This window comes from Asparagus officinalis, chromosome 7 (assembly GCF_001876935.1).
Source record: "Asparagus officinalis chromosome 7, Aspof.V1, whole genome shotgun sequence".
NCBI classification, from domain to species: domain Eukaryota; kingdom Viridiplantae; phylum Streptophyta; class Magnoliopsida; order Asparagales; family Asparagaceae; genus Asparagus; species Asparagus officinalis.
In genome coordinates, this window is record NC_033800.1 from 2565117 (window position 1) to 2635093 (window position 69977).

A 69977-nucleotide genomic window follows, 5' to 3' on the forward strand; every position below is an offset into this window, starting at 1 on the left:
GCATCATGTCATCTACCGTTTTGGAGTCCTAAGGCGAATAGTGCACGACAACGGGACATAATTTGTTAGCTTTGGATTTCAGAGATTTTGTGATAAATTCGGGATCCAAAGCGTTGCCTCTACGGCGTATTATCCGCCGGCCAACGGCCTCGCAGAAGCTTTTAACAAAACCATCGTGAAGCTTCTCAAAAAGTTCGTTTCCAAGAGCCGACGTGATTGGGACGAAAGACTCGGAGAATGTCTGTGGGCCTACCGCACAACGGTAAGGATCCCTACAAGAGCTACACCATTCTCCTTGGTATACGGCTGCGAGGCTGTATTACCATTGGAAATCCATATCCCTTCCCTGAGAGTTGCTATTACAACTAGACTAACAGAAGAGGAAAAGCATCAATGACGTCTACAAGAACTTGAAGTCTTAAACGATAAATGACTTCAAGCTCAGCAACAGATTGAGTTATATCAAGCCCGTATTTCCAAAGCCTACAACAAAAAGGTTAAGGAACGGATTTTCAAGAAAGGCGACTTAGTTTTGGCTAACAGACAACCGATGGTGATGACACACAAAACCAAAGGGAAGTTCAATCCTAAATGGGAAGGGCCCTTCGTAATAGAATCGGTCTATTCAAACGGAGCGTATCGCCTCATCAATCAAAAAGGAGATAGGCTCATGATGCCAATTAATGGGAAGTTCCTTAAGAGATACTTCCTGTAAATCATGTAGCCCCCCAAACCCCAGCTAAATCAGGCTGGGGGTTGCCTATTTATAGTGTAATTCTGTCTTGTATTTCGTCATGTTAACACTACACCTCTGACGATTGAAATTTTCTGGAATTATTCTAAATGGTAATAAAGAGAATTTCGATAGCATCTGCATTATTTTTTTTTCATTGTCCTGAACTAGATTTCAACAAAAGAGATGATGAAAGCTAAAATGATATCATTTTCATTCAATATTGTTAATTTGAATACAAAATGTAGACAATCGAAATGAAAATGATACAAATTTATTCCCTCCGCTAAAAAGCGATTCAAGTCCTAAGCATCGGGGCTCATCAGTCTAAAAGACTTGAGTTTAGATTTCAGCGCTAATATTTTCTCTTCACGAGCCTTTTTGACTTCCTCTGTTATCTTGCTCTTGAGCTCCTCTTCATTTGGTGCTGTCTCTGCAATCTCCCGCCTAATCTTGTCGGCAGCGACAAGTTCATCGCAATAGCCTTTGAGAAGTCCGTCGCAGTAAGTAGCTAACCCTTTTAGAACTTCCATGTCACCAGCTAGTTGAGCATTTATCTGAGATAGCTCAACACCAGCACGAGTAAGTTCTGCTGCAGTATCCCGGAGGCCCACGGCAAAATTGCCCATGTCCCCTTGTACTTGGAGAAGTTCCCCACGCAGGCTGGCGATACGAGATTCGGTCTCAGACAGACTTTTCTGAAGAGCCTTTTGGTGTTGTGCTTTTAAAGCTTTGGCCTGAGAAAGAGCATGATCCACTTCTGGCCCTATGTCGTCGCGCTGCAGTATTGAAACAAATTCTAATTCATATTCCAGAATAACGATGCTCTCGTGACAATTCTCGGTCCACAATGCATTCCCCTGGTTCCCGATGTTTGCGAGACACTCCAGCAGATGGGGTTCAAAAACCTTGAAACCCACGTCCCCGAGACTAACTACATCAATAGTCATCCACATCCAATCCTCTAATTGTTCGATGAGCTTCCTCAAAGTTTCCGAGCTTGGGGGTGGAGCAGTCGGATAAATAAAGCAATTCGCGTAATCAGTACGACTGGAGATGTGCGTGACTTCAGATGATGACTTTTTGGCTATATTTGGTGCCGATCCTGAGGTAGTCGGTTCACGCCCACCGGTTGTCATTTCAAGACCAGGAGAAGCAGCTTGAGGCATAATATCCTCTCTGTTCTCAGGAGATGCAGCACGCGCCGATTTTATCGCATCCCCCATTAACTTGGCCCTTTTAGAAGTTTTGGCCATGACAGGTGTTCGTTTATGATTTCTCCTGTCATACTCACCTTGCTCAGCAGCAGAAAGAGCCTTCTTACCCGATCTTAAAGAACGAGGTTCAGGAACAGGCGCTTCTGTAGGAATCTCCTCAGTTGTCTTTTCTGTAGGAATCTCCTAAGTAGCTAACCTCTTCCTCAGAAGGTTCTATGGTGGACAAATCTCTAGGGGCTTCAACGGCTCCGGTTGCTTCCTGTTCACAAGATAAATATTCTTCTACCCCAGGTAAACGGGTCCTTATAGAACCGCCCCTCGAACGGTACAATTCCCGAATCTCGTTTATACATGAAGTATAAATGTCATATTCCGGGATTTGAGAAGCCTTGTCAAACCAGCTGCGAAAATCGGCAACGGTGGAGCCGTCGGGTGGCGAATTGGGTAAAGTAAATTGCGCATGGGTTCCCCCGGCGGAAAAGAAGTACCATGCGCGAGCCCCTTCATACAAATTCCCAATTTTAGCCAAAGCCGGGTTGGGATTGCTAACGTAAAGCTGGTCATAACCAAATTGCCTAGCAAATCTAGAAGGCATGTAAGGCTCGATGATGCACTTCTCTCGCAAGCGATAGACCAGGTAGTCCAACCTGATCATAAGAAGCCAGCTAAATGTGCCCTCTTCCAAAGAAGACGAGCCCTCGAAAAGCAAATCCATAAAGAGGGCATCTTCCACATCAGCTCCGTCAAAATCTGGAGCACAACAGAAAATCCGGTAATTGTCTTCCCGGGATAGAAGCTGTCGAGCCCTGACTATATAAGAATTAGTCCACGTGGCTGACTCCAATCTCTGTACAAAGGGAATATAAGCGTCATCGCCCTCGTATACTCCCGTCATCAATGAAGGGCAATGCAACACAAACCAGGCCACTAGATATGTATACGGCACTGGTATACGTGGTTGAGGGACTTTCCCAGCCTTCTTCTTGGTAGCTTTGATTCCTGAAGCGCTGAGAAGTTCTGAGGTCAACATCCTCAAGCCATTCTGTATACAGCCAACCATAGCAGTAAGGAGACTCACAGGCCTCCCATGCGCTAGTAAAGTAGCTGGGTACACAACTTCAGCTAGTATTGCCTCAATTGGTTTCGACGGTACTACGCACCCCGCTTCAACCAAATCATAAAGAAGCCCGCAAGAAGAGCCGTGTCAGAAATAGGAACTGTGGCTTGGTGATGGAAACTTTCAAATTCGACACCAGCCTCAAAATCATCCTCTGCATGCTCTGTCTTATAGGTAGCACTGGAAGCCTTAACTCGAGCTTTAGCATCCTTAGGAGAGACAGCTGCAACATGAGATACGGCTACATCTCTCCGGTTTAAGTTCTGAAAAAGGTATTCCGCCCATGTGGTATGCATAATGCCCCCTCCACGCATCCCAAAGACTTGGGCACATATGTGGAAGTGACACATCAACTCCAAGAAAGTAGCGTAAATTTCCGGGTGCGCCACCTTCAGTAGGGAAAGCTCCCTTGGTAGTGGGGATGAAACATCCTCGTAGCGTTTTCCGAGGCGGCAAACCCGACACTGCTTGCATCTTATGAAGAGCAAAACCTAATTCTCCTGTAGGTGTGAAGAATGTGCAACTGTCCGGGTTATATTTCTCTAACATAGCGAAGAAATTGTGATAACTCTGCACGACACCCCGTCGAGTAGCTAACACGGGAACTGTGAGACCTGATTGAGCGAGTGACTCCTTAAGCTCCTCAAGAACGAAGTCAACCATGCGGGTCCACCAACCTCCTTCTCCAGAACAGACCCATCCAGGGGATCTGAACATCTGGGTAGAGAATTCACCCTGAGTTACAAGGAATTGACGAATAAAGATGTTCGCTGGACGTGGCATCTCCTGAATCGGATCCTTCTTCTCAAATAAACCGGGTCTTAACCCCTTGAGTTGTCCTCCGATTTGTGTACGAGCCCGCCGACCAAATCCAAGCGACACATTCTCTTTCTCTTTGACTATGTCGAAGGTCAAACCCCGACGACAGCTCACATTCAAGAAATAGGAGAGTGGGTACATCCTCTTCATGTTTGGGAGGAATAAAAAGTGATTATCAACTCTCCGCAGCAACCTTAAATCTTCTACATATGTGAGGTGATCATCGACAGGTATATGATCTCCAAATATGAATGCTGGTTTGGGAAACTGGGCATGACCGGTAGGGGTCTCCAAGTCTAAGTCAGTAATCATAATTCTGAGAGTAGAGCATTGAGAGAATTTAATCATATCCGCTCTCTCCGAGTCAGGGAAAGGTACACAATGGAATTCTACTCTGAAGACTGAATATTTCATTCGCGTCAGGTCCTCCGATATACCCAAAATGATGCTCTTGTGAAAGCGGCACGTTTGGGAGAAGCACTGCAAAATCAAAAGCAGAGGTTAGCAACTAGAAGCGAGCTGTTAACATAAATACAAAATCTCAAACGCGAAGGTCGAGCCTCACGTCCGAAATATCAAACGCGAGAGTCGAACCTCGTGTTGAAAAAACTTAAACGCGAGAGTCGAGACCCACATGGAATCCCAACCCCGTGTTTTCGTCGAACAAGAACGAGTCATCTTTCTCGTTGTCAAGAACCCATCTAGGGTTTTCAAAGAACTTGCCAAGGCAAGTTATTTCGGTCAACACTTACCACGACAGGGAAGCCCCTGCGGCGGCAATAACGACGACGATGCCCCCGCACGAACAAGAACACCGCCGGCGTCCTCAGCCGACGGCGTTTCGGAAGTCGCTCCAGCGACCTTCTTGGAGCTTGAACCCATTCTCCGAGGCGCCATCAACACAAACGATCGGAGGAATCGTTTACGAACGAGGGAGACAGAGTTCGTCAGAGATTTCGCCGAAATCAAACGAGAGTTCTCGTTCTTGGAAATAGCCAAAAATTTTGAGAGTCAAGTAACTCTTGATGTGACCACTCAGGTCTATTTATAACAACCGTCAAGCTGTTAAGATGGCACGGGATTCTAGGATTGAATCCCAACCATCTTTGAAACGCGAAGTTCACAACCGCGTTCAAAATCCCAAGTGCAAGGCTCAAGCCAGCGTCACGAAGGCCTGAACCTCACATTTTGAACCTCAAACGCGAAGGTCACCCTAGCGTTGTAATTATTCTAAGTGAAGAACCTACACTTGTGTCTTCAAACACGACACTTACTCCTCAAAGTCATGAGCCCTCTTAACAGAGTGTTGATCAAAACCTCTGTATCTCATCAGCAGAATCTAAATTCTCATCGGGATATTATTACATCCTAGACGATCATCATCCCTACAGAGTCTAAGTTTAGCTGGCATTAATACCAATGCGGCTATAGCTCCTCTGTCAGAATCCACTTATCGATTCTCGTTAATAGAACGATAAGTCTCCAAAATCATTCAGATCATTGTCAATTTAATAAAGAACCAGTTTTCAGTGGGATAATAAAACATCTCAATTCCGTAGCAGTTCTCCCCAGTGAGACGCTACAATATTCTTTCCTCACAGATGTCACATTAAAATCACACCTCTGACAACATCAACTTATCGATTCTCGTTAATAGAGCGATAAGTCCTCAAAATTGCCCTGATCGCAATATTTCTCCTGTCACGTTAAAATCACACCTCTGACAAAATCAACTTATCGATTCTCGTCAATGGAGCGATAAGTCCTCAAAATTGCCCTGATCGTAATATTTCTCCTGTCACGTTAAAATCACACCTCTGACAAAATCAACTTATCGATTCTCGTCAATAGAGCGATAAGTCCTCAAAATTGCCCTGATTGTAATATTTTTCCTGTCACGTTAAAATCACACCTCTGACAAAATCAACTTATCGATTCTCGTTAATAGAACGATAAGTCCTCAAAATTGCCCTGATCGCAATATTCCCCTTGCCAAGTTAAAAAGCTATACCTCTGGCGTTTATAGACTTCTTTCAGTGTTCCAAGCAAAAAATAACACAGGAAGAATTCTACTAGTCAGCCCCATCACGGGAAAATAATAAATATTAATCCTCAGCAGTTTGAAACTTCCTGGAGTTATCTTAAACGATAATAAAGAGAGTTTTCTGTACTAGAATCATTGTGGAGATCTATTCTAAATCGGGAATACATCTTAGCTATTTCTCATAATTTGTTGCTTAAAATCAAAACACGATAAATGCAAGAAACAATGGGGAATCAATATCACTTTTTATTCAAAAACCAAAAGAAAGTGATACAAGACAAACTTGTTCTTGTCAAAAGAACATTACAAGTGCAAAATTCACTCGTGCATCAAATCAAAAGAAACAAGTTGGGTCCTAACTTTAGTTAGCTCCTCCTCGTGAGTGGTTCGCACCAGGGCTTCAGCCTTTGCCCGGAGTTCTTCCTCACTGGGTGTGATGATAGCCGCTGCATCATTTCTGGCTTGTTCCAAAGCTCGAGCCTGCGTGTGATATTCCAAAGCGCCAGTAGCGTTTTGGGTGCTAAGGATATTGACAACATTTTCTTCGCGGGCAAGTTCAGCCTTTAATCGCAGGACTTCAGCCTCAGCTTCAACAAGTCTATCACGAAGCGAATTCATGGAAGTAGTCGAGCATTCTAACTCTTCTCGCTTCCGAATATTACGTTCGCGAAGTTCCGTGATTTGACATTCTCTTTCAGCCAAGTCCCGCTCTATTGCCTCCCGACGAGCCACTTCTGCAACCTGAAGACTGGCCAAAGTGGACACGATCTCTGGCTGAAGCTCTCTGCGACCCAGGGCCTCAAAATGCTGTAATTATTCTTCCAAACGAAGGATAATCTCAGAACAACGCTCGAACCACGGAGTGTTTGCCACACTTCTGACTCCGTTTAAGCCTGCCTCTAGAAGAGGTCGGAAGGAATTGAAAGTTCCCTGACCACTCACCACATATTCAATCACCTTCTTTGCGAGGCTATTCAAATACACCAAGGAGATTTGGAGGAACTCAGGTGCACCCGTGAGACTTGAAATAACGCTTGAGGATGTTCCCAGAGCCATTGAAATTGGTGCAGGGGATCCGGGCGCTGAAGCTGCAGAAGCGGTAGAAACATTCAATTGTGATGGGCTTGAGGTCAAAGCCATCATTGCCCTTGCCTGAGACACGCTTGGCCTCGCCTTTGTTGGTGTAAGTGAGATCTTCATCAATGCAGTAGATGAAGCAGCTGCAGTAGATGAGACAGGTAGAGGCTGTTCTTGCACAGGAGCTGACACCTGCATGACCGGCTGTTCCAAAGGAGGAGTCGTAACAATAGTTTCAGGCAGTGCTACAGGTGAAGCAGTTGCTGTGGGTGAGCCAGGTAAATGTTGCTCTTGTGGAGGAGCTGACACTTGCGCATGATCCTGCTCCGAAGTAGTAGCAGCAGTAGTCTTGATAGGAGGCGAACCTACACGAAAAAAGGGTCGGAACGTGGAAAGAACACGCGGAAGAATTCGAAGAAAACTAGGCTTACCAGAGATGTGAAAAGGAGTATAACCCGATGCCTTATCGGATGGGACCTTGGAAACATCATCAAAAAGGGTTATATCATCCATAGAATTATGCTTGTTGTCCCCCGCGTCATCACCTGGCATGTTGCCAATGTCAGCATCCTCATCATCATCTCTATCTTCGTCAGCTGCGTCACCGGTTGAGGAGCCTTCATAATCTACTCGCTCCTCCTCATCCCCGATGGCGGAAGGTTCAGAAAGATTTGTGCCAGCAGTTGGTCTATTCATAAGTCCCGTTGTAGGACTGAGAATTAAATCACCGGCTTGGGACATTAATGTTGAAGGAGGAGGGGATGGATTCTCTTCGAGACCCCCTGGTTCTGATGCAGGAGATCTAGGAAGGTCCATCACCGGAGCAGATTCTGCATCTGCAGCCATTAATTCGCCCTCTTCGCCCTCAGGGGGATGATAAGAAGAAGCTTCGCTCGATAAGGCTGGGCCATGAGAACGAAGTCCAGTTCTATGTGGCAGGCCTGCTACAGAAGATTCTTGTTGTTCTTCATCTTCAGCAGCTCTAATGGCATCAGCCATCAACTTGGGCTTTTGTTGGCCTTTAGGGGGAGGAGAATCAACAATCAACTTCTGACGAGTCTGTTTGTCATATTGGCCGGCTTCATCCGCAGAAAGTTTTCTTTTCCCCGTTGCTTTCATCACGGGAGGGTCGACCACTCGTTGTTCTTCTACCGGAATGGGCTCAGCTCTTTGTTCTTCTTCCTGTCCAACAGGCTGGTTCTCGATAGATAGAAATTCGTCAATCCCTCTCAAGCGGGAAGTCTTTGACCCCCTTCTCGAAGCATACATATGCCTGATGTCTTTTAGGCAAGATGTATTCAGGTTGTAATTGGGAGTCTGAGAAGCGGCGAAATACCAATTACAGAAGCTTATGGAAGTGTAGGAGTTGGGTGTTTTGTGGGGAAGCCTAAAGATGGCCTTGGTACAACCTGCCACAGAATAATACCAAGCCCTGGCTCCTTCATATAAATTTCCCACAACTGAGAGTTGAGGACGAGGATTCCCGACGTACAACTGATCATACCCAAATTGGCGAGCGAACCTATAGGGTTGGTAGGGCTCAATGAAACAGTTAGCGCCTTGCCGGAAGATCAAGTAGCCTGGCCTGATAGAGATAAGCCAATGGAAAACACCCCCGCTCAGCTGAGTGAATCCATTAGGACCTACTGCGTCCTGATATTCTGCTCCGTAGACGCCGCCCTCAAAATCAGGGAAACAACGGAAGATATGATAGTGGGTGTCTCGCGATAAGAGTTGGCGAATCCATATAACCTCCTTCCCATTTTGCAGATTCTAATCGTTGCACAAATGGGGTAAATAAGTCTCCCGGGGGAGAGGCTGCACTCATTATGGGAGGGCAGTGAAGCACGTACCAAGACATCAAATAGGTATATGGCAGTGGCACCCTGGGATTGGGAGTTTTGAAAACCTTGTGGCCTCCAGACTCTGCCTCAGTAACATCAATGAAGTCCGAGGCCAACTCCCGCAGTCCACTTTGCAAGCAACTCACCATGGCATTGAGGAGGCTTACAGGTCTCCCATGTGCCAAAAGAACAGCCGGGTAGACCACCTCAACAGCGAGGGCAAGGGCATCAATCGGCCTAGTAGGAACGACGCAACGCTTGAGCCACAGCATTAAGAATCCAGCCAACAGCGCCGTGTCGGAAATTGGAATCAGAGCTTGATAATGGAAGCTTTCAAACTCCGTATGAGCCGGGAAAACATCTTCCTTGGCCTCATTGGTGTAGTGGGAGGTAGCATCATCGATTCGGGCCTGAACTTCCTCCAAAGTGCCTGCAGGCAATCTGGTCACCGAGGCCCCCTTATTGGTCAAGTTCTGGAATAAATATTCCTCCCAAGATACTTGTTTAATGCCGCTTCCTCGGGCCCCCGTCTGCTGCATACAAATGTGGAAGTGACACATGACTTCCCAGAGGGTAGCAAAAATTTTAGGGCTGGTCTTCTTTAAAATTTTAAGTTCCGTAGATCCCAGAACAAATTCTTTGTACGGTAAATCCCCAAGAAGAAGACCCGAGACTTCATGCATCTCGTGAAGAGCGAAGCCTAATTCCCCCACAGGGGTGAAGAAAGTACAAGTCTCAGGATTATACTTCTCCAATATGGAGAAGAAATGAAAGTGACTCTGGATAATCCCGAACTTAGTAGCCCGCACGGGAATCTGCAATCCAGCTCGAGCAAGAGGGGCTTCTAATTCCTCCAAAACAAACTTGGTCATCCGGGTCCACCACCCTGTCACCGGAGAATGAACCCAGCCAGGAGTTCTGAATCCTTGCGCGGGAAATTCTCCTTTCTTTGCCAGAAATTTCTTGACAAAGGTGTTCGCCAGACTGGCCACTTCACCGAGGGGATATTCCTTAGCGAATAAACCTGGCCATAAAGCTGTCACCTGCCTGTTGTAACCCAGTGTGCGGACCCCTTGAAAAGTTAGGGTCCCGAGAATGACTCCATCCTGATCCTTGACGAGGTTCCAGTCCATGCGTCTGGGGATGGAAGCGCATTGAAAGTATGATATGGGGAACATCCTCTCCATATTGGGCAAAAAGAGGTTGCATTCTCCAACTTTCCGCAGCCACTTGTAATCCCCATCATAAGCAGCGTTTGCCTCGAAGTCAACAAAATCCCCAAAGAGGAATCCAGGTTTGACTATTGGCTTACGGCTCGGATTTTCAAGGCGAGCATCCGTAACCAATATCCTAAGGGTCTCAGTAGAAGCTTGGGCGATTAGTTCCACGCGACTCTTTTCCTTAAGACGGAAAACTGGGAGTTCCTGACGCAGGTTGAAGGTCATATTCTGATTCACACCACCTTCATGCCCAAAATGGTGGCGAAAAGGAAGAGGCTCGCTGGTATGATGCACTGCAAAATGAAGAAAAAAGTTAGACAACTTAAAAGCAAATCTCAGATGCGAAGGTCGAACCTCGCGTCGAAAATTTTAGACGCGAAGGTCGAACCTCATGTCGAAAATCTCAGACGCGAAGGTCGAACCTCGCGTCGAAAATTTCAGACACGAAGGTCGAACCTCGTGTCGAAAATCTCAGACGCGAAGGTCGAACTTCGCGTCGAGAATCTCAGACGCGAAGGTCGAACCTCGCGTCAATAATTCAAGACGCGGAGGTCGAACCCCTCGTCAAAAATACCAAACGACGGAGTCCATCCCCGCGTTATTAAAACGAGTATCCTCGTTGATCCAAAGATCAAAACTTGTCGAAGCAAGTTTAAGGACCATAGAGGTCGTACTCACCGCCGATCAAAGGAAATTGAGGCGGTACGTCCACCTGAGCAGTAGCGCCGCCGACCGGAGCAGACGGCGCCGATCCCTGAGCCGCGGTGACGTCGGACTTGGAAGGATGAGAGACTGCCTTCTTGGGTGCCATGGAGTCTGGTCGGAGGAGAAGAGGAATAGTTCGTCGGAGATGAGAACGAAGATTTTCGTTAAAGTTTCAAGAAGAGTCGAATGACTCTTGATTTGACCTCCAGCGGTCTATTTATACTACCCGTTGCGTGCGTGAACTCCGTCTCTTGGAGCCACACATGATGGTGCTAGAGGACTTGCTGCGGGGGGGCTCGGAGGTCAAAATGGCATCTTGTCTAGCTCACTTCAGGCGTCAGGAAGACTTGGAACAGGAAACCCGCTCCAAAGAGATAGCGGATTCGGAGTCTGCGGCTAACTTTTGGGTGAGCCAACAACGTTTGCTAGAGGAGCAAGTCATTGACCTCAACCATACCATGGCTCGCCTGAGGGCCGAGTTGGGACAGGCGGAGGCGAAGTGGAAGGGGCTCCAATCCGACGTTATTAAGGTGAACGAGCACGCTGAGGCGGAGACTCGGCGCCTGCTGGCTTTGCGTCAGACAGATGTCGGAGATGAGAACGAAGATTTTCGTTAAAGTTTCAAGAAGAGTCGAATGACTCTTGATTTGACCTCCAGCGGTCTATTTATAGACAGCTGTGAGCTGTCAAATCGTAACGGACGGGATTCGAGGCCAGAATCCCGCCCAAACTCGACCCTAGCATTCGAGTTGGTTGGAATTCCAAACGCGAGGCTCACCCATGCATTCCAATTCTTAAATACAGAAGTTATCTATGTGTTTGGACAGCTATAATAGCAGCTTCTTGACTACCAAGGCTACAACAATCGTCAAGGTGACCAAGGCCGAGAAGAAACAGGCGACTCCGTTGGGGAGTCTATTGGAGGAGTACATATATATTTCAATCAACAATGTTGAAATCGTATGGCTCGATTAGATGGAGGGAACGATCAATCCACTAAATTTTGGGATCCAAAATATTCCGAAAATTCGTCCAAGTCAACCGCGAACTTTCGAAAACTTTGGAGGGGGTTCTGTAGGCTGTCTAAAAATCATAATAGATAGCTGATCCCTAACAAGCCCCGACGATGGAAGTTACAATCATACGACTTTCTAATTACTGTATCTGCAACTCTGCAACCGCTACAAATACGGCCTCACATTTGAGATGATTGATCTTGATGGCTGCGACAACAGCATGACTAATATTATATTAGCAACTATTAGAGATGCTGATGAGCAGTGTAATGATTTCAGAAATAAAAGGTTGGACTTAGTTGGTGAGTTGCTTGGTAGAGAGCTGTGGGTAAATATTCGTCTAAAAGTCACTATGGATGATTGATTCCCGTCAAGCTCCAACAATGAAAGCTACAATCAGATAGCTTTCATGCCTACAAACGAAAGCTGCAAATGGAGGACTTTCACATAGATCGAGAAGAGTTACAATACAATGACGCTTCCGACAACTGATGAAAACTCTATTCAACAGTCTCCACAATCTACAGTGAAGGTTACAATCTGACGACTTTCACACCCTACAATAGCTAAAGCTATGATTACTGAACAACGGTCCTTGCAACACTCTGTAGGAGAGGTTACAAATCAATTAACCCCTTCTAAAACGCAGAAGTCATCCCCGCGTCATAATTTTGGAAATGCAGGCGACCCCCGCGTTTCCAAGCTATAACAAGCCAAATGCGAGCGACCCTCGCGTTCATTGATGTTCATCCAACACCCAACCCCGCGTCTCAATTCTAAGAGGCGACGTTGGGTTCTGAACGCCAGATTAGGCGTTTGACTCGTTCAAATATGAATCGAACGGTTTCATAACTATTTTCCCACGATCTGAGGAAATCACGCCCACTTAGGAGTGGATTTAGAGGGCAGTTACAACCTCTTATCCACCTATAAAAACTCAACAAGCTCAACTAAGTTAAGGGCTGGCTTTTTGAAACGGAGAGGCAGCAACAGAGAGAATTCCTGAGGATCTCAACCACACAGAGAGGCAGGAGAGGCGGATCTCTTGGAGATAGAGGATTTAAATTAAATTCAGAAAATCAAATCTAAGAAGATTCTTCAACAACAGAATATCTGCTTGGTCATTAACCGAATTTTCGGTTCTAACAACTCTCTTCACAGAGTTCTAACTCGTCCAGAGTTCTTAAACTCATTAAGAGTAACCCATCAAACTTTCCACAGAAGTTCATTGTTCCCACGAGATAAGAGACGGTCAGATCGTTAACGGAGAGCAATTTCGACGCAAGCAATCGAAGGAGGCACTCCATCGCTACTGAGAAGAACCCAGTTTTAAACAAAGGGGAGAACCAAATTCGTTCTCTTCTCTTTTGTAATCAAATTATAACCGGAATCAAAGAAATACAAGTCAATTTTCTTTTGTTCTCTTCATTGCAATTTTTCCAACATACATTGACTAATACTAAGTAAATTATGTTTAAGACCATCAACTAATAAAACATTATCAATGATAGGTTTGTTTGGATTATCGACAGATCCAATACCGATGACTTTTCCTTTGTTGTTATCTCCAAAAGTAACGGTACCACCATCCTTGTTTTGAAAAGATGACAACAATTGTATGTTTCCAGTCATATGTTTAGAGAAACCACTATCCAAAATCCACATATCTTTCTTGGGTACCTGAAATAATAAACATTTATATTTTGGTACCCATACTATATTGGGTCCTTTAAATTAGCCTTTAGGAAACCAAACCCATGAAAAGTTTGATTTTCCTAAATAGTTAGGTGATAAACAAATATTTTTAATAAAAATCAAAAATATAAAAATTCTTATGTAAAGAAGATAATTCTTTTGGAACCCAAGTAGAAAAGAATTTTGATTTCTTTTTACACAAATTTTCAGTTCTATATTCATACAAATCACAAGAAGGATTTACAAAAATTGTTTTCTTTGATTTATTTTTAATAATTTGAAAACCTAATCCTTTTGTCTTTTGTGATTCTCTTTGAAAAGAAAGTATGTTATTAAGATTTTCTTTACCTTTATTAAATCTGCTTACATTCAAACATATATCCTCATATTTTGATTTAAAAGAAAAAATATCTTTATCTAAACTATTAATGCGAATTTTTAAATCATTACATTCTAATTTTAAATAAATATTCTCATTAGATAAACATTCATTTTCTTTAAGCAAAGAATAATTTTCTTCTTTCAATTCAATTACTTGAGAATTAGAAATAGTAGAAGAATTAAAATCAGAAATTTCTTTAAGTAATCTTTTATTTTCACCTTTAAGAAAATTATGTGATGTCTTTAATCTCACAAAAGTTTTATATAATTCATTGAAAGCATCTAAAAGCTCTTCATTGTCACTTACTTCATCTTGTGCCATAAAACACATGTGAGCACTTTTTTTTCTTCAATTTCTTCATCTGAAGATGACTCATCACTATCATCCAAAGTGACTGACATTGCTTTCCTTTTCTTGTTATTTTGAATGTTTTTGAAGTTGTTGAAATAACTTGATTTTTGCTTATTCTTCAACATTGGACAATCTTTCTTCATATGACCTGGTTTATTATTGGACAATCTTTCTTCATATGCCCTGGTTTATTACACTTAAAACAAAGAGGGTTATTTGAAATTGAACTCTTAGATTTAAAATTACCTCGTTCTATATTGGGCTCAAACTGATAATATTATCATGCAAAATCAATATTCATATAAGAAGAGATTATATTTGTGCTACAATTCTCATCAAAGAAAAATACTTCTCCTTGAATTTTTTGAAGCGAATTCTTCAATTAAGTCATCATACTCAAGTTTCTCTAAGTATTCATTTTCAATTGATATCATTGCCAATCCATTCAATCGTTCCTGTGACATGGTAGTACGAAGATAACTTTTTATCAATTTCAACTTGGAAAAACTTCTCTCCGCCGAGGCAACCGTAACTGGGATAGTTAACAAAATCCGATAAGCAACCCATGCACATTGAAAGCCACCATCATCCCAATAAGATCTTATGAAGTCAAGGATGTCTATTGATTTAGTCACTTCCTTCGGCAATATTGTTTGCAAAGCTCGTAGGTCATTGAATAAATCTTTTCCATGTATATCACATTGTTGGTTGTGTTCCAAGTAGCTTTGTAATCTAATGCAATGTTCCATTAATTTTTCTTCACCAATGCTCATGAACTTTGCATTAAACCAATTCAGTGGAGGAAAAGGAGCGAGCCCATAAGGAAGCCAAAGAGACCGTTCAAGACTTGGCCTCGCGTACGGATGAAGATCTTCGCCGAGAGATTCTAAGGAGGCTTGAACTTCGCCATGCCGAAGAACTTCGTGAGGCGGAGCTGCGGTTAAAATCTCTGTAATTCGCTTTTAATTTTCCGTTTGTAATAGGACTTCTTTTTCATGAATGAAATTATCCCTTTTGTTTTTGGCCTATTGTCACTTGTGTGCGTGTGCCATTTTCGTAACCATGCATTGGTCAGAATCTGGCCGCAAGAGGACCTCAACTGCAGCGGGATTATCATCGATTGGTTTGCGCTGTAAGTTTATTTCGACTGCAGGCGAATTCGGCCCGCAGGCGGATTTGCAAATGCTAATGGCGATCCTGACTCTGATCGGGTTACGCTTTTAGCGGGCCACGTGTTAATCCACGTGTACGCCGGTTAAGGAGACGTGGGATAGCCGCCTCGCATTAAATGCGAGGTAGTGGGCCTCTTCGTTCCCCACGTCCGATTTGAGCCGTTTGTTGAAGATCGTGCTCAAGGAACTGCCAGATCTCTTCCGTCCAGATCCGATCCGTTCGGTCTTGCTCTCTAGCTGCTTTAATCCTGAACGGTCTAATCAAGTACTGAGTAACCGCCTAGGACTCTTAGGGTATTTAACACCCTAACTCTTCCTCGAGAGGGCCTATCGTCCTCCTCAGAGTAAACCCTCTTCAGGTGCTGCTGAAGCCGGTGCCGCTGAAGGTATCTTCTTGCTTCAACCTTTGTGTGAGTTTAGTAAGTGTTCCTCCCCCAATTGTTCCCTGTATCGCTTGTTGCGTCTTACAGGTCGAGAGGAGGTGCCGGCTGCCGAGGAGCATGCGGCCGATCCCATTCTGATTTCAGACGACGAATCTGAAGGCCGTGCGAACTCCGCTGCTTCGGATCCCGCTCCCCAGCTGGGAGCCGAACCTTGCCTCGAAATTCCTCCCATCACGGCGCTTGCTCCAGGCCAGAGGTCTGTTTCCTCCGAGTCTCAACCATGGCAGGCCCGTATTGAAGAGTTCGAAGGCGCTGTAAGGCAGGCAATTTCCCTCGTCGAACTCGGTATGGGTAGCTTTGACAGCTTCAGGCAGTCCCTCTATGATCGCGTGGCCGATTTACGGCGATCAGGTGAAAACCGTCTCGCTACCCGTTGCGTGCGTGAACTCCGTCTCTTGGAGCCACGCATGATGGTGCTAGAGGACTTGCTACGGGGAGGTCCGGAGTCTAAAATGGCATCCTGTCTAGCTCACTTCAGGCGTCAGGAAGCCCTGGAACAGGAAACCCGCTCCAAAGAGATAGCGGATTCGGAGTCTGCGGCTAACTTTTGGGTGAGTCAACAACGTTTGCTAGAGGAGCAAGTCATTGACCTCAACCATACCATGGCTCGCCTGAGGGCCGAGTTGGGACAGGATGAACATTTTCATTCACAGGATCTTCATGATCTTCATCACTAGCTTCCTCCTTACGACTTCCATCCGCATAAGTGACTTCATTTATGGGCTCCTCAATGACCTCATCCATATTTTCACTAATATTGGTAGTGGCACTAGCTTCTTCAACTTGATTCAAGAGAAGAGAATGTTGTGTTTTTGCTTTGAATAGCTTAGAAATTGAGCCATGTAGTGATTTTGCCATTTCATCTTGACGTTGCTTGACTCTTCTATTATGAGCTCCAGAGTTTTGTTTTCTAATCCTTGCTCGGTTTTTGTCATCTCCCGTCATAGTGTATTGTAGTCTGTAAATATAATTATATAACATATATGAAATCACAATAAACTAAACTTAGCAATATCAATGAAGGACAGACCCGGCTCTTATCTTCCCAATTTCCCAATTAGCAATATCATTATTATTAAAACAAACATTATTTCATTGCAAAACAAACATTATATCAATCAAGGACAGAGTCTTGATAGAGGTGGAGATGACTGCTCAATTACCTAGTTATATTAAAATTCAAGGTCTAACTGGTAGCATATATTCTCAACGTGTTCTTCATGAATTTAAACCTCAATGTTGTGCACATTTAAATTGATTGGACATGATACCGAGCTTTGTAGAAAGCATAAACCAAATATGCAATGAAGATCAAAGCTCAATTGCAAAATCATTATTATTAAAACAAACCCCAATTTCATTATTATTAAAACAATATCATTATTATTAAAACAAACATTATTTCATTGCAAAATCATTATTATTAAAACAAACCCCAATTTCATTATTATTAAAGCAATATCATTATTATTAAAACAAACAATATCATTCCAAAATATCATAACCCCTAATTTAATTCTTCAACTAAGATTCAACCAAGATTACCCCTAATTTAATTCTTCAACAACTAAGATTCAACCAAGATTCAAAATCAAAATCTTAATTTCATTGCAAAACATTTCATTATTATTAAAGCAATATCATTATTATTAAAACAAACAATATCATTCCAAAATATCATAACCCCTAATTTAATTCTTCAACTAAGATTCAACCAAGATTACCCCTAATTTAATTCTTCAACAACTAAGATTCAACCAAGATTCAAAATCAAAATCTTAATTTCATTGCAAAACATAAAAACCCCAAATTTCTATCCAAAAAAAAAACCCTAAAATTATTTAGTTAAAAATTTTTACCTGATGGAGTGAAGCTTGACTGCTTGAAGGACGGGTCGACGGACTCGGAGCTCGCCGGCTTCGGTAGGGAGGAGCGAAGCCGCCGGCGGCGGCTCGGGAAGGGGGACTGGACGAGGAGAGGAGGGTTTCTTTTTTTTTTTCTTCTTTTTTGTGAACGGGAGTCGGGAGGTCAGAGACTTGGAGTTGGAATCGCTGAAATAAAAGGTGGGGTCGAGTTCTTTTACAAACATAACCTCTAACATTTTTTGCATAAAGGCCCTTGTACAAAGTCTATTTTAAAAATCAAAGAAAATTACAGTTTGAGGGGTATAGGAACGTTCGGAATGGGTTGCCCCCCGGCCCTGGGTTGCCCCAGCCCCGGGGCTTGGTGGGCTTACCCCAGGGCCGGCCCTGAATAGGGTTATTTGAAATTAAACTCTTAGATTTAAAATTACCTCGTTTTATAAATTTCTGAAATTTTCGTGCAAACATGCACATTTCTTCATCATCATCATCTGAATCTTCTTTATCGGAAATAGTATTGAATGCTGTAGGCTGTCTAAAAATCACAATAGATAGCTTATCCCCCATCAAATACCGATGATGGAAGTTACAATCTGACGACTTCCAGAAGGTCATAATTTGAAGACTTTTACGTAGATCGCTGAAGGTTATAATCTGACGACCTTCACGATAACTGATGAAAGCTCTAATTCAACAGCCTTCACAATCAACACCGGGAGTTACAATCTGATGATTCTCATATTTTCAAAGAGCCAAGACGAATGTTACAAGGTGACGATCTTTGCAACGCTCTAGCAAAAGAGATTACAAATTGACGGTCTCTTCATATTAAAATGCAGATATCTCTCAAACCGTAAGGAATTTGGCGAAACGGAGGAAGCGAACCCAAGCCGTTGGCTAGGTTTGTATGGCTCCGTCTCGTCGAGATAGCCGATTTTCATATATAATTCGTCCAATTCCGACTTACGGTTTGAAAGTTATGACCTGTTCTTCGCAACAAGTCATGTTCCGAAGACCGTCTGCAAGACCGGACTTCGTCTGAACATTGGATTTAGCCTGAAGCTCGCCAAGCCCACCTAAGGTTCGCCTCTGCATTACAGAGTCAAAACGCACAGGTCGAACCAGCGTTATAACCTCAAAACGCAGAGGTTATCCTTGGGATATAACATCAAAACGCAGAGTTACGGCCCAACTCTGCGTTTTCAGCCTAAAACGTAGAGTTCATCTCTAAAACGGCCCAACTGTGCGTTTTCAGCCTAAAACAGGCCCAACTCTGTGTTTTCAGCCTAAAACGCAGAGTTCATCTCTAAAACAGCGTGGCCTGTGCGTTTCAACTCCCAACGAACGTCCAACTCTGCGTCTCATCTTTAAGACGCAGAGTTAAGGTCCGAACGCAAACGGCCCTTGCGTTTTCAACTCCCAACAAGCGCCCAACTCTGTGTCTTATCTCTAAGACGCAGAGTTAAGGTCCAGAACGCCCAGATTGACGTTTTGACTCGTTCAAAGCACTAACAGAACGGTTTCAAAACTGTTTTCCTCACGATTTGGGGAGCTGTTTAAGAGGGGGCGGTTACACCCCACTCAGCCCATTGAGGAGCAAATTAAGGGGGCAGTTACACCCCCTTAAACCCCTATAAATACGAGAAACTCAATTGAGTTAAAGGAGGGGATTTTCTCTCATCAAAAAAGGGAAATTCGGTCAAGGGCTGGCTTTTTGGATCTGGGACTTGGCAGCAAAGGGGGAGATCTTGGAGCATCATAGATTGAGAGATCAGCATTCATCCTTTGGAGCATTCCTTGAAACCTTCGGCCTTGGCTTGAGAACCGATACTCGGTTCAAATCAACTCTTTTTCAAGAGTTTCCAACTCGTCCAGAGTTATCAACTCGTCCAGAGTTTCAAACTTGCCACGCAAGTTCTCCACAACGTCAAATCGTGAGGAGAAGATATTGTTCTAGTGAATCAAGACGTCGGATTGTCAACGAGAAGCAAACTCGACGCGAGCATTCGAGGGAGGCATCTCATCGCTACCAAGAAGAACCCAGTTTTATACAAAGGGGAGAATCAAATTCATTCTCCTCTCTTTTGTAATCGGAATCCAAATTGTAATCGATTTTGAGAGAAATATAAGTCAATTTTTCTTTCATTGTCTTTTTACTGCAAATTTCCAACAAACAAATGCAAGAACTTTCTTGTTCTTTGTATCTTCATTATTCTTTCTATCTTTAATTTGAACTTCATATGCCATAAGATTACCAATAAGATTTTCAACCGTAAGAGTTGACAAATCATTGGCTTCTTCAATAGCGGTAACTTTCTTTTCCCATTGTGGAGTAAGTGATCGAAGTATTTTTCTTATTATCTCCACTTGTGTATATGTTTTTCCAAGACCAATGAGAGAATTTGTGATGTCGGTGAATCTTGTGAACATTTCTCCAATAGTCTCATTTTCCTTCATCTTGAACAATTCAAATCTGTGCACAAGAACAGAAATTTTAGATTCTTTAACTTTATTTGTACCTTCATGAGTTACCTCAAGTGTATGCCAAATATCGTATGCAGATGTGGACGTTAACACCCTATTGAACTCATTCTTGTCAAGTGCACAAAATAATGCATTCATTGCTTTTGAATCCAAATTTACATTATTTCTTTGGGAAGTAGTCCATTCTGTAAATGGAGTTGTTGGCTTCTCATATTTTGTTTCCACAACATTCCAAAGTTCGTAGCCAATTGATTGAAGGTAAATCTTCATTCGGCACTTCCAATAATTGTAGTTCAATCCATCGAACATCGGTGGACGATTTGTTGAGTGACCTTCTTTGAATTGTGAAGTATTTGTCAATGCCATCTTTCACCTTGCTCTGATACCAAATGTAGGATCTGAAATAGATACACTAGAACACTAGAGGGGGGGTGAATAGTGTTCTTTTAAAATTTATGCAAAGTAGATTATAAATTATAAAGAAAAATGGCAATCTCATATGTTCTTCATTTTCTTCACTTCATAATGCTTTAAAATCAACTTGCACTTGTTCATATTTTGATATTGAGATCTGCATATAAAAGTTAGTGCATTTGTATAACACACATTATATAAATTGTTATCATCAAAATACTATCATGGAGATATGATATTCAATAAATAATTGATTAACTACCAAAATTAATTCAAATAAACAACTTAATTTGAATTAAAAGAATTTTCCATAGCTTAATTAGGACCCATAACTTAATTGATTAAATTAAGCACACCTAATTAGGCCCATATTCAAATAACCAATCTTTAAATTAAATGAGGGCCCATAACCAAATGGACTCAATTGGATAAGTCCAGGCCCAAGAACTTAATAAACTTAAGTCGGCTTGTGCCCTTGTTCATTCCCCACTGCAGTTCTCTTCTTTCACCCGACGGGAAAGAGAGAAAAATGCCCAAAATCGAAGCCGATGAAACAAAGACGATTCTCAGCCTCGTCTTTTAAGGAACCAGAGCCGAAGCTCCGCCTGAAGACAAACACGAGGCTCGTCTGATCTCCCCAAATAAGTCGACGAAGGTCAAGCTCACCGAGATCAAGAGTCGCCAGAAGTCTAGCTTTGAAACGCTCCCCTGAGGTTCGGTTTCGAAGTTCGCCTGAGATCCGAACATCGAGCTCGCTGAATTGAGCACGAGGCTCACCTGAAACCGAGCGTCGAGCTTACTTGAGTTGAACTTGAGGTTCACTGAATTAGAACGAGGTTCGCTGAAATTGTTCGAACACGAGGTTCACTGAAATCGAACACGAGGGTCGACTGAAATTTTGAACACGAGGTTCAACTGGAGTCGAGCACGAGGCTCGTCAGAGAACGAACGCGAGGTTCGTTGGATTCGAGCACGAGGCTCGTCAGAAAACGAACACGAGGTTCGTTGGAATCAGACCGAGGTTCGCTGAAAATCAACCGAAGTTCACCTGAGAACTGGTAAGTCCTCAAGCCCTAAGTTTTCTTTCACCCGTTAGGGTTCAGAACTGAACCGCCACCGCCACTAGGGCTGCAGCTAACGAACCCCTTAGGGACTCGATCTGAAAACCGCCGCCACTGACAGTGGGGGTTGCCGTCGATACAACTCCGGCGAGCAGTTGGAGAAAGACGACGAACCAAAGCAAAAAAACCCATTTTTCTTTCGATTTTAAACTAAATCATTTAGATCCAAGCCTCAAAAGTGGAATCAAACCAAAAAGAATTGAACTTTACAATTCAAGAATGCTATGGATCCCAAAAATTGAAAGAAAAAATCAACTAAAAAATAAACTTTTACTGTTCATCCGTGAACAGTTTGAAAAAAAGAGATTTAAGATCAAAAAACCAATTTTAAAAAACTTAAACCCCTAAGAATTAATCACAGATGGCTCTGATACCACTGTTGAACATAAACGTGATTAAATCATAGAGGATAAACTTAAGAGCGGAAGCTTATACCTGAATTCATAGCTTGGATTTGAGATGGGTTTTTGATCTTCTAATCTTAGGGTTTCTCTCCTTAAGATCTCTTTAGATGGGGATAAGAGAACGAGAGTGGCTAACCCTAAATTAGGGGACCATAACCCCATATATATAGATGTTGTACATTTATAATTTAGCCCATCATCAAATTACAATTACAACCTGGTATCTGCATATATAACCTCATGGTTTATTTAAATACCCATTAACCCAAATTAATTGATCACTTCAGTGAGTTATCATGAAGAATAGCAATACACACAGTTTAATCATATGTGACCACAAATAGATTTAATTAGATTTAAATCCAACACACACCCCCAACCACAACTCCAATCACACACACTCTCTTTTTTGTTACAGTGCACCGGGCTCCACATGAGATTTTAAAATTTTATAGAAAAGAGAGAGTGTGTGTGGTTGGGGGTGTGCCCTTTTATTTTTCCTATTTTGTAATCCATCAGTTTTTGAGGGAATGGAATGGCGGTTGGGGGTTCTTTTCAAACCGCATCCTTTTTCTTTTATATAAAAAAGCATGATCATCATTCAATTAATAAATCACAATGAAGTAAAACAAGCAGAAAAACAAAAATAAAAACAAAATTTATGAGCTCGCTATTATGTTCTGTCACCATCCCCCATCTTAATAAGGACAATAAATGAGCCCCCCGCTTGAATATGACTAATAATTTATGATATTTCTTTTTTTTTTAATTAAATCTCACAAAGACTTCGATGGCTATGACCTCGTCCCTTATCTTCCTTATCCTAGCCTCTCAATCATTCTCCTCTCCAGTGGCGGAGCCAGGATTTTTAACATACGGGGTCCTAAAATTATTGATAATATAGATTTTACGCACAAATTATTTTAATAACAAACTATAATTTAAAAACACATATGGGGTCCAAAAAAATCGTGAAAATATGCAGCCCAGCAGACTCGAACTCTGGTGGATTACAGGGGTCCTGGAGTGTTAAACCACTGGGCCATTGCTGCACTTATGTTTTTTATATGTAATATCTGGTACATATTTAGATTTTACTGGGGTCCTGGGACCCCATTAGACTCAATATAACTCCGCCCCTGCTCCTCTCCCATACCTTTTTTTTAATTATAAACAAATTAAAACCAACAACCATTGGCTTTCTCCATCACACTCAAATAGGGAGGCACTAGAAGCACACCCCTAACCACATCCCAAACCACACCATCTCTCTCATATTCTACAGTACATCGGGCCCCACATGAGATTTTAAAAATTTAAAATCTCATGTGAGGCCCGATGCATTGTAACATATGAAAGAGGGGGTGTGATTTGGGATATGGTTTGGGGTGTGTTCCTATCATTTTCCCTCTAAATAAAGCTCGTCAATTTTCAATCATACGTTATGATATCCCATAAAAAAATACGAATCATTCTCCATCCAACAAGCAATCATCATCGGTCACAAGGATCTTATACTTTCCGCTAAAAAAGTTAGTTACAGTTGGTTTATTTAACAAAATATACACGCTTTTACACTTGAAACCATACGAGAGATACAAGCAACTTTACTAATAAGCCTTTTAAGCGCCGCATCCCATTAGACAAACCAAGCACGAGCAAATGATTCACATTTCGGATTCCCCTCTCTCCACCCAAGCCCACCAATACTGGACCCAATTTCTTATTCGGGGGGACGAAAAAAAAGGTTTTTATTTTTTATTTTTGTCGCCCACCAAAAGGAGCGGGCCCGGGCCCTAGCCTACCAACTGGACCCATGAAGCCACGCTTGGCACTCCCTGGTTAACCGCGAAAACCATATAAAACCCCCGGCGGCGCCACTCTGGTCGGCGGAGACCTGCACCCGACCCGATACCGATGCAACCCGTACCGCCCGCTCCCGCACCGCCATCGCGGGCCCCACCGGCAGCCGCACCATCCTCTGGCCCTGCGCGAACGAGTGCGTCACGAACGGAGCGTTCAGCCAGTTCACCTCGATTATCCCCACCGCCGGTAGACTCACCGCCACCTGGACTCGAACTCAACCCCGTACCCAACCTTGACGGGCCCCACCTCAATCCTGGCCGGATGTTGTCCTTATCCGCCGCCAAATATTCGGGCGAAAACGCTTCGATCCGCAACTCGTCGGAACTCCGAATCGAACTTATAAAATAAGTGCGGGTTGCTACCGGCCAGTAGAACCGCTCCGTCCGGTAGCAAGTTAGGCGGTCGAGTGGTACATTCTCGGATCGTCGTCGGGGTCAGCACCATGAACGGAGGCCGATCGGTTGGTCCGGTCGATACAGAATCGGGTTCAGTGCCGGATTCGACGCCAGCTCGAACCCTTGAGAGCCCGGCTAAGCTCCGTTGATGATCAGAATTCTCCGGTCGGCAGGATTACCATGTCGCCCATGATTCTCGGCATCGGCATTTCTTCGGTCGCCCAGACCGGGTTCGGGTCGGTCGCGGTCATCCGTCCGCAGGTGGTCCCGGCCGCCGCCTCCGCGTCCCGATGCAAGTAGACCCCGTACTGGGCCCCGCCGCAGATGACGATCTCCGCGTCGGTGTAACCGCCGGCGCCGGGGGTGAGGGGGAGCATGGCGGATGAGCCAGCGGACGGGTAGTTGCGCGGGCCCGCGGCGAGCGGCGGGAACTCCCGGATGACGTCACCGTTGTCGGGGGTCGTACTCGACGGATCGGGAGTTGGCGAAGACGAAGAGGTTGCCGTTGGCAACAAATGCACGAACGGGTAGAGTTGTCCATCTGCTCGTCGCCGGCGGCGGCGAGGAACGGGAACGGTCGCAGCGGAGATGAACGCGCGGCGGTGTAAATTCAACGGAGGGCGGCGCGGCGCCGACGAATGATGACGGAGCCGTTGGGCAGAATCTGATCGGTGCGTACAAGCGGCCGGCGAGAGGGACGGGGAGCTGAGCTCGATCCAGCCGGCGAGAGCGGAGGGTTGATCTGCGGAACTTGCGAAGCCGTCGAGGTCGCCGCCGGTCTGGAGGAGGGATCCGTCGGGAGGAACTGGCCGGAGGAGCACAGGTGTCGTGATGATGCGTAGGGGCGGAGGGAGCGGGTGCGGGTCGAAGGGGCGGAGTGGGCGGAGCAGTCGGGGACCCGCGCAGCGGGGGAGGGAGAGGTTGGAGCCGATGTGGGTGCGGTCGAGGAGGATGACGGTGCCGAGGTGGGTGACGGCGGTGTGCATCGAGGCGATGCCGGCGTTGGGTGGAGGAGTTCCCACGTGCGGGGAGGGCGGCACGTGAAAGGGGGGTGAGGGTGGCGATCAGAAGGAGGAGGAGGAGGCTCGAGCGAGGCATTGGTGTCTACGTCAGAGTGAGGCGTCTTCTGACTCGTAGCAACTTATATATCACCGTGAGAGAAGGGAAGCAGGCGGAGGATGCCTAGGATTATAAAAGAATAAAAGACGGTTTTCGAATATTAAAAAATAAATAAATAATTTTTTTTAAAAAAAGAGGAAAATCATATATGATAACGCACTAAAACTATATGTGTAGATTTATATAAACAATGGACCACGGGGGTAACTATATTTAGATTTTTAAATAAAATTATTCTGTTTTTAGAGTTTAATATAAATTTTAAATATACGTACAGATGTAGTAGATTTCTATTCACCCTTCAACCAAATTTTGGGTCCTTCGAAGCAGAGGGATGAAAAGCACGAGCGCGGGGCTGCCGACGCGAGGAATAGCCGCGTTGGATGGCACGTGGAGCAAGAGCCCATGTCACCACTCCACCACGCACAGGAATAGACAAACAGCAGTTGTTGCCGCTTTTCAACAAAGCTTCTTTTTCTTCCTCCTCTTCTTAAAGGTTTAACAAAAGCAAAAGAGCATCGAGCAAAGAGCAAAGAGCGCAGGGGCATCTTCTCACATAGCCCCTAAACTTTGTGGTGTCTCACAAAACCCCCCCAACGTCGACATTAAACTTTTCTCACAGACCCTCCTACATAAAATTTGCAAATAACTAAAATCTCGTTGAGAAAAAAATCTAAATTTTAAGAGAGAGAGAGAGAGAGTATTGTTTGTAAATGACAAATAGCAAATTTTAATTAAAAAAAGTTCTCTCAAACAAAATTTTAATTATTTATAGATGACGTGTAGGGGTTCGGTGAGAATAGTTTGAAGTTCCGCGCAACCAAAGTTCAAGGGGTTTATGTGATGAACAAAGCTCATAGAGGTCATGTGCGGCATCCACCAAAGTTCAGGGGAGTGATGTGAAATAAACCCTCTTCTATTGAGTATTACCCTGGCCCTCCGTTTTTGTGTGTTGGAAAGAAATCCCACGGACGTTTCAGGCACTTTCACACATTCCCTCCAGTCTATAGAGTGTGCAGGATTTTCCTCTACTCGATTAAATAACTCGGACTACAAGAAGTAGGCCCAACATTTGATGTGGAAAGAACAACTACCGCATTTATCCAAAAAAACCAGTCATGCATGAGCTAAGATACGGACTAAGAATCTAAAATATCTTGTTTAAGGAGATATAACACCTTAAAAATACTTTGAACTAATATATAGATTAAATTAAATGTTAGCTTAAAAGAGGAGATTAATAACTAGAAAATCATCAAAAACAAGAGAACGTATAATCGCAGAAAAGGAAATTATAAAAGAATTGTTCTTATACTATTTAAATAGTAAAAAATCGTAATTTCTACAAATTCGCTCATGACGTAATATGTAGAATAAATATATTACCATAAATTGACTAAACCGTATTTACCCCTTAAAATATCACGATGAAATATATCCTCACTTGTTTTTATAAAAACTATATCCTTTCTTTCATAAATAGATAAATATTATAGAAGCAGAAAAATTCAACTCTTCAAACTCTTCACGGAACAAAAACTGTTTAATGTGTCATTCATAAAAACAAAGAGTGCCATTAAATATTGAATAAATTACCTGAAGTATAGAACAATATTGATACAGGGAAGATGACTTGCAAATCTCCAGTATACAGGCAGTTATTACAATATGCAGCAGTCATATTGAGGATAATATGACTCCCCATCTTCATGTATCAGACAGCGCAAGCCAGAACTCCCTTTTAATTCTTCCATTGTCCATTTCTTTCAGCGGAGCAATCAATCCCCAAATCCCTTGGTCAGATAAATATGGCACGTAGTTTTCGCATATATACGGACCATTTTCACGTAGAAGCACCAAGCTGTACACGAGATTATCTTTTATCTCCCACACCAACAGAACTTCCCGATTGACAAATTCTATACAGCCTGTTCATGGACGAAAGAAATGTGCAAAAGCTCTATTTGCTTCACTCGATCTGTTCATGGATGACGTCTTTTGAAATGGTTTCAGCTTGCTCAGTGAATGTAATATTCGGCTTGTCAGCTTCATCATTTGAAGCATTTAATTGCTTCACTCTTATCCTTACACGCTTCCCTTTAATATATCGGTATTCCCAAGTTGCTGGTGGATATTTCCTATTAAGCTGTTTGTATTTATCCATCATGCCCAATTTCTGGAAGACATTACCAACCATATTCACAATGGTTTGATCTGGCCTGATTCCAAGCTCTTCCATGTCAGCAAAAACCTGCAGTAAAACAAGATGTAGCTCAAAAGAAAAATATCTGTGATTCTGCAAAGAACCAAAGTTTCTACTAATGCGCACGTGCCTTTAGTTCTACTCCGAATGCATTGAGCCACTGTATTCATTCGGTTTTGACTCTCAAGACTAGACTGACTTGTGACACTATGATAACGAACTATGCAAATCCTATAAAAGAATAGCAAGATTACCTCAAACATCTTTTCGTTCATGCCCTCCCCATAATATATTGAGATCATTTTAATAAAGAAAACGCGAGGCAAACTTTCCAAATTTTCTGAAAATAACTTCATCCACAATTCCTCTGCCTCTTCAAGTCTACCATCCTCAGCTAAAGCATTTAACAGCGTATAGTAGGTTCCCATGGTCTTTCCTTGACCTTTGCTTAACATCCATTTTATCACCTACAATACATAAGTACGGAAGTTAGTGGGATAAGAGAAGAAAACTACAAAGAACTACCATGTATTGATTACACTAGGTGGAATGCACGTGCAATGCACGTGGTTAGATAACATGATTAAGTATTTTTGATTTTTTTTCCTAACTAAAATTTATTCATCGGTTCCACTTTAATAGTTTGTGCTTACTTTTGTCTTTAAAATTTAACATTGCGATTTTTTTTTAAGTTTGTTTAAATGAGCTATATCTAACATAAATTTTCATGTTGATATTTGAATTGATAGAAAACAAATATAATCTGAAGCTAATTTAAATTTTCATATTACTTAGATTGACATAAAACCAAGCTTTACTTGAGAAAGTATAGTGTTGAGAAAGTAAAAAATATTAAAACAGTGTTATACAAGAAAAGTAAATATTTAAAACTAATAAGGCAAGGTGATTGATTAAAAGTATGCTAAAACTAAACAAAAGATAATATAAAATTTATTCCTAATCATTAATAGATTTCATAAAAATTATAAACTAAATATTAATGCTAACTCTAGTATACTTTTATATGATAAAATCATCCATATAAGCATATAAAAGTACTAAAAAAATTTCATGAAACTCCCTTCTAAAGATTCCTAGTTTCACTCAAAACAATTAAACTATTCTATAAAATATTCTAAAAATATTGTCTTTTATTCCTTCTATTTTATTTTTTTTATTGAGCTAAGATCGGTCATTCTTCACATTTATTTTTTTCCTGGGCAATTCTATAATAGTGACTTCATCATCTACATCAATTATGACATCAGGCTGGAGTTATATTTTTTGCATTGTTATCTTTCCTAGGCTCGTTATTCTTTGATCTTTTCGTTTAACTTCACAAAGAAGTTGAATGTATTTATGATGTTCAGCACAAACTTCTTGAAATATAGACTTTAATTTTTTTCCTATTTTAATGAGAATAAATTTTAATTTCATATACATATATAATTATTTGTGTTCCAAATTTATTACTTAAATAAGATTAAGAGTTACCTTTTTTTCATCTACAATGAATTCTTCTGATATGTATCCAAAAAGAGTTTCTACTATGTCAATAATATTACTTTTGCTCTATCTTTATCATTTTTCACAAAGATCTGAATTAAATACATGTATTTTTCATAAACAATTTGTCTTAGATTATAGTATTAATATTTAATTTCTTTAGTATTTGAAAAACAAAGTATAAAATTTATGAATACTTACTAATTTTTTTATATCTTCCATGGAGAATTCTTCTTTAATTGATATAAAATTGTTAAATTATTCTTCAATAAAACTCAGTCGGTGCTTTTTTGATTTATTTCAGTCGCTTTATCATTTGCAATGGAAATATTTTGATTCTTTTGAATGATATATTCGAACATTCTAAAAGTTTCTCCATATGTAATTCATTGTATTATTTTACCTTATAAATATTACTAACATCATAGATTAATGTTTCTAAATTATAATCAATCGATGCTAAGCTATCATTTTTATGGATTTAAACATCTATCAATTAAATGTTACTAATATGTTTTTGCTGCTCCAACTTATTAGTAAAATTACATGCAATTACTTTGATTTATATTGTGACAATAATTTTAAAGCTACCATATATTTTTTTTAAAAATTTTATTCTTTAACCGAATATTTTTAATCAATCCTTACTTTTGTTTACCAGCATCAACTTAAAAATTCAAAATTAGAATTATATATATATATATATATATATATATTATATATATATATATATATATATATATATATATATATATTATATATATATATATATATATATAATATATAGAATACGCAAATATTTACATATTTCTTTGAAAGAATACCAAATAATTACACATTTCTTTGCCAAGTTTTAAATTTTAAACTCTTTTTGTGGTTTTGAACTTTAAGGGTGCGATTTGTAATTTTTAAAACTTTTGGAGTGTTTTTTTAAAAAATACTTTTAAGTTTGGCAGTTATAACTTCTATGTTTCATGTGTCGGTAGTAATTTTTAAATGTCAGAATATTTCCTACAACTCTGAAAATCTAAGCATTCTTTTTGTAATTATTAAAATTGTAGATTAATTTTTGAAAAACTCAAATATCATCAGTCTGCAATAATTTCCAGATTTAATGTGTACTTGTTAGAAATTTTAAAATTTTAGATTTTTTGCGATTTTTAAATTTTGAAGATGTCTTTTGTTGTAATTGTTTATAACTTTAAGGTTAATTTTGGTAAATTTTAAATTTTTAGGTGCATGAAGGTTGTAGGCGTCAAAAAATGCTGAAAGATATCCAAATACAGCTTAAGAGGAGATCATCCAAAGATCAAAAGAATACAAGAAACAAGTGTTTGCTGTCTTGGGCGCCAGACAGTGTTTTACTGTCTCGCCAGACAGTGTTTTACTGTCTCGCCAGACAGTGTTTTACTGTCTCGTCAGACAGTGTTTTACTGTCTCGCCAGACAGTGTTTTACTATCTCGCACGCCAGACAGTCCAGAGAAGTTCAGAAACTGCCAAGACACGTGGCCATTCACTGTTAAAGAACGTGGGAGACTGTTACAAACTAAAAATACCCCCACTAACTTCATAAAATGATGATATTTAAATAGTGGGACAGCGGTTACAAAAGGGGAAGCATTTTAAGGCGTTCTTCTCAAGAGAGAGAGAGGGTTTTTCATAAAATTAGAGAGCATTTTTAGAGCAATTCGAAGAGCATCGAGCAAATTGGAGCATATCTGAGCATAGAGAGCAGAGAGAAAACAACAAGAATTGAGTTCCTCGCGTGATTCCTTGAGATTCGAGCTTTGACTTGATCTTAAGAAGAGTGATCGTCTTACTTTGATAAGATATTCACTTAAAATTCCTACTTCGATAAACGAAGGAAGAATCTTTAAACCCCTCACAATCTGTGATTTGGTGGTCCACGAGTCAAAGCACTCCCGACACAGGCAAAGTCATACAAAACAGGAGTCGATAAACGATTTCTGTGTTATTTTCCAAGAGAGTTGTAATTTGCTTACTTTTCGTTGTAATTCTCTGTAAACAATTTAAGTTATAATGGAATCTACGATGAAAACGACTCTCGACGAAAACAAACTGGCGACCACAGTGTGAGCCAACGGTCTCGCTACCGAGACCATCGTGTCGCAGCCGATCAATATACTGATTGAGTCCATGGTTGAATATGAATTCGACCAAGCAAAGTTTGAGGAATATCTGTCATCCTCATCCTCAAAGTCTTCCTCGCCTCACAAATGCAGGAAGATTCCATCTTCTAAGAAGGTTTTTAAGTTTTCGACTCCGTCGAACACTACAGATGAAGACTCTCGCTTGATTGTTGCTGAGGATTCTACCAGCAATCTCTTTGCTCATAATGACTCTTCTCCAATTAAAGAGTCATTGAATCAAAGCTCGCCGGCACTAACAAAGAGGGCTCATCAGAGACAACGTCAGCGCCGCGCTCGCCAAATGGCTAGGGCCTTGGAACAAACCGACGGAGTTCGTTATCACGCAGACTTAGAGTCGAGGAGGCGAGTGGTTCAGTTATCTCAACGACCAATCACTCATATCTCTGCTAAACTAACGACGGATAAATGGACTTTTATCAAAAGGGCTCGCTCGACCCTCAAAGAACGTATATAAAAGCGTCGTGCAAACGCTGCTCATGCCCGTGCTCTCTTACAACAAAGACGAGAAAGAAACAAGGAAACGGTGGCCAAAGAACCACCAAAACTCTGCAAAGTTTGGATTCCAAAGTCTGGAGTTGTGCAAAATCAGCATTCGGAGCCCGTTAAGACTCCACACCCGCAAGGGGGTGGTTCTAAACGTGTGACTCTTGACATAACCTTGGATCGCTCAAAGGCAAAAATAAGTTGTCCTGAAAATGCCAATAAGGCTTTACACCCACAGAAGAAGACGTGTTCGCTAAAAAACATCGTTATACCTGGGAGGTCATACCAACAGACGATCGGATTTTTCGGCAATCATACCAATGAATCGTACTATCAAGTTGTGGGTGTGAATAAATTTCGAAAGAGAATTATTCGAGAAATAAGCTCTCATTGTTCCTATGCGCGACTCATTAGAGCAGCATTTTTGAAATATGACTACTCCAAACGAGAAGCCATCCCGCAAAAAATCTCAGTGTTCTAGAGGCTTTTTACCGAAATATCAAAGCCCAAGTCGAGACATTTCCGCAAGAAGCTTGTTGTTCAAGATGATGAATTCCCTGAAGTCACCATCAACATGGCTGATAAAGAAAAAATCTAAATGGCATTCAAATGAGTCAAATCCCGACTATTCTCCGGAAGGAAAAGTCAATTCAAGAATTGCTCAACAGATGTCTCGACTCCGGTTAGGAGCCATCAGACATAGGGACTACAAGAGAATGCATGAAGGAATGTCTTCGGAGGATGAACTCTCGGACACCTGTTCTGCGATCGTTTCTGATGATACAATGTCTAGCACGGGACAAACCAAAGAAGTGTTCACAATCACTTCTGATCAGTTTGCTCAAATGCTTCAAGAAGCTCTAGCCAAGCAACGTGAAGAAATTAAAGCTGAGATGAAGACAGAGATGGAGTTGGCTATCCAACAAATGAGAGAATTGCTAGCTTAACGGCCTTAACCTCCTGAGTCCAGTCAGCGAGCTGAATCCAGCCGCCACACTCAGAATGTTGTAGATGATAGTGATCCAGAAATAGATAAAATCATTATGGCTGATACACCTCCTAATAATAATAACGCTGGGGGTGGTTCAACGGATCCTCCTAACAATAATATTAGGGGTGGTTCAATTGCACCTCTTAATAACACTTGGGATAGCCCAATTATTTCTGCTCAACATCACTCAAAAAGATATGAAGATGAGGATAAGAAGATGCAAGACCTTGAAGACAAAGTCAATGCTTTGATGTCCGCTCAGGAAGTAAATAAGACGGGTATTCCGTGTCCCTATCCAAGAAAATGAGATTCAATACCGTACACTGTGGAGCGCTTAATGATTCACGGTCCTCCACCACAAAATCCCTCACTGATCAAATTAATTGACGGTGGGTCCTCCACCACAAAATCCCTCACTGATCAAATTAATTGACGGTGGGTCCACCAAAATTCTTCACGGTTGAATCCATTCAAACCCCCACTGTGCCTAAGCCTTTAACACTCCCACTGTTAAAGTCCTGACACGACATCCTAAATTTCAATCAGCTGATCCATAAAGATTATCAAACCCCTTCGTGTTAAGTCCTTATCGCTTGACACCAAAAACTCCCACCAGGTGTTGTGTACAAGTTAACATTCCCATCGTTATTTGAACCTTGCTCCCACTTCTTATTTGGTCAAACCTTCCTACAGTTAGGACCAAAACCAAAATCTCCTCTCGATTCCTTCCATGAAAGAGAGGTCCACAAATTGAATGATCAAACCTTTGAACAGTTAGGATCGTCTCAAATTCTCATTTGGTCAAACATTCCTACAGTTAAGACCAAAACCAAAATCCCCTCTCAATTCCTTCCATAAACGAGAGGTCCACAAATTGAACGATCAAACCTTTAAACAGTTAGGGTCGTCTCAAACTCCCATTTGGTCAAACCTTTAAACAGTTACGACCAAAGTCGAAATCCCCTCTCGATTCCTTCCATGAACGAGAGGTCCATAAATTAAACGATCAAACCTTTAAACAGTTTGGATCGTCTCAAATTTCCATTTGGTCAAACCTTTAAACAATTAAGACCAAAACCAAAATCCCCTCTCGATTCCTTCCATGAACGAGAGGTCCACTTTAAAATTGAACGATCAAACCTTTAAACAGTTAGGATCGTCTCAAACCCTCATTTGGTCAAACCTTTAAACAGTTAGGATCAAAGCCAAAATCCCCTCTCGATTCCTTCCATGAACGAGAGGTCCACAAATTGAACGATCAAACATTTAAACAGTTAGGATCGTCTCAAACCCTCATTTGGTCAAACCTTTAAACAGTTAGGACCAAAACCAAAATCCCCTCTCGATTCCTTCCAAGAACGAGAGGTCCACAAATTGAACGATCAAACCTTTAAACATATAGGATCGTCTCAAACTCCCATTTGGTCAAACCTTTAAACAGTTAGGACCAAAATCGGAATCACCTCTCGATAAATGAAAGGTTTCCACACATTCCCCACTCGGTCAAACCTTTAAACAATTAGGACCAAAGTTAAAATTCCATCTCGATAAACGAGAAATCCTCTTTTAGATTGGATAATCAAACCTTTAAACGGTTAGGATTATCTAAATCTTCTCGATTCTTAGAGTTGAGATCACACTCTTAGTCTCACCCTTCAGATTCTTGAAGTAGATTCTTGAAGTAGAGATCCTACTTTGAATTCCTTTTGCATCAGGAGATAGAATATAAAATTCTTCCTCTCCGATTTTGGGTTTATCTCTACCAACAAACAAGAGACCAACAAGAGACCAGGAGATAGAATATAAAATTCTTCCTCTTCGATTTTGGGTTCATCTCTACCAACAAATAAGAGATTGAGAGATAGAATATAAAATTCTTTCTCTCCGATTTCGGGTTCATCTCTACCAACAAAAAAAAGACCAGGAGATAGAATATAAAATTCTTCCTCTCCAGGGTCGGGTTCATCTCTACCAACAAAAAAAAGACCAGGATACTCCAATAGGTACACGAGTCTAAACTGTTTTCCTACCCTTAACAGGAAGTTTTTAGAGAATATTACTCTGAATATTCTTAAGAATAACCTGACAAACTCTCAACGGGTGTATAAGTATCAATTTGATGACAGAAGCTGAACTCACAAGTACAAATACCAGCTTCGATTCAAAATCTCGACAACGGTCAAGCGATAAACGTAGTACCGGAAGAATCTTAGCTATTCTACAAAACACTAAATAGATTGAGAGATAAAGAGGTCAAGAATTGAAGCCATTTACGGGTCCTATTACACGATTTATTCAACCAAGTATTGAAAGGAGTGTAAGTTAGACCCGTCTTATCCAAAGTGTCTCAGACTCCTCTATAAAGGAATGAGTCTGGAATACTTTGGAGGGGGTATCTGTAGGCGTCAAAAAATGCTGAAAGATATCCAAATACAGCTTAAGAGGAGATCATCCAAAGATCAAAAGAACACAAGAAACAAGTGTTTGCTGTCTCGGGCACCAGACAGTGTTTTACTGTCTCGCCAGACAGTGTTTTACTGTCTCGCACGCCAGACAGTCCAGAGGAGTTCAGAAACTGCCAAGACACGTGGTCATTCACTGTTAAAGAACGTGAGAGACAGTTACAAACTAAAAATACCCCCACTAACTTCATAAAAAGATGTATTTAAATAGTGGGACAGCTAGGGGTGTGCACGGTTCGGTTCGGGTCGGTTTTTACTAAAATTTGAACAACCGAACCGAACCACCCATTTTTCAAAACCGAACCGAACCGTTGCAAGTCGGTTCGGTTCGGTTTGTTCGGTTCTAACTTCACCATCAACATTTTCAGAATGATTTAAACACAATACAATCCAAGCCAAATAACTAAACACAACACAGATTAGTAACAATACTTAGAACCCCACACAACTCATTCATCAATATCATTTTCCCGATTGCCACCAGCAGGCATGTTGTCGTCACCTGCGGAAAGAGAGAGAGAGAAAGAGAAGGTAAGATTCTGAAGAGGAAATGTTCTACTGAGCAGACAAGCTATAATCACTATTGCCCTTGGCTTTCTATATTATAACAATCACACAACCAAGAAAAAAGGAACAAAACAAAGATCTATATAATTTTTCTGTGGAGTAGCCATCTCGGATCTTTACACTCAACATCTAAGTCACATCCAAGACCATATCATTAAAAACTAATCAAAAAAATTTTATACTGTCTTGATTGCATACATTTCATACAAAACTAGTTCAAAATCATAGGGGAAAAACATGATAGTGGATGACGATTTTGAATATTCAATTATTCCATTTATTTCTAACAGGAACAAGAACACATAATTAATGGACCTCTCAAACAAAACCAATTCAAAAATTAAAGATCAAATATTAGACTAAGAAAATGGAAAATTAAGCTCCACCATAAAAATCAAACCCACAAATTAATTGGCTTGAACAACGATGACGGAGGCCGTCATGTCCTTGAACTCGCTGAAATCAATCAACCCATTATCGTCCCATCAACGCTAACGATCATGGAGTTCACCCTCTCCAGGCTCTCTCCGTCCTCGTCGAAGACCCCGAACGCCTCCCTCATTTCCGTGTCGTCCACGTCCGCCACCTCGCACGGCGGGAGGGCGTCGCTGAGGGACTGGTGGAAGGCTTGGAAGGCGTCGAAGTCAAGGCCGTCGGGGACGCTCCCGTCGGTGGCAGAGGGGAGGAGGAAGGGGGAGAAGAGGGAGGAGAGACTGAAATATAATGTTGAGAGAGATTTAGGGGAATCTGGGGGAATGGGTTCTGACGAGGAGGTTGAAATAATGGAGGGTTTGCTTGAAGAGGGAATTGAGGAGGGAGTTCCAGAGGATGAGGTTAGGGTTAGGAGACAGTCGGATCTGAGAAAAGTTGAGAGAGTGAGAGCTGGCGGCTGGCGGAATGAGGATGATGAGTTTAGGTAGGGTGTGAGGCGGCGCGGTTCGGGTAATTGGTTGAAAATTTTTCAACCCGACCCGAACCGATTTATTAAAACAACCGACCCCGACCATGAATTTCGGTCCGTTCGATCGGTTTTTTTCGGTCTGAACCGAACCATACTCACCCCTAGGGCAACGTTACAAAAAGGGAGCATTTTAAGGCGTTCTTCTCAAGAGATAGAGAGGGTTTCATAAAATTAGAGAGCACATTTTTAGAGCAATTCGAAGAGCATCGAACAAATTGAGCAGATATGAGCATAGATAGCAGAGAGAAAACAACAAGAAATGGTTCTCGCGTGATTCCTTGAGATTCGAGCTTTGACTTGATCTTAAGAAGAGTGATCGTCTTACTTTGATAAGATATTCACTTCAAATTCCTACTTCGATAAACGAAGGAAGAATCTTTAAACCCCTCACAATCTGTGATTTGGTGGTCCACGAGTCAAAGCACTCCCGGCACAGGTAAAGTCCCACAAAACAGGAGTCGATAAACGATTTCTGTGTTATTTTTCAAGAGAGTTGTAATTTGCTTACTTTTCGTTGTAATTCTCTGTAAACAATTTAAGTTTTAATGGAATCTACAATGAAAACGACTCTCGACGAAAACAAAGGTAATCTCTTGAATTCATCTTTTGTTATTTGCAAATTTTAAAATTTTAGAATTTAATTGTGGATTTTTATAATTTGAACTTTGAGGGTGTTTCTATAATTTTTGAGACATTGAATGTGTTAATTGGAAATTTTAAAGTTTTCAGAGGTTGCTGTTAATTTCTTAATGTTGTGTTTGTTATTCTAAGTTTGAAATGTTAAAAATTTTCAAGTGCATCATGGTAATCTCTTGAATTCATTTATGTTGTTTGAAAATTTTGAAATTTTAGAATTTCAGGATGCTTATTTGTAATTTAAACTTTTGAGGATGTTTCTATGATTTTTTTGACATTCAAGTGTTAACTGTAAATTTTAGATTCTTCATAGACTGTTATTAATATCTTGATTAATGTTGTTTTAAGTTTTGAAATGTTAGGATGTTTTTTATAATTTTAAACTTTTCAGGATATTTTGTGTAATTTTAAAACTTTTAGGTTTTTTTTTTGCAATACTTCATGTATTATAGTATATTAGCTAAATATAATTTCTTTATCTTAACAAACTAATACCGTAAAGCTATTGTATATATTTTATTAATATTTTTTAAATTATTGAGTTATAGATAGTTCACGTAAGATTAGGATATGATATAATTATAATTAGGATGGATTAAGATATAAATAAATATACAAAATAGTGAAGGGTAATATTGACCATGAAAAGATTTTTTCGAATTTGTGCTTTTAAATGGAGTATGACTAAGTGGAATGCACGTGCAATGCGCGTGGTACGTGCCTGCACGTGGTCAAATATTATAAGGACAAATTTTTGAAACCGACCTTTTTTCAACTTTATTGGGCAAAATCGACCACATGGGAAAAAAATAGGCAAAACCGACCCTTTTCAAAAGAAAAGGGTCGGTTTTGCAACTATGGAGGTTTTACGAAGTGCACGGGACTACTAGTCCCGTGCACTTCGTTGTCAAGAGAGATTGCTGGAAACAAAGTGCACGGGACTAGCAGTCCCGTGCACTTTGTTTCCAAGAGCCCTTCAATTCAAATGTCTAGTTGCCTTCTATTACCTTGGAAAGACCTCAACTATTCCCTTGTTTATAGAAGAAAAATGGGTATTGGTTACTGTTTCCATTGGCTATGATGCACGCGAAGGTCATCATCTTAACCTTCCCCATTTTATCAACTCTCTCACATCAAGCTTGACAATTTATTATATAATGTTGGTTCGGTGGGGGGCAATGAGCTTTCCCTAGCTAGCAATTCACCAATTGATATTTGCGTATTGGACAACATAAGGGAAAATTCAGTTCGAGTACATCTTCATCCCCATTTCTTTTAAGCTGGAAACAAAGTGCACGGGACTACTAGTCCCGTGCACTTCGTTGTCGAGAGAGCCTGCTGGAAACAAAGTGCACGGGACTAGTAGTCCCGTGCACTTCATAAAACCTTCACAATTGCAAAACCGACCCTTTTCTTTTGAAAAGGGTCGGTTTTGCCTATTTTTTTTCCACGGGGTCGATTTTGCCCAATAAAGTTGAAAAAGGGTCGGTTTCAAAAATTTGTCCATATTATAATTATTTACTTTAAATTTATTTATTTACTATAACATGGTTGTAAAAAAACTTTATAATTATTATAATATATTAAATTTTTTTGGATATTTCCATGTGTGATTTTAACATTTTGTGTTCCAGAAAAATAGTGATGTTTAAAGCCTTAAAATATTAATAATTTAAGATTAAATAGTAATTTCAATGTATAGTTTCAAAATATTAATGATGTAAGGGACCAATATGAAAAACTATTATTATTAATAAAAAATAAATTCTTGAGTTCATCAAGGAAAATTGTAGGTTTTATCTAGTCATTAAGGATTTTGTTCAGTTATAAAAAAATCACTTTAACCTGTTGTTTACTTTCACTTGTTGTTTATCTAACGATTGAGTATTATAAATATTCAAGAAAATTTTTCTAAAATTTTCTAAGTTAGAACGTGCAAATTCAATCAATAAAGAAAATATAAATTATGTGATCAATTCCAAAATCTGATGTTGTACTCTTTTTATATCTTTTCAAATACTAATTGATCTATCAAAACAATTACTCTCTGGTTTTAAAAAATTATAAAATATAGTCTGAGAATGATTTGTACATACTATGCACTCATATTGATTGAATTTTAATAAAATAATTTTATATCTATCCAATGTCAAACAACATTCAAAAATTTAACTTAAGGAGTTAGAAAAATATAATATCTGCAATAATAGTTATATCCAAGCTGTGAGCTTCATAAACTTATAAGAATATGAGCAATACAAAATGACAACTTAATATACTTTGTCAAATAATTTATTACAAATTATGAATGATAAGGAAAATCAGAACGATCATATACTCATCCTAAATAAATATTAAATTTCTCTTAAAGATTCTTATAGCAAAAGATTTGTAGAGTGGATGTGTAGGATAAATTTAATGACAGGTAACCCAAACTAATTCATTGAGTGATAGACTTGCTATAAACTCCACTCTTATAATATTGATATCACATGTGTCTTAAGTTGTGCTTTTGTTTAAGAGTTAGTTTTAGAAAACTCCCCCACAATTATGGAGGGCATGACAAACCCCAGGCAAAACTATTTAAGACTGAGTAAATCTCTGTCAAGTTTTGTAGATAATCTATCTCAACTTTAAAATTTTTGATTTAACCCTAGTGAACTTTTCTCACTTAAACCCAACCTCTCAAAACTAACATCATAAAATCTTATTTATTACGTGACAAGTACTTTACTTGAAAAGACCAAAATATCAATCAATCATAAAAGAATTACATTGGCTTTTGTCAGATAAAAGAGGTGATATAGAGAGAAAAATTGTAAATTGGTTGTGATCCTTTTATTGTCGGTTGAGGGTTTCTATTTAATTAAAATTACTTTCTTCAAGAGGGTATTTTTTCCAAATCATATATCGAAGTAACTATGTTAAGGGGGTTTGCTGATAGAAGTGTAAAAGATTAGGGGAGTTTTTATGAGATACGCTATAGTTAAGAGATATTTTCTAACATTGCACCAAAATTGAAAGGGTTATCATCCATAACACCTCACATAATGAGGGGGTTTTGTCAAATTAATCACTTGAGTGTGTTTTTTAAGACAATCCCCATAGTTGAGAGGGTTTTTTTAAAAATTAACACTTCTTTTAATATGGCTTATTTATAATTTGTCCCTCAAAATTTTAATAATTTAATACTAGTCCTTAAATTTATGCGCAATTTCAAAAATTTGTGGGAATAACATAGAATCATTGGATATTTAAAATCAATGAACTAATATCTAAATAAACTTTACATATTTACTCTTATAGGCACTCTATTAAATATTGACCAATACATTGCTATATCGGTCAATATATCGGGTTAAAGACTTTATCTTGCTAATATTTTATATTATTTTCTTTTGTTTGTTGACTTTTTTGATAAATCGACCATTATAAAAAATATGGCTGATATATCCCTTTGAAGATATCGAGAAAATCATGTTATTTTTTAATTTGATTACGGGCTGGGGTTTGGTACGGGCTGGGGTTTGGATCGTGTTTGGGAAATAAAATTAGAACCTGTAAAATCCACAAAGGTCATAATTCTCCTCCCAAATCTCTCCACTCTAGGCTCTCCCAAATCTTAAACATATATCTTGATGCAAATTCTCAATTCTCCTCCCAAATCTCTCCACTCTAGGCTCTCCCAAATCTTAAACATATATCTTGATGCAAATTCTTATGTTTAAACTTCATAAATAAGTTAGATTCTCTCCCAAATCTTAAACATATATCTTGATGCAAATTCTTATGTTTAAACTTCATAAATAAGTTAGATTACATATTACAATGTCATGTTATGTATGAATATTTACTCATATGACACCCAGTCTTAACATATCCCTAATTTTTGCTACCCGATATCATGGAATTTAGTTTTTCAATATTTATTTGATGTCAAACACTTTATACTAGTCCTTCAAAAGTCTCCTCTAAAGTTTTCTAAGCGAAGTATATAATTTTAAGAAATAATTCAAAATCTTGAGACTCATACAAAATATGATGCTTTACTTTTTTTTCACATCTCCTCTACTATATAAATATAAGCTAAGCATCTGGTCTCATATTGTATGATGAATATTATTTGTCAATAGGAACATATACTATTGTTTATAGATAACAAAAGTTTCAAATCTTTTCTAGGCTTAACTAAACTTAAATACCTTATAGTTAACCAAAATTATATTTATATACCTCCATTTGCATCTTGCTACACTTTTTTAAAATTTTAGATAATGTATCTTGATGCGCTTAAATGTCCTAATGTTTTCTAAAATTTAATGATTGTACCTTCTGTCTTGTTACCTAAATATAAGAATACTCTTTGTAATTTTCCTATATGAGTTTTATGGTATAATTTTAGGATAATTCTATGTTTTCTATTATTTCCATAACTACTTTATTGACATGCAATTATCTATTAATATATTATTATACATTACTAATAATTAATATGATGTAGAGTTTTATAATAACGTTGGAAGTTCTAAAGATCAAATTATGCAAACTTAAAGTGACATATAATATAATTAATTAACGATGATAATTAATTTAGTTTAGTTAGTATTAGAATGTAATATCAAAAGAGAATAGGGGTAATATAGTTCTAGGCTTAACTGAACTTAAATACCTTGTAGTTAACCAAAATTATATTTATATACCTTCACTTGTATCTTGCTACACTTTTTTTAAAATTTTAGATAACGTATCTTGATGCGCTTAAATGTCCTAATGTTTTCTAAAATTTAATGATTGTACCTTCTGTCTTGTTACCTAAATATAAGAATGCTCTTTGTAATTTTCCTATATGAGTTTCATGGTATAATTTTAGGATAATTCTATGTTTTCTATTATTTCCATAACTACTTTATTGACATGCAATTATCTATTAATATATTATTATACATTACTAATAATTAATATGATGTAGAGTTTTATAATAACGTTGGAAGTTCTAAAGACCAAATTATGCAAACTTAAAGTGACATATAATATAATTAATTAACAATGATAATTAATTTAGTTTAGTTAGTATTAGAATGTAATATCAAAAGAGAATAGGGGTGATATAGTCCTTAGAAAGTTTTTCCACAACTCCCTCTTTTAAAGGGAGTATGATATGATATGATATGATATCCACAATAATAATAATAGCAACAATGTTATATTGTTATGAATCCAAAGAACAGTATACTGAACATTCCAGAATACCTGAATCATTCTCTTCCATTCCTTTTGAATCTCAAGGGTCTTCAGTGCCTTCTTAACTACAATCAATGGGAACTCCAACTCCCAAGCTACAAATGAATCAAGAGCTCCGTATACTTCCTCCTTGACATTTGATAATCCTTTGACCTGTAGAGTAAATAGCAACATAAACATAAAGACTCAAAGCCAGCAAAAACATTTTAAACAAAGTTAATAACTAATAGCAGAGAAGAAACATTATATATGATGTAACGTAAGGAATGGTTACTTCTTAGTTCTTACAGCATTACACTTCCTTTTAATGATATGCATAGAACCAAAACATATCGCAGTTAATTTGCCTCGACTTGCTTAAAGTTATTAAATAAGAGAAAAGAATAGGGAGTAACTTGAATTCTGAATATTTTTCCAGTGTCATTTGATAAGGTAACATGATTGAATATTTACCAAGGGACTATTACGCCTTGTCATCTTTTAGCCTCATTTGTAGGAAGCATTCATACATAAAAGAAAATATGAACAAGGATCTATATACAGCATATAGGTCTATCCATTATTATCGTCCATATAATCATTGTATTTTCGATAACATTCAATCTTACAAATGCAAGAAATATCAAAAGGTTGGCGTCAAATGGAAGATACAGTGCAATTGCTGCATATGGAAACATAAAAAAATATTCAAAGTATTCATGATATACACTACATAGACCTGTAAGTTACACTTTGGTTAATTATAACTTCCATTACTAATAATATCCCATGTCTGCTTTATTGTAGTACCATTAAACTAATTAAATGACGAATAATCTTACACAATCGACAAGCTTCTGTGATTTGGAGATGGTGCCAATTCTCTTCCGAGATTTCCATACGCGAGGGTATCTCGGTCTTGGACCCCTTGCACCACATACCTGACATACATGAATAGAACCACATGTTAGTCAAGTGACAAGAAAAAGATCAATGAAAAATCATATTACCATACAAATAGTAGTGAACATGAAGGCTCTCATGTATGCAGATTTCTAGACTCAAACAAATAATTAATGCGTAGCTCAATTCAATTAACTGAGTTTTAAAATGAGAAAGCAAGTGATTAAGTACCTAGTTGAAAACTGGTACTAAAGCTTCTACAAATGCTTCAAGGAGAACTCCTATACTATCGCAAATCAGACAATTGACATAATAAAATGCAACCTTGGGTTGATCTATATTGCTAAGAATTCTTTGAAGAGTGAGATCATGGTCAATTGGAGAACGATTTACATAGAAAAAGGGCATGCACATGCACATAGCAAATGGAGATAAGGAAACACACCTCATGCTTCCATTACATTTATCTCATGGGCAGCAGTCATTGTTTAGCTACTGGAAAGCATGGTTTGACAAGACGGCCAACAAATTTACAAAGAACACCAAAACTAAACTCCTTTTTTTCAGATAAAGAGAAGATATGCCAAGTTTTATTAATTTAGAAATCACCTAATGTAGGAAGTGGAGATCATGGAGTCATAGCTTGCCATCATGTATAGCATTGAATCTAGACTAACTTCATTTCTTGAATTTGGAACATGGATGTTAAGTTTTTGTATTACAAACATTGCTGCATCTCCTAACAGTTTTCCATAACTCTGACAATTAACCACCAAAATATAATTTACGAGTATAAATATGTCATTCTCTACCATCTAATGCAGGAACTATATCTTATGAATACTTGCATTTCTTTTTTGTTCATAGGAATCTCACCTTTATCAAACATTCAATATAAACGTGTTTGTCAGTGTTACTAGTTGTGCTTGTGTCTATTCTACTCACTAACATACAAGGCACATGATTTTACAAGTGATACAACTAATGTGCATGCATTCACCTGTGCGATACTATTGTTTATTGTATAATTTAGGTGGGTAAACAGCTATTGGAAAAAAATAATTCAAGAGCTGGAAAACTCAATAAGGGAACTCACCACTAGAGTACTGAACTTTTGGGGAACATTGATCACTTCCAATCTTCTTCTTATAATTGATGGTGGTGGATATTTCAGGCTTAGCATCCTGAACATCTTAATAAATCATTTATGGAAAGAAATGTCCATACCGTGATAAAGATAAAAATGTTAAAGAAATATCAAAACGAAATCAGAGCAAGTCCCTTTTAGTTTAATCCCCATTAGCTAGCCCCATAGTCCAACCGGAGAGCAACAGGATACTGAATTGAATAATGATCAGGAAACACGGCCTATTCATATGAGTTTATATATTTATCTCTTGGCATGCTTGCAGGTAATGGATTAAAGAAAACTCCAAATAGATATATCTTCGTTATCAAGGCGATTACTCCACTCAACCTTAAGAAGGGTCATTTCCTATCATAAGCTCAGGTTACTCTTTCACGCCAAAGAAGCCAAGCTTGATAACAAGAATCTAGTAGACTTTACAAGTAAAGTGGAGATTCACTTTCAATCATAGTTAAGGAATAAGGCTATCGACTTTATAATTCTTGATCAAAATCTATAGAAACCTAGGATAACTGACCCCTAATTGCGGTCTTTTAGAAGGAGAAACCTAATCCCTTATAAACGCATAACTGACTCCATATTTAGTCAATGTGCGACTAAATGGGCCCTAACGTACCACTATGTTTCCACAGTCCTAGCACCCATGCGGGCTGGTTTTTCACTAGTCTAGTTCGGGTTGAACACTGCAATTCCCGTGTCACTCCTTTAGCTTTGCACTAGATTAGTCTGCACCATTCGCTTGCAACTAGGAAGATGAGATTGGCTCTAATACAATTTGCAAGAGTCCTAGAAGAAGTCACCCCTAAAAGCTAGGGATTAGACGGAGGAAACCCAGAATCTCTTACAAACCCATATATAGTGGCGGATCCAGAAAATTTTTCTTGGAGGGGTGGACGACTGGTATCTATTTACCTAACAATATAATACAAATAATAAAACTATAGTACACAATGTGAATGTACTCGATACACTTTATCAGCTACATCGTATCGTGTTTTGCAATGTGATAGATAAACAAACATGAGTATTTTTCACTAATTTACTTTCACTAATGAAATCTAAAGATGTATACTTGCTAGTTAAAATACTCTACAAAATCCAATTCTTTTTTATGGAAATTTATGTTGGGGTGGTTAACAAGAACCTTTTAGTAAATAAGTTCTTCGAATATCATCTCGGTCATTTGGGTGATACTCTAAAATACTCGGTCAAGTTCACTCCGTTGCTTTGGTTTGTACTAGTTTGTGAATTCTCAAGGTTGTTTAAACCTGGAATAGGTGATTGTTGCTCTTGCTCAAACTTTCTCTTGAAATATCTATCCATCACCGGGAAATTTTTTTTAAAGCAAGATAATCAACAAAGTTCTTCCAATTCACTTTTCCCAAATACATAAATAATAAGTTCTAGCTTAAAAAGAACAACTAAATTTAACATGAAGTGCATTTCTTCTCTTATGGATTATCAAACATCACCATTCACCAACTCTTTTAAGCCAGCAAAAAATAAAAAATAAAAAATAAAAAAAGAAGATTCACTCACCAAATCACAAGGACATAAACAGTTATTATGAGGAGATTTATAGGCCAATTAAAATTCATGAAACTACAAGTCATCTCTTCTACCTTTTCCCCTTTTTTTCTAAGTATAAAAAGAAAGCTGATATTTTTCTAGTAATTTAATTTGGGTAATTTTATGAGTTTTTCGGTTTTCGGATCTTTACCTAGGGTTTGGACGGATTGCTGGAGGAGACGAGAAGGCTCGAATGCGGCGACGCGGGCGGCAGTGCGGCGGTGGCCGACGGGGGGACGCTACTTTTCTGAGGCTACAGAGAGAGAGAGAGAGAGAGAGAGAAGCTTTGGTAGTGGATAAATGGCTGTCGGGTTTAGTATTTGGGCCTCTGGTAAAGTTATAGTACATGGGCCTACTAAATTTCAGAAGGATTAAATCTAAATGAGTTATGTGATTCTATAAGATCTGCCGGGCTGGGCTGGGCTGGGGTTCAAGGAGCAAAATTATAATATTGCTAGGGCGGGGTACGTATGAAACGTCAACTTTATAGTTTTCTAGTGCCAGGCATAGTAACAAGCACCATAACATGTCTTCAAGAATCAAAGATACGCCTGTTACCCATTATGCTCTGACAATTTTGTCAATATATGTTGATTTGCAAGAATGGTTCTGATACCGCTCGTTAAGTTGAGAGAGTTGATGGACAATAAAAAATATTTTATTATTATTTTTAGTAGTACGACCTTCAAGACTCTCTATAATGCAAACGCTCTCTCTATTTCATACTACTGCATTACTATACTCTTTCGAAAGCACTCGAATCTTTTTCTTTTCCTCTTTATTTCTCTCTCTTTGTTTTTCTCTTGCTGTTAGGATGCATTCAATTCCGACTAAACCTGAGGGGATTTATATAGACTAAGCTATGTGGTTGGTGCACGTTATACAAGGGTGGATGGTTACTATATGGTTGGTGGTTTAGTATGTGGAGCTCTTGGTATGTGAGAGAGAAGTGTTGTCGATTTTACCACTCCTGATCAGCAGCAACTTCTCTATCCATGAGTCCAAGAGCTATAACATCTTTTTCAATGCTTGAATATCTGCTCTCATTGTTTGTCTCCATTCTTCACTCTCGTATGCTTCTTTGAAGGTAGATGGTTCCTTCACATCTTCCATAATGGCGACATTAGCATACTTAGGATTTGCTTTCTTAGGCCTGGTCGATCTACGAAGCTATCCAACTGGCTCTTCTTCAATATCTTACATCTGACTCGAGTGTTTCTCTTCTGATGTTATTTGATGACACCAATCTTCTATAGATTCTTTTCCTTCAGAGATGTGGAATAACTTTGTTCTATTTTCTTGGTTTGGCTCCCCTAACTTCTTCTGTAACTGATCCTCTAGATCATTAGAGTCTGGGAGCACAACTTTATATAGAGTCCACCGAGAGGAGGATTCGTCAAACACTATCTTCCTCGACATGTAGCATCGTCTAGTTGTGAAATATAACATCTCCATCCATTTCTGTTATTGTCATACCCTACAAAAATGCACCTCATGGCCTTCTTATCGAACTTGCTACAAAGGTGATTAGGCATAAAGACATAACACACATAACCAAAAACTCTAAAATGACTTACTGTTGATTTAATATTCCACAGCTTCTGAAAAAGGTGACATGAACTCTAATTTGGTTGTGGTAGTCGATTGATCATATGCCTCGTAGTTTTCATACAATCCACCCAAAAACGTCTTGGCACGTTCTTGGCATGAAGTATGCTTCTGCAAATTTCGAAGAGATGATGAGTATTCTTTTCTACTACATTGTTCTGCTGTAGAGTGTAGGCGTCAAAAAATGCTAATAGATATCCCAAGCATAGAGAAGATCACTAAAAAATTCACAAGAAAAGATTTCATACTGTTTTGGAAAAATCAAAACAAGTATGAACTGTCTCGCCAGCGAGACAGTCTTTGCTGTCTCGCCAGCGAGACAGTGTTGAAATAGTCAAAACTACATTTGTAACTGCCCTACACGTGTCCATTAACTGCCAAGGGACGTGGGAAACATCATGGGCGAAAATCACGTGGATAACTGCCAAAATAACGGAGTTTGAAACGTGGGAGAACAGTTACAGCGAGAAACTGCCATTTTCCGAGACAGCATTTACTGTCTCGCTGAGCGAGACAGCAAATTTACTGTCTCGCGGGTCGAGACAGCAAACGCTGTCTCGCCCAGCGAGACAGTAAACACTGTCTCGCCGTACTGACTTCTTCGATTGTTAAGTCTTTGCAGTTACAGACCCCAGAGGCTATAAATACCCCCCTAGGGTCACTTCTGACGAGGATCGAGCATTTGTTAGAGCATTCCAGAGCAGAGAGAGCAGAGATTTGAGTTCTTTTCTTGCAACGCCTTGAAATTAAGCTTCGACTTGATTTTAAGAAGAACGACTATCTTACTTCGATAAGATATCGTTTCAATTTCTACTTCGATAACGAAGTTAGAATCATAAGCCCCCTCTTCACGATCTGTGAATCGGCGGTCCACGAACCAAAGCGTTCCCGGCACAGGCAAAGTCCCACGAAAACGAGAATTGATAGACGATTTTCGTGTTTGTTTCTCAAGAGTTGTAATTTTTGTTTTGTTGTGTAGAATCGTAAAGTCTGGATGCCAAAGACGCCGCAAGCATCTGTTCCGGGCCCATCTACTGCGTCGTCGGTGAAACCCTGGGTTAGCCCAGATTTGTCTAAGTTTAAAGTGACAATGGCAGATCGCCTCGGTCCTTCGGTTGACGATCGAGGCAAAGCCCCAGTTAAACAACCATCAGATGCTGCAAATAAACCCATAGTGGTTTCATATGCAGGGGGTCGTAAACACCCACCTGTCAGAACCTCACAAGTCCAGAACGAGAGAATACCAGTTCACTCTCGTTTAGGACCTATGAAAACTCCACTCCCGCAAGGGGGTGGATTCAAAAATTCAACTTTGGATCGCTCAGAGGCGACGACCAGTCGTCCTATGTATGTTAACAAAGTTCAGAGGCAAAGGATAGGTTGCTCGAATCACAATAATGACGAGCTGTACTATCAGAAGAAGAATTTAAGAAAGAGGATTGTCCGAGAGAATGAGTCCCATTGCGCTTGCGAGAGACTCATCAAAGCAGTGCTGACAGAATGCGGATGCTCTAAGAATAATTCAACAAGAGTCTCCGTATTTCAAAGATTGTCCAATGAAGCGTCAAAACCCAAAATGAGACGTTTCAACAAGAAAAAATCTGTAATCCAACGAGATGAATTCCCTGAGGTCACTATCAACATGACCAACAAAGGAAAGAAACAGTTAGTTAACCCCGACCCTGATTTCTCTCCGGGAGGGAGAGTTGAGCAGGGTCTTTCTCAAAGGATGGCGCGATTACAAAGAAGAGCCAACCTACGACGAGATTACAAGAGAATGCACGAGGGGTTATCTTCGGACGAAGAATTATCAGACACTTGTTCTGCTGTCGCTTCTGACGACACCACATCCAGTGTTGGACAAGCCAGAGAATCATTTGCAATTACGCCAGATCAATTGGCTCACATGCTGCAGGAAGCGTTGGCTAAACAACGCGAAGAAATTAGAGCTGAGTTCAAAACCGAAATGGAGTTGACTATGCAGCAGATGCGGGATTTGCAGGTTCAGCAACACCAACCGGAATCAAGCCAAAGAGCAGAATCCAGTCGGCGTAATGAAGAGGATGAGACGATATTTGAAGATCCTCCTCCAGATAAAGACAACTCCGGAAGCGATCCGACCAAGTCAGCCACTCAACCTCCACAGATCTATTTGAAGAAAAGCGAGGAAGAGGACAAGAAGATGCACGATCTTGAGAGCAAAGTCAACGCTTTGATGACGGCTCAAGAAGTGAAGAAAACGGGCATCCCATACCCGTACCCGAGGGAGTGGGACCTGATTCCTTATCCCCAGAAATTTAATTTGATTAACTTTACTCCTTTTGATGGCAGGGGTTCACCAACTCAGCACTTGATCTATTTCAAGTCGCATCTCGGCGCAATATCTGGGAACGAAGCCCTGATGGTCCGGTCATTCGTAGGAACCCTTCGCGGGCCTGCCTTCGATTGGTACCGACGCCTTAAGCCTGGGAGTATCACTAGCTGGGCAGACATGGAAGAGTTATTCCTCACCAATTTCTTCGACGACGACACGGAAGTCTCGATCGGCACGTTGTTGGATGAGAAGCAGAAGGATGGGGAATCGGTTGATGTCTTTGTCAAACGATTCCGGGACAAAGCGGTGAACTGCAGAGATCCACTCACTGAGGAATTTATTCTGCAAACATGTCATAATAATCTGTCCTTGGATGTATTAGAAGTGGTGGGGGTTGTTCCCTCTAAAACTTGGAAAGAGATGAAAGTAAGAGGTGAACAAGCTGAACGCTTCCTCAAGAGAAAGAATTTGGAGCGAGGTTTGCCACCAGCTAATAATCAGAATCAAAATCAAAAGCAGAACTTTAACCCTCGAGGCAGAGGAAGAGGGTCTGTAGCCGCTGTGGACGCACATCAGACGTCACAACAGCCACCGCAACAACCGCAACAATCATCCTTCCAGTTGGCGCCAAACCAGAATCAACAGCCTTCGAAGCAGTTTAAGAATTCTGAGCCCAGATTCCCAAAGGAATACTCTTTCAAAGATGATGAAGTTCCGGTCATCTTCAAATACTTGTTAGAGAACAACAAGATCAAGCTTCCACCGGTCACAAACCAAGAAGAAGCAACGAAGATCAATGACCCAAAGTATTGTGCATATCACAGAAGGGTCCACCATCCTACTAAGACATGTTATGTTTTAAAGGATAAAATTCAAACATTGATTGATGTTGGTATTGTGACACCGAAGCCAAAGGAGAAGAAGGTAGGCGCAAACGCGGTCTCTATTAGCTTCGGATCGGTTCCTTTGTCCTGGTTTCAAGCCGAGCCAGTATCAAAGGTCAAGATGCAAACCATCAACGATGACCCTCATGGACAGCGCCAGAAGGGGCTCGTATCTCACACAGCCCCCAACGGCGAAATCCTTTGGGTTCATCCGGATTTGCTTGAAGATGAACAGTGGACGACACCCACATCAAAGAAGAAGTCAAAAGGCAAGGGAAAGGAGAAGTCCTGCTATGGAGCCTCGGCGATTCCCGAGAAGAACGATGAGGATATAGCAGCTTTATCACTTTCTGATGGAGAACAGGAAGTTTTTGCTACAAGAAGTGGAAACGAGTACCATTATAGGTATCCGGAAACCTCAGATCCAAATGCCAAAACTCTTACGGAGCTGGGGGTAGCCATAACTCCACCAGTAGCAGCTGAAAAACCTCAGAAAGTTGTTAAGCAAAAAGAAAAAGAACCTCAACACAGAGAGGTTCAAATTCCGAAGCAGTCTCGTTTTAGTCGACCGATTGGACGAGACAAACCGGAAAGCTCGAACGCACCATATCGTTTCGACGTTATGGCTCAGCTGGCTAATATCCCAGCAAGAATCACATTGTACGAGTTGCTGCGCCTCTCAAAAGAAACCAGAGAAGCTTTACAAGAAGCTTTGGCTGATTCTGAAGTATTCTTAACTCAGGTCAAGCCAGCTCCTGAAGAGCCAGAATCGTCAGTGCAGCATTGCAATCTGGCAGCCACCAAATTTCCTTGCATTGCTTTCACAAAAGAAGACATGCAAGTCAGGAATTCAAAGCATGATAGACCGTTATATTTTACTGGATATATCGGTTCGAGCATGGTTAACCGGATCCAAGTCGATCCGGGTTCCGCTGTTAGTATCATGCCACTTCGTTTGATGTACCACCTCGGAATTCCCGCCAGCAAGTTAGCCTCCACTGGAACGGTTATCTATGGTTTCAACACAAGCGGGTCACGACCGTTGGGAAAAATCCGGGTGAAGTGTCAACTCGGAGATCTGAAGTCTGAAGTCACCTGCTATGTGATCGATGCGGAGACTTCCTATAACTTACTGTTGGGTCGCCCATGGATCCACGGTAATCTTATAGTTCCCTCCACCCTCCATCAGTGTTTGAAATATGTCGACACTAATGAGGAGGTCAAGACGGTGGTCGCGGATAAGCAACCATTCAAGGGGTTAGAAAATTACTTTACTGACTCCCTTCTTTATGGTGCTGAGTCCGAAACTGAACCATCGGCCCATGGCACGGACAGCGGAGAAGAAGCTGATACCGAAGCCGGGCTCGATTATAGTGAAGGTCTTGTACTAAATGACATTGAACCTCTTGTAATCGATCTTGACGGTGATGAATCGTCGGACGAAAGTTGTAACTGGCAGCTTGCCGATGAAATAATAAACCATGATTTAGAGTACTCGCATTGTCTAGATGACGTAATGCAGAAATTGTATGACGACTCTAGTCTACATATGCCACTTCGTTCGTCTTGTACGGCGACGAAACACCTCCAAAGCTCATCTGGAACAACTATGATCCTACCCGCAAAGGCAGGGGGTGAAAAAGAGATAATCTTTGGAAAAGGGGAATCATCCCCCACTCCAGATCATTTCTTAGATAGTAATTCGGATGAAGAAAAACCCGGGCGACACTTCTCTCGGTATAGTTCTCAAGCGAATGATTATATGATGAGTCGAGGCTATGACCTTTCACTTGGTGAAGGCCTTTATTTTGGTCAAGGTATTAGGGTTCCACCCCGTTCTACCTATGTACCAAAAGGAAAACCAGATAATTACTACAGTCGTAATAGAGGTCTGGGTTATGATTCATCCGAAGACGATTATGGCCAACAGATTATTAACCAATTAATAGACAGGAGTGGACATTCATCCGATACTTCAAATTGGGATTCTGACGTGAGCATTGGTGAAAGATTCAAATCCCTAATGTCGAACATGGCGACGGTTGACCCTTCCACAACAGAAGAAGACGATCAGTTACCTGTTTGGGAAGATCCATGGATGCATTACATGAATATCCAATACGGTGATCGATTTGAGCAAAGAGAACCTCCTACCGAGGATAAAGTGGTTCAAGTTAATATGGGTGACGAAAATAATCCGAAGCCTATATTTATCAGCGGTGATCTCCCGCCAGACGAAAAAGAGGAATTAATTGCCCTCGTTAAAGAGTATATCGACGTTTTCGCATGGAACTACGAAGATATGCCAGGACTCGACCCAAATGTAGCAATGCATACCCTTAACATAAAATCGGATGCTAAACCTGTCAAGCAACAACAAAGACGGTTTCGTCCGCAAATTATGGAGGCAATAGAAGCTGAAGTTAAGAAGCTAATTGACTCGGGTTTTGTCAGAGAGGAACAACATCCTGAATGGTTGGCCAATATCGTTCCAGTCCTCAAAAAGAACGGAAAAATCAGAATCTGTATTGACTTCAGAGATCTGAATACAGCATGCCCCAAGGATGATTTTCCCCTACCGATTACGGACGTCATTATCGACAACACATGCGGGTTTGAAAGAATGTCGTTCATGGATGGATTTTCTGGGTATAATCAAATCAAGATGCATCCGGATGATGAAAAGCATACAGCTTTCAGAACACCTCTTGGCGTCTTTTGTTATACCGTTATGCCTTTCGGTTTGAAGAACGCCGGTGCTACGTATCAACGGGCGATGACGAAGATCTTTCAAGAACACCTTAGGAAGACAGTCGAATGCTACGTTGATGACCTAGTCGTTAAGAGTCGTGATAAAAACGACCACATTAACGATCTGAAGACAATGTTCGAACTTATGAGAACTCATCAGTTAAAGATGAACCCGACTAAATCCTTCCTTGGAATGTCGAGCGGTAAATTTCTTGGGTTCGTCGTCACCACAAAAGGTATTCATATTGATCCTGATAAGGTGAAGGCGATAAACGAACTGCAGCCTCCAAGAAATCTTAAAGAACTCAGAGGATTGCAAGGTCGATTAGCATATATCCGTCGGTTTATATCGAACTTGTCCGGAAAATGTCAACCGTTTTCCAAACTCGCAAAGAAAGGCGTGTCGTTCATTTGGGATGAAGCATGTCAGAAGGCATTCGAAGATATCAAGAAATATCTAGCGAATCCACCTATTCTCGTTGCACCGAAATCGGGCAAGCCGTTTTTGATTTATGTCAAAGCGACGAGCCATTCGTTAAGTGCCTTACTTGCACAAGACGACGATAACGGTCACGAGCAAGCTGTGTATTATCTGAGTCGTACATTGGTAGGAGCTGAGTCTCGTTATCCGATGATTGAGAAGGAATGCCTCGCTTTGGTATTCGCGATTCAGAAAATGCGACATTATTTAGTCGGACAGACGATTTATGTCATTTCCAACATAAATCCCGTCCGAGTGTTCATGACCCAACCGGCTTCCATGAATTGGCGTTTGGCCAGATGGGCTTTACTCTTATCGCAATATGACTTGTACTTCAAACAGCAGAAATCTGTTAAAGGACGAGCTATTTGCGACCTTCTGGCAGAAAACCCTACGAAGGATGTAGTCGAATTGTACGACGACCTGCCAGATGAAACTCACGAAGTTAATACCACCTCACATCAACAAGTGTGGCAATTGTACTTCGATGGGGCTTCCCGATCAACCAACGTGGCAAGTGTACCCGGATGTTCTAAAATCTCCTCAGGAGTGGGGGTCGTTTTAGTTTCCCCGGAAAAGCACGTCTTGCCTAGAGCATATTCACTGACTGAACCATGCTCTAATAACGTAGCTGAATACAATGCATTAATAATCGGACTTAATTTCGCCAAAGAGCTGGGGGTCGAATACCTTGAAGCTTTTGGAGATTCTCAACTGGTGGTTAATCAAATACGAGGAGAGTATGAAGTCAGAAATCGAGACCTGATTCCATACCACCAGGTGGCCATCGAAATAGCAAGCTCGTTTGAAGAATTTTTCATCGAGTACGTTCCGCGTCTCCAAAATACATACGCGGATGCATTGGCAGCATTGTCAGTATCCTTGGCTCAACCTCCCGAAACAGAGCAATTAATTACAGTGAGGACTCATCAGCTTATTGTTCCAATCTACGATTCGAATGCTAAAGAGGTATACTCAACTGGAGTTGAACCCGAAGTTCGAGATTGGCGTTTTCCTATTATTGACTACGTCTTACATGGTATATTACCTGAAGATGTAAGAGAAAGGGAATCGATTCGGCGAAGAGCGCCGAGATTTTATTACAATGCCACATCGCAAACGTTGTATCGACGAGCTTATGATGGTCTTTTACTTCGTTGTCTATCCAGTAAAGAAGCGGAACAAGCACTCAAAGAGGCACATAATGGGATATGCGGTGCACATCAGCCCGGTCCTAAACTCTGCGACCGACTTAGGAGAATCGGATATTATTGGCCGACTATGGTGAAAGACGCAGTCGATTACGCACGACAATGTGTAGTGTGTCAATTGCATGCAAATTATATGCACATACCCCCTGAATATCTGCATCCTTCGGCAACATCGTGGACAATGTGTAGTGTGTCAATTGCATGCAAATTATATGCACATACCCCCTGAATATCTGCATCCTTCGGCGACATCGTGGCCGTTTGAAACTTGGGGAATGGATATAGTAGGTCCTATTTTTCCACCTTCGGTTAAAGGGGACCGTTTCATTCTGGCAATCACCGATTATTTCTCGAAATGGGCAGAAGCAGTTCCACTTAGAGAAGTAAAGACGACCAATGTCATCAAATTTATCAAACACCATATCATATATCGGTACGGTGTGCCAAGGCGAATAGTGCACGACAACGGTCCTCAGTTCGTGAGCAACGCATTCATCAAGTTCTGCGGTAAATTCGGGATTAAAGACGTTTCGTCGACTGCTTATAATCCTACAGCTAACGGATTGGCCGAAGCTTTTAACAAGACTATCATCAAAATCCTGGCAAAATTGGTGAAAACCAATAAGCGAGATTGGGATGACAAACTCGGCGAAGCTCTCTGGGCTTATCGTACGACCGTCCGCACGCCTACCGGAGCCACCCCGTATGCTTTAACGTATGGGTGTGAAGCCGTTCTTCCATTGGAAGTGCAGATTCGCTCTCTGGGCTTATCGTACGACCGTCCGCACGCCTACCGGAGCCACCCCGTATGCTTTAACGTATGGGTATGAAGCCGTTCTTCCATTGGAAGTGCAGATACCTTCTCTCCGTATCGCTCTCGTAACGGGAATGACGACGGAAGAACGTCATCAGAAACGTCTCGAGGAGTTAGAGATGTTGGATGAGAAACGCTTGGAAGCTCAACAACAGATCGAGTTTTATCAAGCTAGAATTTCTCGGGCTTTCGATAAAAAGGTCCGACGACGAAGCTTTAAAGAAGGAGATCTAGTTCTCGCCGTTCGAAGACCTATGATTCTCACTTCTAAGAAGAAAGGCAAATTTGAACCTAAATGGGAAGGACCGTTTGTAATAGAAACAGTCTATTCGAACGGTGCATATCGCCTGGTTACCCAAGATGGCAACAAATTGATGATGCCAATAAATGGGAAGTTCCTGAAAAAATATTATCCGTAATATATTCAGGATAACCTGTGTAAAGCGGGAAGTTCCTAGAGAATCCTATATAGGATATTTCAGGATAACCCGAGATCAGTTCACTATTTTAAATGAGAAGCTGGTCATTTGAATAATTCACTGTTCTTTTACAACTTTTGTTGAGATGAGATTTAATGATAGTTAATCTTTCCTCAGCAAAACCTTGTAATATAATCATGGAAGATGAGATTTGATGATTTGTAATCTCACGCTATGAAACCCCCATCGGTCGGATTGATCAACGATCATCAGTATGTATCAGTCGACAGATTATTTCGTGTCAAATTCTTATGTTTGAAATCAAAATTTCCCACCGAGTAGTTTGTGCAAATCAACAAACTCATTGTTATTTGCACCCTACTCCTATTCCTCACTTGGTCAAACCTTTAAACAGTTAGGACCAAAGCCAAAATCCCCTCTCGATTCGTTCCATGAACGAGAGGTCCACAAATTGAGCGATCAAACCTTCCTACAGTTAGGATCGTCTCAAAATTCCCACTTGGTCAAACCTTACTACAGTTAGGACCACAACCAAAATCTCCTTTCGATTCATTTTTGCGAACGAAAGGTTTACTTTTGAATTGAGTAATCAAACCTTATGACAGTTAGGGTTATTCAAACCAACCTATTTTCTCTAAGTGGAGATTCCACTGTGAGTTTCCTTTTCATCAGGAGATAGAATATAAAATTCTCCCTCTCCGATTCTGGGTTTATCTCTACCAACAAACAAGAGACCAGGAGATAGAATATAAAATTCTTCCTCTCCGATTCTGGGTTCATCTCTACCAACAAACAAGAGACCAGGAGATAGAATATAAAATTCTTCCTCTCCGAGTATGGGTTTATCTCTACCAACAAACAAGAGATTGAGAAATGGAATATACAATTCTTTTTCTCTCCGATTTTGGGTTCGTTGTCCTATATAGGAAATGCAACCTATTCACACTTTGAAATCCATGTTGTTCACACATGGGGGATGTTATCTCTATCCCTTATTAGAGATAAGCCTACATCTAACACATGTAGCCTACATATTCAACAGTGTAGTTCAAAGTCTAAAAGAGTTTAATTCTTTTAGCGCAACGTTATATGTGAAACGGACTTAGATAATTCACATACTAGCCCGATTCAAACGGTAATCGGTAAAGGTATATCAAATCCGTTGATGGCTGAGGATTTGCCAAAAATCCTATAAGTATTATGGTTATTTATTCTAAATAAGAATGAGTAATCATAATAAAAAACCTCAATGAGCAAAAAGATTCAATATAATGAGCAAAAAGGTTCACTATATTGACCAAGAATTTTCAAACAAAGCTACAAACAAAAATATAATGTTCTCCGATTACAAGAGTTTATATTGACTAATTTGATTTTCAAGTTTTGACAGCTCTAACGCATAAGTCTGTTCAAGCTCAGCCGTCAATTTAATTTTGAAAGCTTCTTCATCAACACTTTGAAGCGCGGCGACCTCTTGTTCCTTTTCAGCAATTATTTTATCTTGAAAGTTCAGTTGCTGTAACAGGTCTTCCTCAACATGAATTTCCTGCGTCAACTCAGACTCCAAGACATCAAGAGCATCCTTGGCCATTGCAAGTTCCTCCTCTAAGCGAGCTATTTCCGCTCGACTCGATTTTATATCTCGGCGTAGGTTGACCTTGGCTTGTGTCCTTTTGCCAATATTCACCCTAAGCTGATGACTGTGGGCTCTTAACTGTTGGAGTTCGGAGTTGGCAGATTCTTGAGAATCACGCCACGCTTGCAGCCTGGATTCCATATGAGAAGCGATGTAAAAAGGTACGCCTTTGGTGCGAAGAGTTTGCAGAAGTTCAATATGTTGCCTCAAATCAACCAAATAAGCGGTGACTGAATCGGCTAAGTCGTTATACCCTTCCTCTCTGAACCCTGATATAAAACGCTCAAAAGATTTTTTATAATTCTCAAAATACGATCTTTTGAAGAGAATGCGATCGACCATAGAGTTCAAAAAGGAGATGAAGCCTTGGAGATTAGAGCAGATAACAGACTTGTCCGGATCGTCATCAACCAATAACGCTTGGATTTGAGTTGATAATGATGAAGGAACTGCGAGAAAGTCAAATAAGTCAGTACAGTATATATATATGCATACAAGACAACAAACTAAAGCATACCAAATTCGACGGAAGAACCTTCAGCATGACTTGGTTCGCTCAAGGATGATAATCTGGATTCCTGAACAGTCAAGATTGGTTCAGGAATGGTAGCTGTTGATGCACCCGCTACATCAGGGACTTTTTCAACTAAAGTCTCAGAGGACGGCGGGTCCAAACTAAGAGACTCTTTAAGAGGAGATTCTACAAACAGGAGGATTACAATGAGCATAATGATAATCCGAGCTTGAAACAAACGATAAATGAAACTCACCAATTCTAGTCACAACATCGGCCGATGTACCAACTTCTTCAGTTGGTCTCGCTTTTGTTGCAACTGGACTAATCTGGGGAGTGACAGTGACTTCTATCATCATGGGGTCCATAGGAGTAGAAGGTTGAGGTTCAAGAACTGATGATTGCAAATCAACCTCAGTTCCTGCCCATGGCACGAGTTCACTACCCTCCGGTTGTTCAGATGTTTCGGTGATGATAGTAGTATCAGTTCCAGTAACTGGTCCTATAATTCAAATACTTATATGGTTAATCAAGTTAAAATATATATGTATGCATATATGGAGTTTACAGAATAAAGGTCTTACTTTCAGAAGGACCTGCTTCTGTTGAACCGACTCCAACACTGGATTCCGTGGCTGCACCAGGAGTTTTCCCCGATAATAAGTCGGAGATATACTCATGGTCGCCTTCAGAGAGATTGAAATCGAGGTGATGTTCATTGAATTCCTCGACCTCTGTTGTATGCGTGGTCTCTCCTCCAACAGATTCGTGCATTGTGACATCTACAAAATGTGTTGAGTCGTAAATGACACATAAATTTAGACGAATTTGCTCAAAAAGACAATTAATTTTACCTTCGTTGGTCGGGGCTGATTCGAGAGCTCCACTACTGGTACCTGCTTCTTTTAATTTGACTAAAAGGAGAGAAAGCGCACAGGTCATTAGAGGAGGCACACGGTCCGACTCATTCATTTCTCGGATTTCTCTTCCGAGAGGAGAAAGATCAGTACCTGTGTCCGCAGCTGATGGATCAACGTCAGGAGTGGGTGGAACATCAGCCGATCCTTCCTTCAGAGCATCATGCATTTGTTGGACGAAGCTTGTTTCCTCAATTTCCATACCTCCGGGAGAAGCAGCATCAGCTGGCAATTCTCCTTCCTCTCGACTCCCTGCAGAAGTTGAACATGAAATAAGTTTGAACATCAAAAAAGTGTAAAAGCTATAAAAACAAATCGCTACCTTGTTCATCAGAAGAAACACTACGACCGGATGTCTCTTCTACAGCAGGAAGATGAACGCGCGGTTTAGAAACAGCTTTCTTCTGTTTCTTCAGAGGGCGTGCACCAGAACCTTCATGACGATGTTTGGTGCGTAACTCAGCTCGGGGAGAAACTTGAGTTTGAGCTTGAGTAGAAGTTCGAGATATTTGCCGACGAATGAGAGGCACCATATCCTCTTCATCCTCTTCGTCGCAACTAAGAACTTCTACCGTCATCCGGTTAGGATGTTCCATGACGACTCTTTCCTTACGTTTCTTTGGAGCAGCTTGTGGTTGGGTCGGAGCGACAGAAGGCCTTACAAGTCCTCTATCAAAGAATGAATCGGGAAGGCCAGATACTTCCTCAGAACTTGATTCATTCTCGTCTTCCCCTTCTGAAGTTTCGGTTCCTCGTGCATATAGGTGGTAGGGGGTTATTTATAATCCCTAGAGACTGTAACTAAAGGTTGAAGTCGAAAAGGAATCGTGTCGGTGGACTACTATTTCCGAGATAGTTGCAACTGTCTCGAAAGCATGGCTTGCTTCTGGCAGTTTCATAACCGCTCACACCTCGTTTAATTGTCATTATTCCTACGGTTATGAGCGTGATTTTTTCTTGTAATGGCTCCTCCACGTTTTTGGATGATTCCCGGTAGTTGTTAAACCACGTGGATTGCACAAAACTCGAGAAAACCGTCGCTAAGCCCACTCTAGTTTCCGAGATAGTCACCACTGTCTCGGAAACTATAAGTTGTCTCATAGCTTCCGAGACAGTCACCACTGTCTCGGAAACTATGAATTGTCTCATGGCTTCCGAGACACGTTTTTGTGCATCAAAACTTGTGTGATGCGCTTCTCGGGCATTCCTTAGTTGACCTTTGAGTTGAAGAGATTCATTGACTTTTGTCAAAGCGTCGCAAAGATCGTTGAATCTTCCCTTTAGTTTCTTGCAATATTGGGAGTCGTCTGACGAGAGAGGAAACTTTCGAGTCGACTCAAGGCGCGTCGACTGACACCGCCTTTCGAGTCAGCACGAAGGGACTTGGCTTCGGAGGTTGGTGTTTAGTCGAGAAACTTGCTAGTGTCTCGGACAAAGTCGCATATTCCGAGACAGTGGCAAGTGTCTCAGAATTTGAGTCAACTATCGCCATCTTTCGAGTCGGCATGGAGGGGGTCTCGTCTCAGGTATCGTCTCGAGATGTTGACTTCTATCGGACTTCGAGTCAACACATGAGGTGCCATCTCAGTTCGCCATTCGAGTCGACATAGGAATTGTCGTCTCATATGGTCGACATTTATCTCGTCTCGACTTCGAACGGTCGTCTCGTCTCGGTCTCGTCTCGAACCGTCTCTCGAGTCAACACGAAGGGATATCGTCTAGGACTTCAAGTCGATTACCAACACCTTTCGAGTTGACACGAAGGAGATTTTGTCTCGGGTCTCGGCTCGGACTTCGAGACGACTACCAACGCCTTTTGAGTCGACACAAAGGGGGTCTCGTCTCAGGTATTGTCTCGAGATGTTGACTTCTATCGGCTCTCGAGTCGACACATGAGGTGTCGTCTCAGTTCGCCATTTGAGTCGACATAGGAATTATCGTCTCATCTGGTCGACATTGATCTCGTCTCGACTTTGAACTGTCGTCTTGTCTCGGTTATGTCTCGTACCACATCTCGTGTCGACATTGATCTTGTCTCAACTTCAAACTTTCGTCTCGTCTCGGTCTAGTCTCAGACCGTCTAGTCTCGGACTGTCTCTCGAGTTAACACTAAGGAGATCTTGTCTTGGGTCTCGGCTCGGACTTCGAGTCGACTACCAACGCTTCTTGAGTGTTGAACGCAGACATACGGACATGGTGGGGCCAACCCACGTGAAGAAAAGAGCGTTAAAAGATCAAAGTAACTCGGTTTCATAGGTTTGTGGGGGCCACGAGCATTTGTGACTGGGTTTTTCGTTTCCGCATGAAAAGATCAAAATCGAGTGGGAGGCTTAATTCAGGAAACCGCGTGGGAGGCTTTCTGGCCCACCCGAAGACTTGGTTGAGCTTTATAAATACCTGGTACAGTTCTAACCTAGGGTTTGGTGCAATTGTGAGGCTGCGGTAAAGGTGCAGGAGCTTGAATTTCGGCTGTGAGCATTGGGTTTTGTGCAGAGGAATAGTTTTGCGGCTGAATTTGTGCATCTTTTGAGAGAGGAATTGAGAGATAGTTTGAGGGTTTTATTTGAAAGATCTTGTGTGATTGTAAACCCTATTTGTATTCTCTCCCTCTATTAGTAGATCTCCCTCCTTGCCCCGTGGACGTAGGCAGTTTGCCGAACCACGTAAAATTGGTTTGTTTGAGTTTGTGGCCATTGTAATAGTTTTCAGGATCCCTCGACGCGTAGTCCTAGAGCTGACGAGAGGAAGAGCTAATATCCCACATTGATGGGATATTAGGCTTCAGATTCTTGTTCCCTTTGAGAAACAAGAATTCTTATCGATCGTTCTCTTTTATTGTGCACCAGAAACTCTGCCGAAATTTTCGCTGCGCACAACATTGAGTCGACACTAAGGGGTCTCGTCTTAGACTTCGAGTCGATTATCACCGCCTTTCGAGTCGACACGAAGGAAATCTCTTCTCGGGTCTCGGCACGAATTCTATCTCGTCTCAGGTCTCGGCTCGGACTCGAGTCGACTACCAACGCCTCTCGAATTAACATGGAGGTGTCGTCTTGTCTGATCTCGAGTCGACACATGAGGTGTCGTCTCGTCTGATCAAGACATCAGCTACCTTTCGAGTCGACACAGGAGGTGTCGCCTCGTCTGGTTAAGATGTCGGCTACCTTTCGAGTCGACACGGGAGGTATCATCTCGTCTGGTTGATTGAGACGTCGGCTTTTACTCCATTTGTAGGGGCCGTCGGATTGTGATTCCCATTGTTGATTTGGCTCTTTAGTTGATCTTTGGCCTCAATATGCTTCTCTATAACTCAGATGATGATGTTTATCGCCTTTCTTTCAACTTGAGCTATGTGTGATACCCTATAAGCAATTTTTGACGCCTACGCCTATCACTAGCAATTAATTACCGGAACCTGGTAGCATTACATTAGTGAAAAGAAAATGAGGTGGAGCATTATGAGCAACTTCCTTTTCCTAGTCAATGATAATTACCTCTTATATTCCTAATATATGAATACCTTTGCAAAGTTATTGTCCAAGCTATGTTATAATTTATTTGTACAAGGTTCACCATAATTTAATACTACAGCATGTCTCATTTGTTTGAGAAGTACGCATGCGCAAATAAGTCTTCATTAGTATATTACTTAATAGGTTGAATGATGACTAAGCCCACGTAATCCTAAATAGATTTGGACATATAATATTAAGGGTTTTCTCGATATCGGTCCCTTAAATTTAAATACTTTGAGCTTAGTCCATGAAAATCATTTACAGTTGCTTTCAGATCCCCCGACTATTGTAAGTTATCTCAGAATTAGTCCACCAAATCACTAAAATCACTATTAGATCCTCCAGTTCTCAAATGTTGTTTTAATTTAACCCCTCCAATCAAGAGGAGCAGCAACAACAAGATATGACAACGGAGGACGTCACAGCAATTTCAAGACTAACTTCATATATAATGTTAAAAGATTTAAGGAACTAATATATATATATATATATATATAAACCCCCAGTATTTAATACATGCATTAAAGCTAAACCTGCAAATACACTAGAATTTAGGCATCATGCAATTGGAGAACAACGTGCGAGCAAGAAAACAGAAGAAAATGAGTCACCGCTCTTATCCATTAAAATTTTTTGCTAGTACTTTACAGAGCATCGCAGGGCCCTAGCGTCCTACTTGATCAATCAAATTAATTACGCTTGAATCTTTCTTCTATCCAAAGGTTTCGGCATTTTGTGTGACACATTGCTTCGTCAACAGAAAATGACTCGGTTTTGGGTACTAACATTATAAGATTTTCGCGCATAATCCAAATCGTGCTCCCAATGCTTGCGTGTCTTTTATCCAACTGAAAAAAAGGGGATGAGCTCTACGTCATAATCAGATCCGTGTTGTGTACACCTCACATTTTCCTCGGAAGTGGCAAAATTTTTTGTCCACTATACATTTGAGGAGACATGCTGGGTTCGGGTTCGGGTTCGAGGGCAAGATGTCCAGAAAATAATATATATTAAAAATGGAGGGGTCGAGTTGAAAACAATTACCAAATCTTATTTTTCAAGCTTGTAAACCATGGCTAGCTCCGGATTAGAGATGATCAAGTTGGTTCCCTACATACTTGAGCCGGATTAAGTAAGTTATTGCAACTTCTTAACCTTCTGCGTCGCTCGCGTGGGTTATCAATAATTGGTTTTAAAGAGAGGATTATTATTGCTAAGTCGTTTTCTATTTTAAAGATGATTATATCTCAACATTCACGTGTACGCATAGTCACAGTGTACGATTGAAAGAGGACCACATTGGGAACTATGCAAATGTCCCTATCTCGCTTTTATTTTTTAGGTTACTAGTTGATGATGCAACTTTTCTATTTAGAGCGTGTTTGTTTGGTAAAAAAAAAATACATAGAAAGTGTCAGAAAATGACCCATTAGCAAAAATTCAAGAACCCCCGCATAAAGTCAATCTTCCCCCCAATCCTATGTTAGTCTAGAAGTCCGCATGTTGTGTAGATTTGGCGAAGGGTTCGAAGATGAACAGGTTTTGGAGCTCAGGGTTCAGAGTTTGTTGGTCGACCGCGGTGCAAGGCCGGTCGACCGAATACGTGCACAGACTCCGGGTATAAGTCTAGACTTGGCGCAGTTGACCGCCAGACCCTATAATGATTTTTGGGTTCTATCGTTTGATCGCGGTCGACCGCGAGTCTTGGGGCGGTCGACCGTCGGTCGGGTCAGGCCCATATGTGAGTTTCCTGTTCTGATTTGAATTGGTGTTTGCTATAAACACAAACACACGTTTTAGGGTTTCTTTGGCTTTGATTGGTGATAGAATTGGGGATATTTGGAGCACAGAAAAGATATATTTTCTGATCTATTGATTAGAGTTTTGTTGGAGAGAACTAGAGCTTTGTTGGTGAGATTAATTTGTGAATTTGAGTGATTTGTAATCTCAATTTGTACTCTTCTTTTTTATTAGTGAAAATCTCATTCCCTTCTTGCCCCGTGAACGTAAGCAACTTGCCGAACCACATAAAATTGGTTGTTTATGTTTTTGTCGTTATTTTGCATTGTTTAGCCTTCTCAGTCGGCGTTTGGTTTGGTTCCTCGAAACACATCGGTTTTGGCTCCTGCGTTGGCTTCCGCGCACAACATGTTGATTATCCTCGCAATATGTGATGCCTGTCAAGCTACAATTTGTGCTAATCGATCTCTCGTATCTTTAGCTATTGACAAATTAAGAGAGCGTTTAGTTTCAAATGCATGTTTGAAACATTTTAACTAGCAACAAAAGGCGCCATCAAATGGTCAAATCTATACCAAACCTATGTCCTAAAACATTTTCTTAATTTGTTAGTAGTCAAAAAACACGAGCTTTATTAGTACAAACTGTAGCTTGACAAGCATCGCGTATATATCTTGAGGATAATCAACGTTCATACGTATGTACTACTATTATATTTACAAATCAACTGCGGGCTATAAAAAAAAGTTCAAGAAATGGGGGACATTTCCCCTTTCCATTGTGAGTGGAAGGGTAAATTTATAATTTCACAAGAAATTAAGTTATTTTTTCTATCTATTTTGTAGATTTCCGTTTTTTCTTCTGGATCATTCTAAACTCTTTGATGTCATCAAATTAAGAAGGGAGCCACATAAGTAAACATATATCATTCATATCTAGGTTAGAAGATATATAGAGAGATAGAATGATTAATTTTAACAATAATAAATATATGAAAATTTAATAAATGATTTTATACTAAGATCTATTACTATATACATCTCACCATATAAATAGAACAGTAAAAATATGAGAAAATTATTGGAGGAAAGAGAACATGTAGTTCAAGAAATATAACATCTTACCCTCTCTCTCTCTCCGTATCCGCTTTTAAATGCACTATCTTTCTAAATAAAATGAAAATATTTTTCATATTGTTTATAAAATTTAAAGAAACCAAAAACTTTATAATAGGGCTATCTAAACATTTGAAGGACATTTTGCACTTTCATCACGAACTTTTGCACATGTCAGATTTCTAGTTCTCTATACTATCATATTAAAAACTTTATAATAGGGCTATCTAAACATTTGAAGGACATTTTGTATCCCAATAGAAATGCGAGGGGCATATATGTAATTATGTCTTCCTTTTTTCTCTGTTATATTTTCTTTTTCTAGAGCAATCAATATGAAATGATATACAATTAGAGCTTACTAGTATATTTATTATTACAAAAAATAAAATAAAAATAAACATCTATCACAATTTGTGTTGTAAGAGATATAAATATAAAAGGATAAGGGTCTTTTTTAAAATAAATTATTAGATATTAACGAATATGAATATAATAGTTAGAATTTTAATAAGTTTAAACCTAAATAGTATCGGGAATCTATATATATATATCTACATACTTGGGTTAAGAATAATTTAATATAATAACTTGATGGTAAATATGAACATACTATTCTAAGCAAATTATTTAAAGTGCTCCTAGGATGGTATTTTGAAGAAAAAAAATCCACTTTGTTATGATGTGTCCTATTTCCCTTCGTTAAAATCAAGTGACCAGTCAAATTGAAATATATATTCTAGCTAATTTTAAATAAGGTAATACAAGATAACTCCATCTCAAAATGAAAAAAAATATCACAAAAGACTCTTATGCATGTGTTCCTTTTATATAAAATTTGGGATGATTATTTTACATGAACTTTTATGTCAGTTTAACATCTATTGCATGTGCATGTGCACGGACTTGCAATAATACTAGTTATTATATTAAAAACTTAGCGAGGATACCGAGAACTTTGAAGGATTTTTTTACCTCTTAATACAAATGTGATGGGGGTATATGGTTAATTTTGTGATTGTCTATATCTATTGAAAATTATTGAAAAAATTATGAAATTAATAAAATATTTAATAATTTATTAAAACTATAAATTAAATGGGTAAATATAATATGTCTATATCTATTGAAAATTATTTAAAAAAGTTGACTTCTAATATTACATTTCTTATAAATGATTCTCCTCCATCAGCCTTCTTCATACGTAATATAAACAACTTTTGATCCAGATAAAATTAGAACTACTAGTTTTTTAAAATCATTTGAATAATTTCTACTCTTGTAAGTATACAAGTTGAAAACTATAAAAATGTAACTTGATATGTATTATGCCAGAAAGCTATAAGGAAAATTTCCTAATTTTTTATTTAAAATAAAAGAATATTATTCTTTACTCTTTTTAAAAGTAATTACCCAAGCAAATTTAGATAATGCTAATCGTTATTTTCTAAACTAGTACAAATAAAAAATAATAAAGATATGTCCATTTTCAAGTTATTACATTTAAAATTTCTAGCTAAAGGATAAATTTGGTATGACTTAGCTAATTGAAAACATAATATATTTGTATCCTCTTTGAAAAAGTCAAAACGTCCAAAATTGAAAGAATGCAAGACTGAAAATAAATTGGGAAAAATGTGTCCAGGCCCCAAAAACAGAAACTTCATGTGCTGCAGCCCCTCCTTGTTTCCCCCATGTGGTTCAGCCCCTTGAAGTGTGACATTTTGTGCTGCAGCCCCTTTTTAACAATTATTTAGCTCGCCGTCGCTCCCCGTCTCGCCCTCGACTACGCCGGAGTTCGCCGCTGTGCCTGCCACTTTTGAACCCTATAGTATGGTAGGCCAGAGGAGGATGACCAAGAGAAAAGAGTGCATATGCCCAAGAAAGTGAAAATGAAGGGGCTGCAGGCACAAGATCACTCTTTTTTTTTAGAATTTGATGAGAAGCCACTGCTTGTTAAGGAGATTGTTAGTCAAGATGGTTAAAATTAGAACTAACGTGGTATAAAATAGAACTAACTTGGTATAAAATAGAACTAACATTGTATAAATTAGAACTAACTTGGTATAAATTAGAATTAACGTGGTATAAATTAGAACTAACGTGGTTAAAATTAGAAAAATTAGAACTAATTTGTTATAAATTAGAACTAACTTGTTATAAATTACAACTAATATGGTTAAAATTTATAAATTAGAACTAACTTGTTATAAATTACAACTAATATGGTTAAAATTAGAACTAACGTGGTATAAAATAAAACTAACTTGATATAAATTAGAACTAACACGGTATAAAATAGAACTAACGTGGTATAAATTAGAACTAACTTGGTATAAATTAGAACCAACGCAGTGTAAAATAGAACTAACGTGATATAAATTAGAACTAACTTGGTATAAATTAGAACTAACATGATATAGAATAGAACTAACATTGTGCAGTTTAGAACACGCTACAGAATAGAACTAACACTGTGCAGATTAGAACTAACACTATAGACAGAATAGAACTAACATTGTGCAGATTAGAACTAACAGTGTAGACAGAATAGAACTAACAGTGTAGACAGAATAGAACTAACAGTGTAGGCAGAATAGAACTAACAGTGTAGGCAGAATAGAACTAACAGTGTAGGCAGATTAGAACTAACACTGTAGACAGAATAGAACTAACACTGTAGACAGAATAGAACTAACACTGTAGGCAGATTAGAACTAACATTCTGTAGCGTTGTTAGTTCTAATCTGCCTACACTGTTAGTTCTATTCTACCTACACTGTTAGTTCTATTCTGCCTACACTGTTAGTTCTAATCTGTCTACACTGTTAGTTCTATTCTGTCTACAGTGTTAGTTCTAATCTGCACAATGTTAGTTCTATTCTGTCTACAGTGTTAGTTCTAATATGCACAGTGTTAGTTCTATTCTGTAGTGTGTTAGTTCTAAACTGCACAATGTTAGTTCTATTCTATACCATGTTAGTTCTAATTTATACCAAGTTAATTAGTTCTAATTTATATCACGTTAGTTCTATTTTACACTGCGTTAGTTCTAATTTATACCAAGTTAGTTCTAATTTATACCACGTTAGTTCTATTTTATACCGTGTTAATTCTAATTTATATCAAGTTAGTTTTCTTTTATACCACGTTAGTTCTAATTTTAACCATATTAGTTGTAATTTATAACAAGTTAGTTCTAATTTATAACAAATTAGTTCTAATTTTAACCACGTTAGTTCTAATTTATACCACGTTAGTTCTAATTTATACAATGTTAGTTCTATTTTATACCATGTTAGTTCTATTTTAACCATATTGACTAACAATCTCCTTAACAAGCAGTGGCTTCTCATCAAATTCCAAAAAAAAAGAGTGACATTGTGCCTGTAGCCCCTTCATTTTCACTTTTCTTGGGCATATGCACTCTTTTCTCTTGGTCATCCTCCTCCGGCCTACCATACTATAGGGTTCAAAAGTGGCAGGCACAGCGGCGAACTCCGGCGTAGTCGGGGGCGAGACAAGGAGCGACGGCGAGCTACCGCGACGAGGTCGGGTGGAGGAGAGGAGGGGAGGCGGCGACGAACTCGGGGGAGGCTTGGGAGCCTGGGCGGAGGTGGCGACGGAGAGGAGGGCGAGGGCTAGAGCGACGAGCTTGAGAAAGCCCTTGTTTTTAAAGAGAGAGGAGAGAGAGAGAGAGAGAGAGAGAGAGAGAGA

At 40.0% G+C, this 69977-nt stretch overlaps 3 protein-coding genes across 4 annotated transcripts; all 3 read right to left on the reverse strand.

The window, feature by feature from the left end:
• LOC109850359 (aldehyde oxidase GLOX-like) lies at positions 23600-25367 on the reverse strand. The gene is given in 10 exon segments (XM_020420374.1): positions 23600-23988; positions 23990-24049; positions 24051-24201; positions 24203-24307; positions 24309-24382; positions 24384-24426; positions 24428-24539; positions 24542-24833; positions 24835-24887; positions 24890-25367. Coding segments are annotated over 10 exon segments (1440 nt in total). The 3' UTR covers positions 23600-23916.
• LOC109848891 (pentatricopeptide repeat-containing protein At4g21190) lies at positions 25803-46608 on the reverse strand. 2 transcript variants are annotated; one of them, XR_002248937.1, is made up of 7 exons: positions 46472-46608; positions 44701-44788; positions 43544-43642; positions 42732-42875; positions 27958-28170; positions 27097-27751; positions 25803-26128 (listed from the first exon to the last, which is right to left on the reverse strand). XR_002248937.1 is itself a non-coding variant. In XM_020418609.1 (6 exons), the coding sequence occupies exons 2-6, from the start codon at positions 44785-44787 to the stop codon at positions 27470-27472; spliced, it is 825 nt and encodes a 274-aa protein (XP_020274198.1). In that variant the 5' UTR covers position 44788; positions 46472-46608; the 3' UTR covers positions 27059-27469. The 2 variants fall into 2 exon arrangements, 1 of the variants encoding a protein (XP_020274198.1); XM_020418609.1 differs by lacking the exon at positions 25803-26128 and having other exon boundaries at positions 27059-27751.
• Positions 58966-60610, reverse strand: LOC109850364. Its single transcript, XM_020420381.1, has 5 exons — positions 59984-60610; positions 59828-59887; positions 59570-59755; positions 59419-59475; positions 58966-59159 (listed from the first exon to the last, which is right to left on the reverse strand). The coding sequence occupies exons 1-5, from the start codon at positions 60219-60221 to the stop codon at positions 58966-58968; spliced, it is 735 nt and encodes a 244-aa protein (XP_020275970.1). The 5' UTR covers positions 60222-60610.

Coding starts and splice junctions, on each gene's coding strand:
- LOC109848891 (XM_020418609.1), bottom strand. CDS start 44,787: ATGCTAAGCCTGAAATATCCACCACCATCAATTATAAGAAGAAGATTG. Junction 43,643..44,700: donor AAAAGTTCAGTACTCTAGTG/GTGAGTTCCCTT, acceptor CATGTATGTCAG/GTATGTGGTGCAAGGGGTCC. Junction 42,876..43,543: donor CACAGAAGCTTGTCGATTGT/GTAAGATTATTC, acceptor TTTACTCTACAG/GTCAAAGGATTATCAAATGT.
- LOC109850364 (XM_020420381.1), bottom strand. CDS start 60,221: ATGAACAAGGTAGCGATTTGTTTTTATAGCTTTTACACTTTTTTGATG. Junction 59,888..59,983: donor TCCATCAGCTGCGGACACAG/GTACTGATCTTT, acceptor CTCTCCTTTTAG/TCAAATTAAAAGAAGCAGGT. Junction 59,756..59,827: donor ATCAGCCCCGACCAACGAAG/GTAAAATTAATT, acceptor CACATTTTGTAG/ATGTCACAATGCACGAATCT.